Source organism: Spinacia oleracea, chromosome 6 (assembly GCF_020520425.1).
Source record: "Spinacia oleracea cultivar Varoflay chromosome 6, BTI_SOV_V1, whole genome shotgun sequence".
In the NCBI taxonomy this organism is placed as follows: Eukaryota; Viridiplantae; Streptophyta; class Magnoliopsida; order Caryophyllales; family Amaranthaceae; genus Spinacia; species Spinacia oleracea.
In genome coordinates, this window is record NC_079492.1 from 122,593,645 (window position 1) to 122,665,733 (window position 72,089).

At 33.3% G+C, this 72,089-nt stretch overlaps 2 protein-coding genes, 1 long non-coding RNA gene and 1 other non-coding gene across 4 annotated transcripts; 2 read left to right on the top strand and 2 right to left on the bottom strand.

Annotated features, from left to right (window-relative positions):
• Window positions 1-912: 912 nt before the first annotated feature.
• LOC130464408 (uncharacterized) lies at window positions 913-3,257 on the bottom strand. Its single transcript, XR_008924808.1, has 3 exons — window positions 2,337-3,257; window positions 1,839-1,902; window positions 913-1,049 (listed from the first exon to the last, which is right to left on the bottom strand). It is a non-coding gene; the product is annotated as an uncharacterized lncRNA (long non-coding RNA).
• Window positions 3,258-16,061: 12,804 nt separating this feature from the next.
• LOC110788847 (mannose/glucose-specific lectin-like) lies at window positions 16,062-17,449 on the bottom strand. The gene is made up of 4 exons (XM_021993483.2): window positions 17,293-17,449; window positions 16,961-17,167; window positions 16,346-16,609; window positions 16,062-16,255 (listed from the first exon to the last, which is right to left on the bottom strand). Exons 1-4 carry the CDS (start codon window positions 17,311-17,313, stop codon window positions 16,238-16,240), a joined length of 510 nt encoding a protein of 169 aa, XP_021849175.1. The 5' UTR covers window positions 17,314-17,449; the 3' UTR covers window positions 16,062-16,237.
• Window positions 17,450-37,210: 19,761 nt separating this feature from the next.
• On the top strand, window positions 37,211-37,283 carry TRNAR-UCU (transfer RNA arginine (anticodon UCU)). The gene has a single exon. It is a non-coding gene; the product is annotated as a tRNA-Arg (tRNA).
• A 25,378-nt stretch (window positions 37,284-62,661) lies between these two features.
• LOC110788848 (mannose/glucose-specific lectin) lies at window positions 62,662-63,832 on the top strand. The gene is made up of 4 exons (XM_021993484.2): window positions 62,662-62,819; window positions 62,961-63,167; window positions 63,277-63,540; window positions 63,636-63,832. Exons 1-4 carry the CDS (start codon window positions 62,799-62,801, stop codon window positions 63,651-63,653), a joined length of 510 nt encoding a protein of 169 aa, XP_021849176.1. The 5' UTR covers window positions 62,662-62,798; the 3' UTR covers window positions 63,654-63,832.
• The last annotated feature ends 8,257 nt before the right edge of the window (window positions 63,833-72,089 follow it).

Below are 72,089 nucleotides of genomic sequence, written 5' to 3' on the forward strand. Positions count from 1 at the left end.
TGAACTGTTTTAAAGATGGGTTTGAGGCCCATGGTTGTAAAACATTGGGGTTGAACATTTATCATATATGAAATGCATTTTCATATTCCATTTAATCTTGGTTTAGTATTAAATGATGAGTCCCTTCAATTTGACAATATATTCAAGATAGACTGCCAGGACCAGTCCTGTGACTAAGAAATGTCTATCAAGTGAACTTGAATGTCAAAAGTTGAAAATGGTCCCTGGTCGGAGTTTTCTATAAAGATGGACGCATAGAAAACGTTAGACGACTAGAATGCAAGATGACTAGTAGTTCTGTTTCTTGAACTATGTGGACATGGCAATGTCGTAATCATTTGCATAGATACTTACTTTGGGAAGATTAGTATCGGACAGACCTATGAAAATTTACTGTAAGAGATGAAAATCTGTCATAAGTAAATTTCATTAAAATTATTAGACACTAAATCCTCAATACCTGAGTGATTTGAGATTACTTGTTTGAGAACTGGTTGCTTTGACGTTGACCAACCGTCGCACCGTAAAAGGAGGCTATAAAGGCAACGCTCAGGTAATCACCTATCAAACGAAGTCTAATCTCAAGATCGCAAGATTGGGATTGTCCTCCCATAAATCGGGATGAGATGCTTAAAAGTTGTACAAGGCCACTCGGAGAGCTAGAAACTGTAAAATGCATGGCTGTGCTCGGATGAATAATAGGCTATGATTATCTGTTTATTTGATCAGTTGAACTCTGAAACCGAGAAACACCTCTTGTAACACCCCGACCTCTAATTCACTTATTAAAGCATACTTAGCAGCGGAATTAACCTAATTCGGTCAGGACATTACCTGCCGTAACTCCCTTTTGGGAATTACAAGGCAACCATTAATCATAAGCTATTAAACTCCAAAATTAACATAATAATCCTTTTTAATTCCTTAAGAAAAGTACGTAACTTAATCAAGAATTTTTACTTAAACTTGTACAACTTAACATTAACTTAGGTGAACTTTGTAATAGTGAAATCCTCGCCACTACTCGTTTCCGTGGTCCCCAGCAGTACCTAAAACGCGAAGACATAGTAACGAGTTACCCTAGCATCGTAACATCATTTCAATTCATTTTATTTAATAAACAGGGAGAATAGAATATAGTAAAACATTTATTAAATCAACATTTCAGAAGCATCACTTCGAAAATATCATTTCAGAAATATCATTTCAGGAACATCATTTCAGGAATATCATTTCAGGAATATCATTTCTTTAACCTTTTTCCTTTTTACAGTATTATTCTGGTCATCAGGATTTTACAGGAAAACATGGTAGGACGTCTCCTACGAACAGGGGAAGCCAGTGCTTCATAACAGGGGGAGTCAGTGCTCCATAACAGGGGAAGCCAGTGCTTCTTATCAAGGGGAACCTTGGTTCCATATCAGGGGAAGCCAGTGCTTCATATCAGGGGGAACCTTGGTTCCATATCAGGGGAAGCCAGTGCTTCTTATCAGGGGGAGCCTGGGCTCCATAACAGGGGAACTTGACCAGTTCTTACACTTTCATTTATCATGTTTACATTTCTTTTAGTTGAACATTAATCAGGAAAATTTCATTCATTCAGGGTGGTTCAATAAAACCATTAAATCTCGTTATTTCATAAAATCATTTCTTTCAGGAATAATAATTCATTAAATCGATACTTTGCATAAAGCTGCATTATCATAAAGCAATTCAATCGAATCACATTTGTAATCCCGCAAATCATAAAACATCATTATAAAACATCAATCATTCATAACATCATTCGTACATAAATACATTTCAAAGGGATTGCGGGTACTATCAATAACCGTTACCTCAATTCCATGATTGCTAGGCCTTTTTCCTTGGTTCGTTCGTCCTGAGCTCCGAGTTCGAATTCTTTCAAAATATTAAATTGTTGCATTAGTGTTAAAACGGTAACACTTTAAAATATTTTATAAATAATAAATTTATTAATAGTGAATTTGGAAATAATGAATTTATAAAAATATAATTTTTATAAAATTATTGATAATATTATTAAACGATATTTGAATAAATATATATATATATATATATATATATATATATATATATATATATATATATATATATATATATATATATATATTTAATATATTGATGGAATTAAAATATTATAAATCGATGGAATATTATTTAATTACATAAATTAAAATATATATCATTTAAATCAAATTTTCAGCCAAAATATAAATCTGAAATTATCATTCAAATTTAGATGATTAAAATAAATAACAATTGATTTTCATGAAATATTAACATGAGTGTTTAAATAAAGGAATAGGGCTTACTTTGGAATATTGGGCCAAATAAAAGGGTTGGGCTTGAGGGAATTAAAACCAACGTTCCTAAATGGGAACGTGGTTCCTGTTTCCTGGAATGCAAGGCAAAGCAGAGGCGAGTGAAGAGGGGAAGCAGGGGGCACGAGAGGAAGGAAAAAGGGGCGGCTGGGTGGTCCGCGATCGGCGGCGTGATGGACGGAAGGGGACAGAAAGGGGGCGACGCTGATGGTGGTGTATGCGGCAGCAGGAAGGAAGAAGGGGGGGCGTGTCTGGGTGGCGCGGCGCCAGGAAGGAGGAAAGGGGTGGAGCGTCGCCAGCGCAGCAGCACCACCGTGCTGGCTGGGCGCGAAGGCAGGGGGGTCGAGTGAGGAGGGAGGCAGGGAGTTGGGCGCAAGGAGTTGGGCGTAAGGGCGAGGGAGACAGGGGAGGTGCGTGGTGGTGGTGGGTTGTTTGCGACGGCCGGGAAATAAGGAGGTGGTGGTGCGGTGGTTACAGGCGACAAAAGGGGTGGTTTGCAGGCGGCATTATGCCGGAAAAAGGGGCGAAGAGGGTGGGTCCAATGGCTGAGATTTGCAGTTTATTCAAAGAGAAAATAAAATGGTAATAAACTCTATTGTTTTGATCTTGAAATTCAATGGTGAATAAGATGTTGGTGGCTGATTGCTTGAATCAGAGAAGAGAGAAAAGGGAAGTGAAATTGGTCTCTTGTGTTGAAATTGTTTTCTGAAATTGTTGAATTTGTAAAGGATAAAGTGGAAGAAACAAACTTGGTTTTTGCTTTGAATGGAGACTGAAATGAGGGAAGAAGGAAGGAAGGAAATTTCCTCCTTCTTACTTTGTACGTGGGGAGCAAGGAAGAGAAGAAAATTGGATATTTGCTCTTTAAGGGCATTCTAGTAATTTCACTTAGTTAGGAAAAATTCTGAAATTTCTTTGCTATATTTAGGAATTGATATAAATAGGAATGTTTAATTAAAATCAGATTTTCAAATATTTTTTTTATATATAAAATATCGATATAAAATAAATTTAATTTTCGAATAAAATAAGAACGTTCCGAAATTATTAAAAATTCGAAATAAACAAGATTTAAAAAGGTAGTTTAAGCTCGTAAAAATTAAATTATAAACTCTGGAAAATAAATAAATCGTGTAACGATATTAAAACTTAATCGCAATAAAACTTCGTTAATTAAAATAAAGTTTGAAATTAGGATTTAAAACGGTTTTAAGCTAAATAAAAATAATTTAGCATAATTAATCAAGCTTTAAAAATTCGGGGTATTACACCTCTGGACATAATAAGGATGACAACTCTTACCTTATGTTCAAGAGCAAGCATCGAGCGACAAAGGAATTAGGTAATGCACACTTGTCCCTAAGGACAAGTGGGAGACTGAAAGAAATAATTCCCTTGGTCCAAGTATGCATATAATATTAAGTCTAATAAATGCGGTTCAGTATTAATTAACAAGTTAATAATTCAGTGAGATCAAGTGAGCTGAATGCCTAGCTAGAGGCCGCTTCAGTTCAAGTGGAATTAATGATATTAATCCACAGCTTACTCTTGACTGAACCCGTAGGGTCACACAAATAGTACGTAAACGGATCAAGTATTTAATGGCATTAAATACTCCATCTATGGATATTCGGAATCGACGGATCTTGTTTTCAGTGGGAGCTGAGATGGTCACAAGCAAGAAATGAATACTCCGGAAACGATGATATTGCCGGAAACGGAAATATGGATCGTATCGGAAATATAAATATTATCCAAGTCGTAGATGTTGCCGGAAACGGAAACATGGTACGTATCGGAAAATATTGATGGAAATGGAAATATTGCCGGAAACGGAAATATTGTCTGAATCGGAAATATTATCGGAATCGGAAAATAAATTCCGGAAACGGAAATATTAAATATTTGTTCGAAACGGAAATTAATTCCGGAATCGGAAATATTAAATATTGTTCGTATCGGAAATGAATTCCGGAATCGGGAAATTAATCGGAAGCGTATCGTACGAATTAGCATCGGACGAGGCCTGCCAGACGAAGGCCCAGCACGAAGCCGGGCCATCGCCCAGCAAGCCAGCGCGCCACAACGCACCAGCCAAGGCTGCGCCAGGCCCACCGCAAGGCAGGCCCACCGCGCGCCAAGGCTGCGGCAGCGTGTGGGCCTCGTGGCAATGGGCTGCGAGCTCGCGGGCTGCGCGCGCGCGCATGGCGCCCCTCGTGGGCTGCTGTGCATGCGTGTGTGTGTTTGTGTTCATATACGAATCCTAAAGCTGTCAGGATTCGATATATGATTAAATTCCTAATCCTAAAAGGATAAATTAATTAAATAAGAGTTCTACTAGGATTCTAGTTTAATTAATTCGTATCCTAGTAGGATTCCAGTTCCTTCTCCATACCTCGATAAATAGGTGCCTAGGGTCATAATTTATAGGAACAATTGAAGTATTCTAAAGGTAAGATTTTGAAGAAAAATCAGCCATACACTTGCACCTAAATAGCCGAAATTTCTAAGCAACCTTAAGGGCGATTCTAGTTGGTCAAGCTTAAGGCGGATCCGGACGTGCTGTGGACTATCTACGGAGGGACGAGACTTGGAGTCCTAAAGACTTGTTCTTGTTCGGTTCGGGCGCACCTAGGGAGGGCACGCAACAAAGTGTATACATCTAAACTATGCTAAATGATTATGTGTAAATAATATGCTTTCCTGGCTTTATGGTTTTTTCGCATGATTTATGTTTTGTCATATGAATCATAACCTAACACACATGTCATACAATATTACACTTTAAGCAGTATTGCACATAGAAGTACAACAATTAACAAAGAAATTCAATAACAATATTTGCATATACATCATTTTTTTTAAAAGAAACTCAATAACAATATTGCACATTACTTCATTTTTTAACGAGTTGATGGGAAACATGCTTTAATTATTTGGTGAAAGTTATTCGACGGTGGTTATTGAATGCAACGACGAACTATATAATACATGCATAACGATTCAAGTGTTTTAGTACAATTAAAAGACGAAACTAATTACTAAATTAATTTTGGATTGCATCTCAACAACCAAACAAACTATAGACAAAAATTTATTGGAGTAGAAGAAATCGGAGTTGAATATTAATTGTTTAAAAGGTCGTTCTTTTAATTAGTTTTATTTGTTAATTTTTCCCTATTTCGTACATAAAATTAGTAATTGGTTTAATTACATCATCCTCTAATATAATTATGAATTACTTATTTTGCTAATTATTTAATTTTTACAATTTTAATCATGAAATATCATAATCATTATGTTTTTAATTTGATTGTTTGTGCATGGATTTAAAAGAAGTAATTAGTATCAATGGCAACGAAATACTTACGCGTATTGGCGTGAGATCAACGCTGTTAAAAATGTGGTAGTATTTTTGGGGACAAAGTATTTTTTTTGTTTGATTTAGTTTTATTTTATTTATTTTTGAACTCATAGTACTAATTTTTTTTGGAAAAAATAAGTTGCGTAATTATAATTTTCCGTATTTAACAGTTCAAGATTTTGACAACTAAACAAATTTCCGGATTATATGACTGTTTTTATTTTATAATGACAGAAAAATTTGATTGGGTTATTTTGTTGACTTTTTAAAATTTTAACTTTAGAAATGGCATAATCTTATGAGAGATTGTAAATTTTATGTGTGATTGATCCCTCTTAAAGATTACACGACTAGTAAAAATATTAATCTGACTTTTTTGTTGTTGCCATTTATGGGTTTTGCTTCCTTGTAGGAAATTAGAATAGATTTATGTTTAATTCGAATTTTGCATTCTTAATTGTTCATTACATTAAATTGTGAGTGAGGGTATTTTAGTATTTTAGATAGGGAACACCAGAAGCCTGATTACTGAAATGCCCTCAACTCTTCACTTATATAATAGAGATTTGTTGCGTTCATGCAAAATACCATGTTTTAGTTACATACTAAATCTGGATCATTTTACAATTTACCATCTAATACTATGTTACTGAATTGAATTTTAAATAGGGTCATAATGTTTTGTTTTTTAGGATCTTGATCCTGCTTGGATAAATATTTCCGGCATACTACTATTTGATAGTCAATCATAAATGGTGTCAATGAATTAATTCATATGTAAATTTGTAAAGAAAATCAATATCCATTTCCATATAGTTCAATCAAAATTTATGTCTTCTCATCATAAAGTTTTATTATCATCTATTACAATTTGGAGAGTGGTATTGGGAATGCAAATTCTTGAAGAAAAATACCAAATTTGAGACGAAGTTTCATTATCAAAACATTATGATGTTATTTTTCTTGTCAAATATAACTCTTAGATTTATCTCATTCCCACCTTATTACTAGCTACCAAACAGACCATTGATTGTTACTACATCTGTTTCAAAATGGTATTTACACTTTCTATTTTAATATGTTTCATAATGTTATTTACATTATGTTTTATTCTATTTGTTGACATTAAAATTTAATGTATTTTCTCCGTCCCAAATTAGTCGTTACACTTACTTTTGCACAAAATTTTAGGTGATAAGTGTTTGTTTGGTTATCAATAGTTATTTTATTAAAAAAGTAGTTGTGATAGGAGTTAGTGGGGTATTTTTTTAACAGAATGAGAGAGGAGGGTGTGGGGACAAAAAAATTAGTGGGAAGAGAGAGACAATATAATAATTGTGGGGTCATTCCTAATTTAGAAATGTAACAACTAATCTGGGACGAACGAAAAAAGAAAGTGTAACAACTCATTTGGGACGGGGGGAGTATATTTTTTACGTAGAAATATTTTGCAAAACTAAATTTATTTATTAATTAGTTTTATGTTGATTGTAATAAATAAATAAATAATATTTTTATTAAAGTTCCCTTTTCTCATATTTTGCATGGGACCCTTAAATTATTAGGACCGGAACGACAACCCACCATAATTCGCAGATTAAGGGGAGTACTATACGCAACCTGATTTTACTTGACACAACCCTTTTTACTTTCATTTATTTCATTCTAAAAAAACTCTACCCTCACTTTTATTATTTTTTCTCTCAACCTTTTTTGATATTATTTTGGTTCAAATAAATTTATTTTTTTAGTTTATTGTGTATCTAATCAAATAATAGAATAAATATTTAGATTGCAATGGACGATATTTTTTTACTTGGATTGAGGTAATTTTCGTTTTTTTCCTGTTTTTTCGAGTCTTTTCATACAACTTGTATGAAATTAACACTTCTATTTTGTACAGATTGAACAAAATATAGTTAACTATTTCGTACAGATTGAACAAAATATAATTAACCGTTTCGTACAGATTCAACATAACAGAACTAACCATTTCGTATAAATTGAACAAAACATAAATCCATTCAAAATTGAACATAACATAAATAAGTTCTATCATATGTATAACAAACAACCACTACATGAGCAGTCGACAACTCTTTCATTATAGACAATTGAAAGAACTAGTATCATCATTTTGTTCAATTTGTATGGAATACTTAGTTCCATTATGTTCAATCTGCATGAAATAGTTAATTATATTTTGTTCAATCTGTAAGAAATGGTTAATCATGTTTTGTTCAATCTGTACAAAATAGAAGTATTTATTTCATACTAATTACATGAAAAACTCATAAAATAGGAAAAAAACAAAAATTACTACAATTCCAAGGTCTTCAAAGCCAAAAATGTCGTACATTGCAATCAAAATATGTATTCTAATTTGATTAGAATCATGACCCTAATAAAAAAATCAAATGTGTTTGAACCAAAATAATATAAAAAAGGTAGAGAGAAAATAGTAAAAGTGAGAGTTAAGGTTTTTTTAGAAGTGGAAAAAATGAAAGTAAAAGGGTTGCGTCGAGTAAAACCAGGTTGCGTTTAGCAACGGTGCAGATTAAACTTGCTTGAAATAATAACTTCATGAAAGTTTTACTTATTTTATAAGCTCGATTAAACTCTCATATCAATACCTAGTATTTAAAAAACATAACCATCTCCATTTCAAGGACACATAAGAAACGTCATTTTGAAGACATGTGGCGGACACGTAAGCAACAACATTTTCAAGACACGTGGCCTTTAATCCTCCCTTTCAGCTTCTATAACCTCCAAATTTAATTCAATTTAATTCAATAAAGTAATGAATTAATTTCTTCAATTCCTAATCTTCTCCTCTTCTCCCTCCACCTTCCCTTCCAATGTAACTGAATTGAGTTTGTCATTTCACTCATAACATCCCTTACAACATCCCTTATAAGTACCTCATTTGCAGATCCTCACTCGGATTGCATTTCTCATCCCAAACTATCAAGGCACAATTGAACGTTGTCGGTTGCCTCAAGATCTCTGGTGACTTTCTATCTTTTTCACTCTATTTTAAGTTGAATTCCATTTATATGTATATATGAGTAGTTGATAGTTGATATTTTTACTGCTGGTCCATAATTATTTTTGAAATCAATGTGTAGAATTCAACAATAAGATATTCTATCAAAGGATTGGATTATAAGGTGAAAAGGGACCATGTTAAACAAGGGGGTGATGAGAGACTGTTTTAAATTTTTGGAAAATGGTTTCAGTTATGAGAGACTATTTTCTACAATTTTAGACAACAAAATTATTGATCCATCTTAGATGAGACCATTCTTTTGCGGGTTTAAATTGGCATTCTCTTTGTAAACATATGCATTCGTAGGTAGATTGTCGTTATTTTTTTATTTTGAGCATTATAATAGCAGCTTGTGCAATTGTGCTTTATGTAACTTATCATTTGTTTGAAAAATTGTAGTTTCTCCCTCAAAAAAATAGTTTCAAGTTTCAAGTGAGTAAAAGCCCGTGCGAAGAACGGGCCCAAAAGCTAGTTGAAGTAATAAAAACATAAACCGTGAATTTGGGAAGACGGTGGAGGTGGAGGTGAAGAGGATGGACATTAAAACCTTCTTTTAGCAAACAATCAAGTCTTTAGTTATACGGGATACTTCCGTAGCATAACTTTATACTAGAATATCATATTTTAGAGTTATGGGCTTAAAGAGGAGTTAAGTTAATAAACGGGGTTTAACCTTTTGAACTTTTCACCGTTTAGAACCTATATCTTTTTTTTTCACCATTTGGGACCTAATTCCCCTTTTCCGATCAAATTTAACTAGAGTACATTAAAATGTTAGGTCCTTGGGTTAAAAATTTAAAGTAAATAAAAAGTTTGAGGACTAATCTTTTCATTTTTTCACCTTTCAGGACCTGAACTCTCTTTTTTCACCTTTTGAGACCTCATCCATGTTTTCATGTAATTCCAATTCAATTATTAAAGTTTCTAATCATTAACATATAATAAGCTCAAATTGAAATAATATGTAACTTAATTCATAATAGCCCATATAGATCATTTTGAAACGGAGGTAGTATCTATATATAAAAGGCTTAATACCATAGCGATAACCCGATCTCATATTTATATGGTTAAGTGTAGTACCCCATATTTTTCTTAAATTATAAATATATTTTCTATTAAATGTAACTTTAAAATAAAATTCCCGTTAAAATAATTTGTAAATATAATAAATATATTTATAACTTAATAAAAATACGGGGTATTACACTTAATCATATACTCCAATTAGCTTTTTCAAAAGGTCAAACCTTTTATTTATCTCAGGCTCTTTTTCCATCAAACCTCTCCTACTAATTAACCAAACAACCCCAATGATTACCCGCTATTATTTACCGCTACTCGCTACTCTAACCACTACTCGCTACTTAACCGCTAACCGCTAACCGCTAAACACTAACGCTAATTTTGCCAAACAGGGCCTAAATCAGTATTGAAAGGCACTTCAATTCGTAATAGACAACATGCCTTATTGTAAACAAAGAAATAGAGTGTTGCATACTTTTTGCTGTGCGTCGTAGGCAATCTTTTGGATAGCCAAACACTTCAGCTACGTATTTTAGCGCATGAGCACTTCTGTTCAATTTTACATCAAAACAAATGAAAAAACATTAGTTAAGAACATATTAGCTTAAATCGAAAACCTTCGAAATTAAAGAATGTCATACCATCTTCTTGACGGAAATTCCAACGGGCTCAAGGTATCTGTGGTGCCTAACCTAGCCGCTTCCCCTCTCTCTCTCCCTCCCTCTTTTCTTCTCTCTTTTTAGGGGTTATAAAAATTAGGGTTTTTTTAGGGTGGAAATAATTTGGCTATTTTTCTTCATTTCTGTTATGTGTTTTTACGTTAGATCTCAATAAAATTACATACGTTGGTAATTATAATGCAATACAGACTCCTTTAACATGATAATGCTTGTGGACCCGTTTCAGTGTTTGTCGTGGGTATTGTTTTGGAGTATTGTTACGGAGTTGTGGTTTACACCAGATTCCTTATAAATACTCCTTTATTTATTCCAATAAAATTACTCAGAGATACACTGAGAAACAAAAAAAACCCTAAAAAATAGATTATCTCTGTCATCATTGTCCCATAGAGATCTGAGCAGTTCTTGAAGTAATTCCATCCTTCCAATCGGGGTACAGAGTTGGAAGGTAGCTGTGTTACCCTTGGGGAACAATCGTCACTGAGAACCTTGTACCGGTGGTGGCGAAATACGCTTCTAGGGCAGGCGTAAAACCCGTCACAGCTTTTGAGATCAATTATTGAGTATTGTATTTCTTACCTATTATTTTATTGTTAATTTTTCACGGTTACAACGCATTATTTCCAACAATCTAGAAGCGTATTTTGTAACCGTTGGTTTTTTGAATTGCACCGATTCACAATTTATATTAGGGGAGGAAGATTTTTGTTACTTGTTTGATCCAATCGGTAAAACTAAAATCTGGGGTATGGCTAATATTTCTATTGGCTACGATTGAATGGCTTATTGAATTAGATAATCCTCCGCAGTAATTACTTTGTCGCATTGAGTTGCATTGAGTAGACAAAGTTTAATACTTTCATTTTTCAACCAATTACTCCCTGATTTGAGATTTGAGGGTTAATATTAAGTTATGCAAACGGTATAATTAATTACGATTACGGAGTATATGTGTCTGGCATGCATAATTGAATAGGAATATTTAGATGGTCTTGGGATTGGTTAAAGTTTCCTACTGAACTCAAGGAATTGGAGGTATGTGTAATTGTCAACAATGTAAAACTGTAACTAATGATAATTGCTACGCATAAGACTATTTTGTTTGAATCCTTGATATTGGAAGCAATAACTGACATAAGAGGAGTTATTTTTTTTTTGGAGAGTTTGATGTTCACTCAGATCGAATGAATCCAGTTTCCAATATTTGGTATCGCGGCTAGCTAATAGTAAATTGCAGTTAAGCTTTTTTGAGATTGGTGGTTGTGAGCCAACGACATGGTGAGAGTAGGACATTAATCCTACTGGTTCAAAGCGGTTATTTTTTAAGGTTTCCTGCTAAAGGTTAAAATTAGCCACAACCAACCCGTGGCAAAGAAGACAAGCCGCACTCAAACCGTGGAGTAGGCTGCCCCATGACACATTTGTATGACAATACAAGCACGGGCGCTTAAACGGCATGAGACAAAATCATTGATTAAGGATGATCAAGTTCGCATATCCGACATTTGCATTCAAACAAGTTTGTGCAGTAAAAGGGGAGTTCCTTCCTTTGATTTACTTTTGTAAAACTTTAACTTATTCGCATAATTTATTTTATGTTCCCTCTATTGCAAAGGTGGGAATCGTAAGGGTTAAAGCTAAATTTCGAAGACTAACAAATGTGTTAGTTGTGGTTTTGTGCGTTGGTTGCTAACAAGGTTGTGCGGGTTTATTATACTTGGACGCATAGTTAATGTGAATACCTGTTTGTAGAGCTAACAATAAAGATGAGGATGCCCGTCTACTACTATGGAGAGCACGAGCATTAATAATAGTATATACATCATGCTTGATGTCAGGGAAGTTTCTTCTCCAAATTTTAAATTGGCAAACTCAAACTTATTTACATAATATGTAGTTATGTTCCCTCCATTGATGTTTGGTATGCTATTAGTTGATACTTTGATGGTCAATGTGGGGGTGTGAGTTAGTGTTTGAGGCCAATGGGCTAGTCTTACTAGAAATGGGGAGTATGTTGGCAAACTAACACTTAAGCAATGATATGAGTAGTTTTATTAAACTAATTTCATGCTATTGGTCTTATTATGAGCATATTTGATGCATATGTGTGTGTTCCTATACGTGGTTGACATTGATAGTGTTCGTATGCGTTGTGTGAATAATATGTTGTCGCATTGCACACTCGTTGATGCTTTAAATGAGACTAAAGTTTCTATTTTCTCAATTTATGATAAAAGCCAGACCGAGACAAATGAGTCGGTGAAGGTGGGGAGTGTGAAAGAAATCTCCATAATTCACCGAAAGGTACAATGGGAAGAGGATCAAATGAGTAGGTTTGATATGCCCATTGAGTAACGATGATGAGCCTAATTAATATGAAATTTTGGTCAATATCATTGGATCCTACAAGTCAAGAATCAAGATGCATACAATTAGAAAGGGCTATTGGATGATGGCCCAATGTGGGGGTAAGTAACTTTATCGCATTTCTTTATATTGTCATTCACTAGTTACTGTATGTGTGAGTTGTCAGGTACAATGAGTTAATTACCAAAGTGTGACACATTCGTGCAATTTAGACACGGGAAGATACAGTTATTTGTGAATGTGATACCTTCCTTGAGTGTGTGAGATATATTAAAGAGAAAATATTCTTTAAGTAAAGTCTTGGCACGAGTTGGTGTCAAACTAGTTAAGGGGAAGGGTTTTTAAAATATATGTTGTGTTCAATTTCTACAGAAAACACTTGTTAGGATGAGGTTATGCTCTTAATGAATCTATATCCCGAATTTGGGTGGTTCTATGAGGGAACTTGATGGATTCACCGTTTTGTGTGAGGTTGAGTATTTTACTCTTAATGTATCTAGCCTTATGGTCTCCTAGAACGGGTGGTACTATAAGAAGCCTTGATAGATACACCGTTTATGATTGGGAAGGTTAATCCTTGTTGCTCTTATGAGTCCATAGTCCTATTGTGTGGATGGTTCTTATTATTGAACTTGATGGATTTAAGATTAAAGTATCTAGCCTCATTGACTTCACTTACTAAGTGATTTCATGAGAAGACGTGATAGATACATTGTGCAATTTGTGAGATGAACAATATGTTCTTAATATATCCATAGCTCCTTTGAGTGGTCCTAATAAAACGGACTTGGTGGATATACCGATGGGTAAGGTTGGATGTTTAAAATCCTTAATATCTTCATATCCTTTTGGGTGGTTTATGTGGTAAAATAGACTTGATGAGACACCTATGTGAGTAAGAGGGGATGACATCCTTCTATGAAAAATATTTTCGTTGTTTTTCTAATAATACTCACTAGAATCCAAGGGAATGTTGGCCTCGTATGACGTTTCATGCGGTCGCGGAATTTTTCAAGCTTCTAAAGGTGAAGCGTGTGGTGTTGGGTTTCTTCAATAGTCGTAGAGTTCAATCTTCGGATAATTTATTGGTTGTTGAATACCTTGCTCCACTAATTTGTTAGTTCAAGTCTTTAGACACTAACATTTATGCGCTAAACCTTTCATTTACTGCTCAGGTTTCAAGATCTCTTGTCCGTATGCATTAGTGGGGGATTGTTGGTAATTATAATGCAATACCGACTCCTTTAACATGATAATGCTTGTGGGCCCGTTTCAGTGTTTGTCGTGGGTATTGTTTTGGAGTATTGTTACGGAGTTGTGGTTTACACCAGATTCCTTATAAATACTCCTTTATTTATTCCAATAAAATTACTCAGAGATACACTGAGAAACAAAAAAACCCTAAAAAACAGATTATCTCTGTCATCATTGTCCCATAGAGATCTGAGCAGTTCTTGAAGTAATTCCAGCCTTCCAATCGGGGTACAGAGTTGGAAGGTAGCTGTGTTACCCTTGGGGAGCAATCGTCACTGAGAACCTTGTACCGCTGGTGGCGAAATACGTTTCTAGGGCAGGCGTAAAACCCGTCACAGCTTTTGAGATCAATTATTGAGTATTGTGTTTCTTACCTATTATTTTATTGTTAATTTTTTATGGTTACAACGCATTATTTCCAACAACATATTGTCAGTGCAATAAGTACTCTTATGGTGTGTTTGATTCTAGTTAAGTTTTGAGTGTTTTGTTTAGTTCAGGTTGTTTGGTAAAAATTTGTGCGGGATCGGAGAGGAGGTCAATCTTCCGACTACAATCAGATCGACGAAAATCTTATTTGGCACAACGATATGAAAAAGGGTATACATAATGTTTGATATACTACGGTCGTAGCTATGGTGAAAAAAAATTTTTTATTTGATTTGATTGTTACGTATTTGTTTGATTCAAATCTAACTTTACGTAGATAATGTCGTATGACTTTTTATCAATGAATTAATTTGATAATATATATAAACCCAAATTCTTATATGAAACTGTCCTCATCATCAACTGATGGTGAGACCAGTTCACACTTGCGAATTTAGGTATGTTACTTAGCTTCTATAGTTTAGACATGTTACTTTTTTATATAATTTTAGAGGAGCTGAGGTACTTTTTTTAGCTTAGGTATGTTACTTCTATAATTTATACATGTTACTTTTTTTATACGGAATAGTTTTAGGGGAGATACCTTCTTAGTTTAGGTATGTTACTTCTATAGTTTAGACATGTTACTTTTTTTTATAATTTTAGAGGAAGTACTTTTTTTTAATTTAGGTATGTTACTTTTATAGTTTATACACTTTTTTTATAGTTTTAGGGGAGATACCTTCTTAGTTTAGGTATGTTACTTCTATAGTTTAGATATGTTACTTTTTTTTTAATAATTTTAGAGGAGGTATTTTTTTTAGTTTAGGTATGTTACTTCTATAGTTTAGACATGTTGCTTTTTTTTATAATTTTAGATGAGGTACTTTTTTAGTTTAAGTATGTTACTTCTATAGTTTAGACATGTTACTTTTTTTTTTATACGGAATAGTTTTAGGGGAGGTACATTTTTAGTTTAGGTATGTCACTTCTATAGTTTAGACATTTTACTTTTTTTTTTATATATAATTTTAGAGGAGGTACTTTTTTAGTTTAGGTCTGTTACTTTTTTTTTTTAGTTTTAGGGGGAGGTACGCTATTGGTTTCGCGCTCGTCACACCATGTGACTAGTCTTACAGGAGACGCGCTGATATATAAAAAACAAAAGGTAGTTGTGGTGCCTTCCAAACACTCCAACAACAGGACCGTTAAGTGAGACTGGCAATGCAAAAACACTTGGGACAATCAACTCCGTTGTCCATATTGGGAATAAATTTTTTAGCTATTTTTCGGAAAATCGTTATATGTGCTATTAAGCCTTTTTATAATACTTCGATATTTATAAATTCTCAATGCTCGTATATTTTAACTTCTCCTTGGTCTGAAACTTATGTAAGGCTGCGAAGGAATTGTTTCAATAGTTTTCATGATAACAAAGGTTTGGGTTAAGATTTATTAATATATGTATACACGTACCCTGTTGGCATTTTAATTTCATTTTAAAATTTGATTAACGGTTAAAATTACGCGTTGACAAATATAAACATCGAAACGGGGGAATCAAAATAAGATAAGAAATACTTCGTAACGAAAAGACAATAAGATAGACAACATATATAAATATATTATTGTCTAGTTAAACGAAAAATGATACAACAAACACCCAAGATATTACTCTTGGGAGGCCACTTTATGCTTGGTAGATATAGTGGCTTATTGAAAACAAAGAAAATTCCCGTAACATTTGCATATTGTTTGCTGAGAGTGGCAGGTATCATACTTAAGCGCATGGGCAATCCTGATCAATAATTTCACATAAAACAAATCAGCCAAGTACATATTAGCTTAAACCAAATATATTTCAAATTTTTGCAATAACAATTTGTACCTTCTTCTGGACAAAAATTCCAACAGACTCGAGGTAGTTGTTGTGTCTTCCGAACACTCCAACAACAGGGCCGTCAATTGGGCATGGCGATGCAAAAGCACGTGGGCAATCGACTCCCTTTCCTTGTCCATACGGTCCATGACCAGATGGGCATAAGTTGGTGTGGATCTTCAATGTAGCAATGGTGCATTGATTGTTCTGGTACTTGTAGTTTCCGTAGGTGCCAGAAATCTGAGTTATCTTTTCACCACACTTGAGTACAATCTATATAAAAAGAAAAACGTTAGAGGAACAAAATGGAAAATAATGAAGTACTACCTCTGTTTCATTAAGTTCTTTACGCTATGAAAAATGCATGTGTCTAACAATCAAAACTTTGACCATAAATCTCACGATTATATCTATTAAAAATTATCATGAGATATCTTGTTAAATTACTTTCGAAATGTATTTTATGAATATCAACTTTTTATAATTTTTTGTCATACAGAATTGGATTATATTAACGAGCAAACATTGCACCAGAGCCCATGCAAATAGTAAGTGTAAAGATCTTTTTGAACGGAGGTAATATAACATATAAATTTTTTATAGGTGCTCAGTCATAACACTAACCCTTGACTCCTTGGCACGACAATCGTTGCCACCAAACATCTTGGTGTAGGTACCTCCACAAGGCTTGGCTACAACGAAGCCAATAGCATCAACAATGTAGCCATGTCTTATGATGACTTCCTTGATACTTTCACCTTCTTGAAGTTTAAAGCTGTAGTTTTCGGGACATTGAGAACCATAAGGTCCATATTGTTCAACCATATGCTTCTGCTAATCCAGGAAAAAAAAAAAAAAACAACGTTAATAACATGTATAATTAGAGTATTAGGAGTAGATAAATGGATTGAATTCTAGTCATAGAGAAGAGAAATACTAGCAAAACGAGTTCGAACCTGGGCGACTTGGTGAGCCATTTTGTTGATTAGTGCGGTAGATTGGTGAACTTGGAAATTACTTAACTTAAGTAGTAGTAAGTTTGTTGTGATGTCGTTTGGTTGAGGAGGATATCATCTATTTATAGGCATATATTTGGATCACCAAGAACATATTCTCGTGGTCCGTCAAATTCATTATGTTTGCCACTTATTCTATTTATTCGTTTGAATGATTACAATAATATTGTGTGATTCTACACATGCATGATAAATTGATAACTCAAAAATATATGAAGTTATGGATGAGCTTATTCTGTTAGATAGCGATTGATTGAAATTATGGATAGATTCTCCATTAATACAACTTGTACAAGTCATGTTGTTTAAGTTATCTCGGCGTTCATACTTCATAGTATGCAGAGTACGTACCACTTTCAGGTTATAATAATCAATTACTCCCACCATCTTCGGAATACTCGCACCGTTTTGGCTAGATACGTTTGTCAATGAACAACTTTTACCACCAATAACTTTAACTACATAATATAAAACTTATAAACATTAATATTTTGAAAATATATACTGTATTGAGATAAAGCTGTCAACAATATATTATATTCTAACGTCTGTTTTCATATACTAGAAATAAAATAGGGTCAGAGTTAATTATGTGAATAGTACAAAAAATCAAAATAATGTGATTATTCCTAGACGAAAAGAGTAGACGTTTTTGGTTCGGTATAAATATCTAAATACTCACCATTGAGGTATGGCTCGCTTAAATTAAGAATTTGTCGAAATCTTAAAGATTCTGAATTAACGGGTCGGGTAACCTGAAAAAAAATATTGTTATTTGTACATTTTGGTCTTCTTGATTTATAACGTAACAGTTTTTGTGTCCCTTCATTTGTAGCCGTTTTCTTTTTTTTTTTTTGCACAAAATAAAGAAATTTTTAAAATTACCATCTTATACAGTCCACTTTTTAAAATTACCACCTTATAAAATTCTAATATAAAATTGCCACCTTATAAAACCGAAAACCTTTAAAGTTACCACATGTTAACGGAATTTTCAATAACGGATTTTTAAAGTTACAACATGTTAACGTATTTACAAACTTTTATAAAAGACGGTCTTACAGGAAAGACCACCTTATTATTGAATTGGGTTTTAAATTTTCGCGGGTTAACACACGCGGGTACGGGTCATGGGTTTTAATTTTCGGATCTAATAAAGAAGCTGCTTTTCACCACATTTGAAAACCCATTCGTTTCTCTCTCTCCCCAACGAGTGTCTGTCTCCCCCTCTCTCTCTCCTAAACAACCTTCTTCTTTCTCTCTCCTCAAACCCTAATTTCCCGGCTGTGAGGCACAACCACGGATAGGTAGGTCACGATTTGCTACGCCGATCTCTTCCAAACCGCCGCCTCCTCTCTCCTCCGATGCCTGGTATGGCGGCGCTGAAGATTCGGCGATGGCTTAGTGGTGGCTTGTGGTGGCATGGTGGCATGTTATTCGTCGTTGTGGTGGATGCGGACGCGAAAAAGAGCTAGATCGGTGAATCGGCAAGGCAAGCGGCGTTGAGCAACGACAAGTTTTGGTGGTGCTCCTGCCGTAGGTGTTCGAAAGCGACGATGGCCGACGGGATGTGAAAGAAAGGACCAGAGGTCTGTTGTTCTCTCAAGGATTTTCTCTCTTCTCTTGATTTTCCTTGCTCATTTTATCCGATAAAATGTTAATTACTTAGAAATTGAATTTGATTGATGTAGCTGAAATTGGTTCGAACGACGACGATCAAGGCGGAGGAGATAGAAACAGATAGAAAGAGAAGCGCAATCATCATCGTCAATAGCAGCTCAAGAAATCTAAGAAAATGTCTACAAATCAGCAAGTTAAAGGCTTCCTGCATCCTAGAATCTGCAATGTGTTCGCGATGACATTCTCTCTGGCAACGCCAACTTCGAAAATGTCGCTCCTCGTATCTCCGATTGCAGCTCTGCTAAGTGAGGCAGCGATCTAGGTTTTAGTTTTGGTTGGTGGTGTTGTCAGATTTATTTTCGTTTTAGTCAAGAATTCTATTGTTTTAGTTATATTTTAGTTGTATTTAGTTAATAAATTAAATGGTTTAGTTACGGTTATCTCGGTTATTGTTTTAGGTATATTTTTTGTTGTATTGTTAAGAAATAAATCGTTTTAGTTATTTATTGTTTTAGATAACTATGTTTTAGTCATGCTGTATTTCCTTTTAGTTAAAGTTTAAAAAAAATTAGTTTAGAATAATTTTATTTTAGTTAATAAATATTTTGTTGGTTTTCTGAGTTTTAGTTAAGATTTTTGTACTTTTAGTTATGATTTTCTTGGTTTTAGTTATAACTTTTGAGTTTTATTTATGTATTTTTGAGGTTCAGACAATCAATTTCAGGGCTTTATTTAAGTTACAAAATGCAAAGAAATTAGTTAAATAATTGAATTAATTAATTACGCAATAGAACCAATTAGTTAACCAATAGAGAGCCTGAAATTGAATTAGTTAAACACTTGAAATAATTAGTTAAACAATAAAATCAATTAGTTAAACAATAAAATCAATTAGTTAAGCAATAAAACCAAGTAGTTAAGCAATGGCATTAATAAGTTAAGCAATATGATTATTTAGTTACGCAATGAAACCAATTAGTTAAGCACTGAAACCAATTAGTTAGGCGACGACACTCATAGTTAAGCAACGAAATCAATAAGTATATTTGTTAACTCTGGACTTTAATTAGTTAAGAAATAAAACCAATTAGTTAAGCAATGAAACCATTTAGTTAAGCAATGAAACCATTTAGTTGGGCTTGAAATTCAATTAGTTAAGCAACAGAACCACTTAGTTAAGCAATGGAACTAATTAGTGAAGCAATGAAACCAATTAGTTAAGCAATGTAACTAATTAGTGAACCTTGAAATTCAATAAGTCAAACAATGTAACCTATTAGTTAAGCAATGAAACCAATTAGTTAAGCAAGAAATTCAATTAGTTAACCAATTGGACCAATAAGTTAAGTTTGAAATTCAATTAATTAATCAATGAAACCATTAGTTACACAATTGAATCAATTAGTTATGCAATGAAACTAATTAGTGAAGCAATGAAATCAATCAGTTAAGCACGAAACTAATTAGTTAAACATGAAATTCAATTAGTCAAGTAATGTAACATTTTAGTTAAGCAATGAAACCAATTGGTTAAGCAATGGAACGATTTAGTTAAAGCAAAGAAACCAAATAGTTAAGCCTGAAATTCAATTAGTTAAGCAATCGAACCAATTAGTTAAGTTTGAAATTCAATTAGTTAATTAAGCAATAAAACCAATTAGTTAAGCAACGAAACGATTTAGTTAAAGCAATGAAACCAATTAGTTAATCCTGAAATTCAATTAGTTAAACAATTGAACCAATTAGTTAAGCAATAAAACCAATTAGTTAAGCAATAAAACCAATTAGTTAAGCAATGAAACCAATTAGTTAAAGCAATGAAACCAATTAGTTAATCCTGAAATTCAATTAGTTAAACAATTGAACCAATTAGTTAAGTTTGAAATTCAATTAGTTAAATAATGAAACAATTTAGTTAAAGCAATAGAACCAATTGATTAAGCAATGGAACGATTTAGTTAAAGCAATGAAACCAATTACGATTTTCTGAGTTTTTAGTTAGGATTTTTCAAGTTTTAGTTATGGTTTTTGACGTTTTAGTTAGGATTTCAAAAAAAAAAAAAAAAAGAGTTCTAGTTACATATTTTTAGTTTTTTTTTAAAAAAGTATTAGTTAAATTTTTTTGAGCTTTAGTCAAGGTTTCAGCGGTATTAGTTTCTTTGTTTTGCGTTTTAGTTAAATTGTTTTGAGTTTTAGTTAGTTAATATTTTCGAAGTTTTATTTAAGATTTTTTGAATATAAATGTATAACTTCATCTATTAAATCAAATCTCACATATTCAGAAATCTGACATCAAAAGACATTGATAATTTGTAGCTTATAACCAAAAATAAAATGCAAAAAGATAACTAAAGCACTTTAATTTCATAACTGAATATAAAAAATTTATAACTAAAACAAAAATTTATACAAAAAAACTACAGGAGTACTTCAAATTTCTAAACTACATCTACTAGAGGCTTGTGACTCCATTCCTCCCTCCGACTTCCTTGCCGCCGCCTAATTCACCATCAGCGAATCCACCGGTGATGGGTGGCGAGACTAAATTCAACTAAATTAAAAACCACAACCACCGCAACGAATCAGAGGGAAATAAAAAACCTAAATTCAGCACAATTGGTAGATCCAAGAACACGATCTATCCAAAATACAAATTATTAAAATAACCTAAATCAAAAACCTAAATTACAAAATCATAATCCAAATTAAAATACTTATTCAGATACTTGGACGATGGAGATCACCGGTGAGTTTGACTATTCTAAGAGGGAGAAAGGTAGGCGGCAACGACGAGTATGATGGTGGTGATGGTTGTCTTCTCCGTCGAGAAAGGAAGCTTAGAACACTGAGAAGAGAGGAGAGAGATCGACGGCGTTTCGGCTGCTCCAGTTGACGGCCATGGTGTAGGTGGTTTGGAGATTCGATCTTCTTGGTGGAGGAGATTTTGAGGAGAAGCCAGAGATTAGGGTTTCAGAGAGAAGGATGAGAGAAGCAAAGAATAAGTCCGTGTTTGCAGAAAATGAGAGGAGAGAGAAATATTTTCTTTTTATATAGCGCGTGAGTCCACGCGCGCGTGGTTTGTTCACCCGGTCTTTCCTACACGCGCCGTAAGACGGTCTTACCGAAAAGCTACTGTAACGTATTACATTAAGATGTGATTTCACAAAAAAAAAATTACATAAGGTCCTTTCTCGCAAAAAAAATTACCTTAAGGTATGATTTCACAAATAAAATTATATAAGGTCCTTTCTCGCAAATTTTGGGTTATAAAATGTCATTTTTAGCAAATTTGCCTAACAATTAATAATTATTGGGCTTACTGTAATTCAATTAGGACCTTAATTCCTAACTACAATTCAAGAAGATCTTTAATTCCTAAATAACAAATTAAATCAGTTTTTTTTGCTTTACATTGTATTATACTATTGAGATAATATTGCATTATTTGGATATTATTGTATTATTCACTTATTATTTTGTCAAATTAGCATATTTAACATATTAAAAATTTTGGTTAAATCATTATATTAAACATATAAAATACATAATACGTAGTAGTGCAAAAATTGTATATTATATGATAAAATAAGTAAACTCGAGATTTATAATTACGCAACATATTAATTAAAGGATAAATATTTCAGTTACATATTTTATAAAAAAAAATGATCAAATAATAATTTTCGAATATCCGTACTACACGGGATAATCTAGTCTATATAATATACTAAAAGAGAGGAAATCAATGTGGTGATGACAAATGTCACTCATTGATTGGCCTCTCTTTTAAAATAATTAAAATATTTTTTTTCTAACTATCTCTCAATAAAAATCTATTACGGACTACATAATACAGAGTATCCATATAATATACTAGGCAAATTTGCTAAAAATGACCTTTTATAACCCAAATTTTGCGAGAAAGGACCTTATATAACTTTTTTTGTGAAAGCACACCTTAATGTATTTTTTTTTGCGAGAATAGACCTTATATAATATTTTTTTGTGAAATCACACCTTAACGTAATTTTGTTTTGCGAAAGACAACCAAAAGTAAGTTTTCGGCATTGACTGGGCTTTTTCGGCCATTGATTTGCACGTGTGGCTTTATTTTGCTAACCACACCCAATTTTCCTCCAAAATTCTAAGCTTTAAAACCTAAAAGTTGAAAAAAAAATCGAAATAAAATAAAGTTTGAAAATTCAAGACTCGGAAAAATCATTGTCTTTAGCCAACTTAAGACACACGTGTTGCTCACGTGCAAGTGAATGGCCGGAAAATCTCAGTCAATGCCGAAAATTTCCCTTAGGTCCTTTCTCGCAAAATAATTTACATTAAGGTGTGATTTCACAAAAAAAATTATATAAGGTGCTTTCTCGTAAAATTTGAATTGTAAAAGGTCCTTTTTAGCAAATTTGCCAATATACTAAAAGAGAGGAAATCAATGTGATGATAACAAATGTCACTCCATGATTCGCCTCTCTTTTAATATAAAAAATAATTAAAAATATTAGTCAAAATTTGTTTGTTTTATTTAAGGAAAAATATGCACAGAGAAAATATTATTGATTGGCAATATAAATATTATTGTGTTGATAATAAACATCCTAAAAATATAACAAAAAAATGTAACTTACTAAGATTTTCATTTTTAAAGATTCTTATAATTATGTATAAATAGTTTAATACACAATACGTTATTTTCCCCTCAAACTCCAAATCTATTACATGGTGCTGACAAGTGTTGTTTTTTATTTGATTATCTTATAATATAAAAAATTATACTAAAAGAGTGGAAATCAATGTAGTGATGACAAATATCACTCATTGATTCACCTCTCCTTTAATATAAATAATTAAACTTAACAATAATTTATAACATCAAATATTTTACAGCCGTATAATCTCACGCAAATAGTATATTTCGAAAATATGGGCCGAGAATCGTAATATCAAATGGTTCATTATTTTTTACCAAATATAATATGCATAACTAACACTTATTAAAGGTTCTACCACGTTAGTTATGAATATATAAAAAAATTACTAATAACTTTCCTATTATAATTTTTGCTTATTTACTTAATTATTCTAATCAAACAAAAGAATTGTCAAATACTCTAGAATAGAGTTTTAAAATTCAAAATTGTCTTAAAAAAAAAAGAGTTGAGGCTAGGGGTGGGTTTCAGGCGGGTGAGGATACACGGGGGAGGGTGATGAAGAGGGGATGCATTTTCTTTTGCACCTCTCAAAACGGGGATTGGAAGGGATGAAAATCATTCCTATCATTGATGGAGGGGGTATGGATGAGAATAATAGACGGGTGCGGATGTGCAGGCTAAAAGTTGATTATTTATCGAATATAGGGATGTTAAATTGTTAAATTGGGACAAAGCCAATAACTAACTTTATAAGGGTTAAGAATTTAAAATCGGTAATGGGATTAAACGGGTTATGGGTTGTAAACGATTCCAATCAAACGAGTTACGAGTTGTAAATGGTTCCAATTAAGCGGGTTACGGGTTAAAACAGTTCGGGTTGTCAATGGGTTTTCCTCGGGTTCAACGGTTCGGATTGAAGCGGATTGGGTTATTAACGGGTTTCAGATCCATTCGGTTTTGGTTGTTGCTGGAATGGTTTGTTATCGGGTTTCAAATCTAATTGGGTTAATATTTTTCGGTCGGTTCGGGTTGAATATAATCGGATCTGGTTTTGGGTTCCAGCTCGCGAGTTATTAACGGTCTGGGTTCTAAACGATCGAACCAACCCAACGGGTTCAACGGTTCAGGTTTAGAATTGACATCTCTCATAGTATAGGATGATAACTGATTTTTATACCTAATATGAAATCATGGGTAATGCGTGAAAAAGAATAAAATAATCTACGTATTTTTCTATATATGTTTCTTTTTTCTAAATTAATTTAACTTTGCACTTAAAGTTAAAATATATAAACCGTGCATCGCACGGGTCCTATACTAGTTTTCAACTAAAATTCGGTGTATGCTGAAATCCGAAAACCTGTAATATAGCATGACAAATGAGATGCAATCCCACTTGCATGGACCCGGTCCACGCTATAATTAGCGTGGATCAGGATATTTTCGTAAATTAGCAATAATGGACTAGGAGAATATCACGTGGTCTCAAATAACAGAAAAAATACGCGGCCCAAATTCAAACGAAACCATAAAATCCAAAATCTCTCTCCAGCATCTTCTCTCTCCTCCTGTTGTTTCTCTCTCCTCCTGCATCTCAGCTTCAACAATGGAAGTCGATGTAATCGATTTGAATATCGATTTAAATCGCGCAATAGAAGAAGAACGATCTCCAAAATAACTACGAAGGTAATTGTAATCTTAGTAACTACGAAGAATTACAGTATTACTTATATTGAACTACAAAGCTATAAGAGGATCCGACACAATTGCAACATATTAGACGATGAATAATCAATGTTGTTGATGTTACGTTGTTATTCATCGTACTAAAATCAAAATCATCCATAAATGAATCATCGAATACGTCTCCGAAATTGAACTGGTGGTGAAATTGTTGATCGTTATTGTCGCTTATTGTGAAGAGACTTTCCAACAACTTTGTGTCGTCGAAAATCTTCGGTCCCGACGTTTCAAAGTTGGAGAAATCGTTCAAAACGGGGTGTCTAATAAGTATATAGTAATTCTTACGTCTATATAGTTACTGTAATAGTCATATAGTTATTGTAATAGTCATACAATGATTTTAATATTATAATTACTAATATATGTGATATAGTTACTACGAAGATCATATAGTAACTCTTACTTTGATATAGTTATTATAATATTATTATAGTTACTCTAATCGCCATATAATATGACTTTGAATTTATAATTATAAATATATGTGATATAATTTCTGCATAGATCATATAGTAACTTTTATGTTCATATAGTTATACATATATGTAATATAGTTACTGGAATAGTCATACAACAACTTTAAATTTATAATTATGAATATATGTGATATAGTTTCTGCATAGATCATATAGTAACTCTTATATTGATATAGTTATACTTATACATAATATAGTTACTCAAATAGTCATAAAATTCATACACATTCTTACATATGTAATATAGTTAAAAAGAGTTACTATATTATCTGGAGAGTAATTGTAACATTTAAAGAGTAACTATACATAAATTCTTGTTCGCTAAAGTAACTATTATCTGTAGAGTAATTCTAACATTTAAAGAATAACTATTTTATCCAAAGAGTAACTATATGTTCGGTAAAGTAACTATATCTTCATAATAGTAAGTTATTAACTATGAAAAATAATAATATAGTCATTTCGATAAGATTAACTTTTCTTTCCAAAGAGTAACTATATTATATAGAAAATCAATTTTAATTGTAGAACAATTACTACGAAGTATATTATAAAATAAATATTATAATATAAAAAATTAGAAACTATATGTTCTATAAAGTAACTATATCTTCATAATAGTAACTATGAAAAAAATATAGTCATTTCGATAAAAATAACTATTTTATCCAAAGAGTAACTATAAGTTCGGTAAAGTGACTATATCTTTATAACAGTAACTATGAAAAAATAATAATATAGTCATTTCGATAAGAATAACAATTCTTTCCAAAGAGTAACTATATCATATAGAAAAATAATTTTAATTGTAGAACAATTTCTACGAAATATATTATAAAATAAATAATATATATATAATATAAAAAATTAGAAACTATATGTTCTGTTGAGTAACTATATCTTCATAATAGTAACTATGAAATAAATGATAATATAGTCATTTCGATAAAAATAACTATTTTATCCAAAGAGTAACTATATGTTCGGTAAAGTAACTATATCTTCAGAATAGTAACTATGAAAAAAAATACAGCCATTTCGATAAGAGTAACTATTTTATTCAAAGAGTAACTATATCATATAGAAAAGTAATTTTTACTGTAGAACAACTACTATATTATAAACAAAATAAACAATATGATATAGATGCTTAAGAGGCCATAGAGTAACTTTTTTCTGTTATATAGTTACTATTATATATCATATAATTACTGAATAAAAAAGAGTAACTATATCAAAAGTAACAATAATTATAACTCTTGAACAGTAATTAAGAAAAACATTAACTACATGTTTAGTTGTTTTTATCTACGACATTCTAATTATTTGCATCTATTAAATAAACCACATTAAACTCGAATGTTTACTGAACTAAAAAATACTAATGGTCATGTCCATGTCTCTTCCTTCCACCAACATGTCTTGTCCTTACATGTCCGCGTCCTCTCATTCCACGAACACGTCCCTTCATTGTTGTTAGAATTTTCTTCTTCTTCTCCTACTTTTGTTTTCCTTGCATAAGTTATTCTTTGCACGACTTCAATTCTGGATGCATCATCTTTGTATTTCTTAATCAATAATATATATAGCTAAGTTAATAATTTAACATTTAAATATGAAAAAATAACATAGTAGCTATGTAAAACATATAGTTCTATTATGCATCATATAGTAACTCTTAGAATTGTTGATGGTAAGATACTCGCATAATTGCAGATATAGTTGTTGTTATAGTCATATAGTTTCTGTCATAATAATATAGTTACTCTTATTACTAATAACATAGAGTACAAAAAAGAACATAATGATAACATAGTAACTATTAAAAACATACAGTTACTATTATACATGATATAGTATCTCTTAATATTAATGATAGTCATATAATAACAGATTTGCAAATATAGTTATTGTTATGATCATATAGTTACGGTGAACATAACATAGTAAGTCTTGTTACTAATAACATAGAGGACAACAAAGAACATCAAAAAGAACATTATAACATACATAATAACTATACAAAACATATAGATACTATTATATAAGATATAGTACCTATAAATATTATTGATGGTCATTTTGTCACATAGTTGTAGACATAGTTGTTGTGTTAATAATATAGTAACTCTATCACTAAAAATATAGAATATCATCAAAAACATGTACTATACATAATTAACTAACATAGTAATTATTTCAAACGTATAGTAACTATTTCAAAAATATAGTAATTTAGCAACCGATCGAGGAATTGTAGGCCCAATCTTTTTTTTTTCAAATTCTTACATCGATTTGTAGAAGAGCACAAACCTTTTGGATTATAGTCACATAATCATGAAATTTATAGTCAAATAAAGTCGATCATTATAACAAACAATAAGCAAATGTTATAGTTAAAATCGCATAGAAACTCTTAAAATTACATAGTACCTCTTTAAACCATATAGTTATTGTATTACTCATATAGTTACTATTTAAAATCGTGAAGTCACTGAACGAATTCGTGAAGTGAAAACGATATTTCAGCAAAAACAAACGTTAATTTCTCCAAAACAACAAATATTTTCAATTTTAAACAAAAATAGACTTAAAATTCTTTAAAAATCAACAAATCAAGATGTGGTCTCTCAAAATTCTTGCGAATATTTGTAGACGAGCACAAATTCTTCAATTCGGTTTCGGTAACGACGAACCTTCTTCTTGATTTACTACTTCCTCCTTTTTTTCCTCATCTAATAGATCCAATTATGAGAATTATAAGATAATTGCGAACAAAATTGAACAAAATTGAACAAAACCTAAAAATTTGGGCAAAATTTTGAAAAGCATAGAGAGAAAATGAAGAGAGAGAAATGAAAGAGAAATGCAGATCTAAAATTTTGAAAAATAAAAAAGTTTAAAACATATATAAAGTGGCTAGACACAAATCACATTAAAACTCTACAAAACATATAGTAACTTTTTAAAACACATAGTTACCGTAGAACGCATATAGTTACTATTTAAAATCACAAAATAACTGTCACGTGACAATTATTCATGTTACCCATACAAATTACGCCGTTGTCTTGGTCCATGCTAAGTTAGCATGGACCCGGTTTATATTAGTGTAAATAAATGAGTTGGGGTCAATGTTAATCCTTAATTATAAAGAATCCCTTTCTAGACACACCGTTCAATTTTTGTGATTTATACATAAAAATTGTATAATCAAGTGAGATTTTGTTAAGTTTGGTTCCATGTATATTCAAAAATCAAGTTTTATAATTTTATCTAATGTATAAATAGACATATTAATGACTTAAGTGTTGCATTAACTACTGTGAAACATCAAATGATGTAATTATTAAAAAGGAAAAAAAAGAAAAAAAAAAGGAGCAAGAGGAAGTATAGTTTCTAGCTAGGAGGAGAGTTTATTGGAGATATATATCCTCTCTTCTTAAAAAAATCCGCATACTCCCTTAGGCCCTGTTCTTTTTAGCTTAATTTCAATTTCAGGACTTATTTGGCAGTTCAGTTCAGTTCATTTCAGGAGCATTCAGTTCAGTTTAATTCAATTCAATTTAACTTAATAATAATAATAATAGTAGTAATAATAAAAATAATAATAATAATAATAATAATGATAATAATAATAATAATGAATAATAAATAATAAATAATAAATAATAAATAATAAATAATAATGATGCTACCTCGGGTCTTGCCCCTTACAATGATGCTACCCTTGCAGATTTGCGAGCAAAGCACCCTTCCGTTCCGGTCCCTACCTTACCGGATATCCCTGTTGATCATCACCTTACTGCTTCCTCCGCTGTTGTTTTGGAGCAGATTAAGGGCTTTCCGCGTGGTACTTCGTGCGGTAGGGATGGCTTGCGTGCCCAACACCTTTTGGATTGCTTGGGTGGTGCTGCTGTAGCTGTTTCTGATGAGTTGGTGGATGCTATCACTCAGGTAGTTAATCTCTTTCTTGCTGGAAAGTGTCCTGCTGAGCTTGGAGGATACATTGCTAGTGCTCCTCTTACGCCACTTGTTAAGCCTGGTGGCGGTATTCGGCCTATTGCTGTGGGCACTATTTGGAGGCGCCTTGTTTCAAAGGTCGGGGTTGCTTTGGTTGGTCCGCGTTTAGGAGCCTACTTTGGAGGTATTCAGTTTGGAGTTGGGGTTCCAGCAGGTGGTGAGGCCATTCTTCATGCTGTCAATCGGTTGGTTGAGGCTCGTGGGGCCGATGTTGGCCTCTCTATGTTATTGGTGGATTTTCAGAATGCGTTCAATTTAGTTGATCGATCGGCTTTGTTGCGTGAGGTTCGGCTTCATTGTCCTGCTCTTTCGCGTTGGGTTGAATTCTGCTACTCTTCTCCAGCGCGGCTGTATTATGGGGAGCATACCTTGTGGTCTTGTCAGGGTGTGCAGCAAGGGGATCCTCTCGGCCCTTTGCTTTTTTCTTTGGTTCTACATCCATTGGTGTGTTGCATCAGAGACTCATTTGATCTATCTCTTCAGGCTTGGTACTTGGACGATGGCACTATCGTTGGTGACACTTTGGTGGTTGGACAGGTCTTGGAGTTGATTTTGGAGGAGGGTCCTCATTTAGGTCTCCATGTTAATGTTGAGAAGACGGAGGTTTTTTGGCCTTCGGAGGACCCACGCAGTCGTCTGGAGGGTGTCTTTCCTGCGGATATTGCTCGTCCTGCGCTCGGTGTTAAGTTGCTTGGTGGCCCAGTCAGTACGGATTCTTCTTTTTGCAAGGAGTTGGTTTCGCAGCGTGTGTCGAGGACTGTTGTGTTGATGGATGCTGTAGCCAAGCTTAATGATCCCCAGTGTGAGTTGTTGCTTCTTCGTGCGTGTACTGGAGTTTCTAAACTCTACTTTGCTATGCGCACTTGTCCGCCTCATCTTTTCGAAGCGGCCCAATTATCTTTTGATGTGGCTCTGCGGGCTTCTTTAGAGCGCATCGTGACTGCTTCGGGACCTGGGTTCGGTGACTGGCAATGGCGCCTTGCCACCTTGCCTTATTCTTATGGAGGATTGGGTGTTTATTCAGCTGGTGATGTTCGGCATTATGCTTTTCTTGCATCTCGTTTGCAGTCTTCTGCTTTGCAGGATTCGCTTCTTCGGCTTTCAGGTGTTGATGGACCGGGACCGGCCTTTGATGATGCTCTTGGTCTTTTCAATAGGACCGTGGAGTCCGACCTTATGCGTAGCCCTAGTGAGATCGCTGCCCCCACGAAATTGGCAGACATATATTTCACGAAGGTTACTGCTGATGCGGAATCTGCCTACTCCTTATCTTCACGTCTTGTTGCCCTATGGAAATCGCAGCAGGGGGATCACTCCTCGGCTTGGTTGCGGGCAGTCCCCATCTCGGGTTTAGGCCAGACTATGAACGGTAAGACTTATCGTTCGGTTCTTTGCTATCGGTTGGGTATTCCGTTGTTCTCTGATTCGACGCCGTGTTCTGCTTGCTCTCGGGTTTTCGACGGGGACATTTATGGGGATCATGCCGTGTCTTGTGCTGGGATTGTGGGTATCAAACATCGACATAATGTTGTTCGTGATACCCTTTTGGATATTTGCTATCGGTCGGGGATTTCTGCTCGCAAGGAGGTTGATGTTGGGCTGACTAGTGAGAGTGATGGAGCTCTTCGTCCTGCAGATATTTTGCTTTACTCATGGGATGGCGGTCTAGATGTGTGTGTTGACTTGACTGGGTCTTCCCCTATGACGCAATCGGGGTTGTCAGGCTTCGTTCCGGGTCGGGTTGTGGCGGTTGCAGCGCAACGGAAGCAGGATAAGTATGCGGCACGTTGTAGGGATTTGGGTTACGGTTTCTTTCCTTTTTCCTTCTCTTCTTTTGGGGAATTAGATAAAGGGGCTGTTTCTTTGCTGAAGCGGGTCCAGACGTACTCCAGGGCTCAGGACATTGGGGCGCGGGCAGCTGCCCACATTTTCAGCAGGATCGGGTTCGCCATAGCTAGAGGAGTGGGGGCCCAGATTGTATCTCGGCTCCCCTCCAACTTCTTGTAGTTCACTTGTTCTTTGTAGCTTGTTAAGCTTGTAACGTTTTGGTGTTTTCCTATAATAATAATAATGATAATAATAATAATGATAATAATAATAATAATAATAATAAATATTTATTATTTATTATTTATTATTTATTATTTATTATTATTATTTATTATTTATTATTATTAATTATTAATTATTAATTATTAATTATTAATTATTAATTATTAATTATTAATTATTAATTATTAATTATTAATTATTAATTATTAATTATTAATTATTAATTATTAATTATTAATTATTAATTATTAATTATTAATTATTAATTATTATTTATTAATTATTATTATTATTACTAATATTACTTATATTATTATTTATATTATTGTATTACTTATTATTTATATTTATATTATTATATTATTATATTACTTATTATTTATAGTTATATTTATATTATTATATTAATTATTATTTTTATTAAATAATTATTAATTAATAATTAATATAACTTCTTATTATTTTTATTAATTATTTACGGATTATTAGTTATTAATTATTTAGTTGTTAGTTATTAACTATGAATTATTATTATTAATATTTATCATTTATTTACAGATTATTATTATTATTATTATTATTTATTATATATTTATTTAGTTATTAATTAATAATTAATAATTATTCTTTAGTTATTATTTATTATTTATTATTTATTATTTATTATTTATTATTTATTATTTATTATTTATTATTTATTATTTATTATTTATTATTTATTATTTATTATTTATTATTTATTATTTATTATTTATTATTTATTATTTATTATTTATTATTATTATTTATTATTTATTATTTATTATTTATTATTTATTATTATTATTTATTATTTATTATTTATTATTTATTATTTATTATTTATTATTTATTATTTATTATTTATTATTTATTATTTATTATTTATTATTTATTATTTATTATTTATTATTTATTATTTATTATTTATTATTTATTATTTATTATTATTATTTATTATTTATTATTTATTATTTATTATTTATTATTTATTATTTATATTATTATTTATTATTATTATTTATATTTATTATTTATTATTTATTATTTATTATTTATTATTTATTATTTATTATTTATTATTTATTATTTATTATTTATTATTTATTATTTATTATTTATTATTTATTATTTATTATTTATTATTTATTATTATTATTTATTATTTATTATTTATTATTTATTATTTATTATTTATTATTTATTATTTATTATTTATTATTTATTATTTATTATTTATTATTTATTATTTATTATTTATTATTTATTATTTATTATTTATTATTTATTATTTATTATTTATTATTTATTATTTATTATTTATTATTTATTATTTATTATTATTATTTATTATTTATTATTTATTATTTATTATTATTATTTATTATTTATTATTTATTATTTATTATTTATTATTTATTATTTATTATTTATTATTTATTATTTATTATTTATTATTTATTATTTATTATTTATTATTTATTATTTATTATTTATTATTTATTATTTATTATTTATTATTTATTATTTATTATTTATTATTTATTATTTATTATTTATTATTTATTATTTATTATTTATTATTTATTATTTATTATTTATTATTTATTATTTATTATTTATTATTTATTATTTATTATTATTATTATTTATTATTTATTATTATTATTTATTATTTATTATTTATTATTTATTATTTATTATTTATTATTTATTATTTATTATTTATTATTTATTATTTATTATTTATTATTATTATTTATTATTTATTATTTATTATTTATTATTTATTATTTATTATTTATTATTATTATTTATTATTTATTATTTATTATTTATTATTTATTATTTATTATTATTATTATTATTATTTATTATTTATTATTTATTATTTATTATTTATTATTTATTATTTATTATTTATTATTTATTATTTATTATTTATTATTTATTATTTATTATTTATTATTTACTATTTACTATTTACTATTTACTATTTACTATTTACTATTTACTATTTACTATCTATTATCTATTATTTATTATTTATTTCGGTAATATATTCTGTTAAGTTAAGTTAAGTTAAGTTCAGTTCAGTTCAGTTCAGTTCAGTTCAGTTAAGTTCTGTTCAGTTCAGGAGCATTCAGTTCAGTTCAGTTCAGCTCTAAAGAACAGGGCCTTACATTTGCGTATTTTTTTTTGCCATTTTTGCCCCTCCTCTTGGTTAAAATTTACAGTGCAACCTAGGTTATTGTCACCAATTCATTTTATTGACAAGTGTCTTTGGTTCTTTGCTTTTCCCTATCCTTCCTCTCCCCAAATCCTCTTTTGCTGAAAAAAAAGTAGAGAATATGCAAGGAGAGAAAAAAATAGAAATGAGTTGATGGATGGATACAGTACAAGTTTTTCCAAGTAATTTAAAGTTTGTATCAATTTTATTTTATTTTACAATTTTCAATTGTAATACCGATCGGAAATCCAGTGGTAACAAAACATGTTTTAAGTTGTGAAGTCAGTGGTAACAAAACATGTTCTATATAACATCAGTTTCTCATTAATTTGTGATATTTGTTTATGTTTTAATTAGTATTTGTTTATTTTTGCATGTTAAATTTCAGATTTATGACTCTTAATCACACCGACAGAGGGGTGATGATAAAGGTCACAAGTTGCGACAACTTTTAGTTGTCGCAATCTTATGTGTCGCAGTTTAATTGGCACATTTAGGCGCCACGTAGGCTATACGTCATCAGAATATTTTTACTACCAATTCAATATTTTTACTATGAAAATATGTAAATGAGATTATCGATATAAAGAAGGAAACAAATCAGAATATTAAGATTTTTCTACCTTTTTTGTAACATGTATAATAGATTATATAAGTTAAATATTTTAGTTTCCAATTTAAATCATGACACATAAGCATGCCATGTCATCATTGTGACACGCCTTAAAGGTCGCATGTTGCGACCTTTATCATTTTCGCCGACAGAGAAAGAATGTGCGGCGATTAAACGAATTTGTGGTAGAATTTATGTTTTTTTTCCATTCACATACTACGTAATTTTTTAAATCCAATAACCGTTTGAAAGTTTATTCAACTCAGATTAAGGTCTTTTGCTTTTTATTTTTATTTGGCAAATTTGCCAAAAAGGACCTTCTATAACTCAAATTTTGCGAGAAAGGACCTTGTATAATTTTTTTTTTTGAAAACACAACTTAAAGTAATTTTTTTTGCGAGAAAGGCCTAAGAGAATTAAGTTTCCGGCATTGACTGAGCTTTTCTGGCCATTGACTTGCACGTGTGGCTTACGTTGGCTAAAAACACTGATTTTTCCGACTCTTGAATTTTCAAACTTGATTTTATTTCGGTTTTTTTTTTTCAACTTTAGGTTTTAAAGCTTAGAATTTTGGAGGGAAATTGGGTGTGATTAGCAAAATAAATCCACACGTGCTTCTCACGTGCAAGTCAATGGCCGGAAAAGCTCAGTCAATGCCGGAAATTTACTTTTAATTGTCTTTCGCAAAAAAAAATTAAATTGATGTGTGATTTCACAAAAAAATTTATATAAGGTCATTTCTCGCAAAAAAATTTACATTAAAGTGTTATTTCACACAAAAAACTTTATAAGGTCCTTTCTCGCAAAATTGGGGTTATAAAAGGTCCTTTTTAACAAATTTGCCTTTTTATTTTCCTTCTTGTTGATTCGTTAAAATTTGTACATGGATAAAGTGGTTACGAATACTATGTTTTTCGTTTCTATTGCTTGGATATGTGTTGGGATGTTGGCCGGTAAAGTGTCTGAATTTAGCTAATATTTTTCTCAGGGGGATTCTTGGGTAGTAGTTGAGAATGCACTTACATTCTTAGTGCCCCGGTGATGTGTATATGGTCTCTTGAGTATAGAATGAATAGATGTCTCTATTTTTTTGGTATTTGATTGTTGGACAAATTGCGAACTGGATGAATCACAAACTAGATGAGTGTAATCCATATTTTTTTGGTCTTTTGATTTGAAGTTATGCTATGCCATTGTTTTATGTAGAAGTTTTTAGGTATCGGTATTGGGTAAAACTTGCAAATTAATTTTCTGCTGCAGATGCTTTTTTAAATTTTTTTATTGGTTTCAAGTTGGTTTCCCCTACGATAATAATGTAGGAGTGAGCCACATTTGTAGATATTATTTTGTAGCTAATTCTCTTAGTTGTAGGTTATACAAGATAGGCTAAATGTGAAATCACAAATTCTTATTTATAATGGGTGTACAATAAATATTGTACACCGGAGTAAAAGTTGACTCAAAATACTTAAAAGTTACATTCATATATGTAAAAGTTATCTATTTTGTAATGATAAATTTTTTCATTTGAATAAAAATTATTTCTTCAAAATCACTAATAATATATAAATTAATCATTTAACCCTTTAAAATGTTTATATATCAACTTTTTAATTTTATAATATAGAAGTTACAGAAAAATAAGTTAAAGTTACAAAAAACTGCATAAAAGTTATCTTGGTGTACAATAAATTTATTATACACCTTGTACGCGCAAGACCTTTTGATATAAAATAATTATGAGAATATTTTTCAATGATACGTAGATATAGGTAGATAGCACTCATATGTAAAGATTCTATTATAATCCAAAAATAATGTTGAATCTCCTATACTCAGCATATTTCGAATATTATTTTTTCAATCAAATGTGTCTTGTTTGATGCTAACATTAATTTTCTCATTATTGCAGATAAACTTTGGCGTCGAAAGTTGCACTTCAAAGAATACCAGTAGTTCAATTAAGTTTTCGAAACAAGTTATACCCGACCCTAAAAACCATATGCTTAATTGTCAACCTTGGATTAACCTCATGTATACCTCATACGTTGTCCATACGCTCATTTTCTTTTAATTTATTTCGGAATTATGTAACTATATTACTTTTTCGCAGAAAAATATCAATATTATCCGAGAAATGTTTTTTTTTTAAAAATTTTAAAATAAACACGTGCAACCGCATGTGCACTACATTAGTATAAAAAAAAACATCAATAGTTTGCTATGAACTATGAAGCAAGGCTGCCATGGATATCGTGAAATGGAGTAGAAAACAGGGTACTAATGTAGAAAATGATGTTACGAGTAGAAATGGAGGAGTAGTACTAGTAACTATCATTTGTTTAACGCTAATGTTACCTAGCTACTTACTTCGTTAAGGAAAGAGTATAATGTAACAAGAAGTTAAAAATATTTATATTAAGCGCTCGTGGCCTAATGGATAAGGCATTTGACTTCTAATCAAAGGATTGTGGGTTCGAGTCCCACCGAGCGTGGATTATTTTTTTCTTTTCACCCGATATAGAAATGAGCAACACAAATTCTACAAATCTAATTTTTCCGTTTCAATTATTATTGCACAATTCGTTATTTTACACTATTTACCCTCTATTTTTTTTTTCCTTTTCACCCGATATAGAAATGAGCAAAACAAATTCTACAAATCTACTTCTTCCATTTCAATTATTATTGCACAATTTATATATTTGGAGGAAATGAGCAAAACAAATTCTACAAATCTATTTTTTCCGTTTCAATCATTATTGCACAATTTGTAAGTTTACACTATTTACACTCTATTTTCAATTTTTTTTTATAATTTAACTAATGCATAAGAGATATCTATATATTATACTAAAAGAGAGGAAATCAATGTGGAGCTGACAAATGTTGCTCTATGATTTGCCTCTCTTTTAATTAAAATAATTATTTTAAATTATAAAAATATATAAATTTCTTTGGTTTATTTTTGTTAAAAAGGGTCTAATATGTAGTAATGTATAAAACATATGGTACATAATAATAGACATGTTTTTACTTTAGAATGGAATCTTAATAAGGAAGATAATTACCGGAGAATAATTATGGGAGATACATAAGGAAAAATGTATTATCAATATATTTTTGTCATTAATATCTAAATGTGTTTCATTGCTATTATTTATTACTATAGAAAATGCCATAAAATAATAAAGTATAGTCTTATAAACAAATATGATTTTGCGGATACTTTCATACTCCACTATTTAAGGTGAGTGTTCGAACCATAGTATTTTGGACAAGATATGTTACAATTTAAACAAAATAATTACTCCGTATTCAATTAAGTGGTACGTATAAATGAAGGGCTGACTTTTATTCAATTAATATAGTTATTCCATTATTGCATATAATTGGGAAAAAAAATATATTTATAATCAGTAATATATGATCCAAACTTAATTAATAATCAGTAATCGGTGTTTGTAGCAAATTCGGATCATACCGGATTGTAAATCAAGTAATATATCTACCTATCTATCTATCTATATAATAATATAGTAAAAGAGGGAAAAACCAATGTGGATCTGACAAGTGCCGCTATCTGATTTGCCTCTCTTATAATTAAAAAAAAATTAATTATTTGTCAAATTTACTTTATCTAATTTAAGAAAAAATGTGCATATTTGCATAAGGAGACAAATAAAATTATACGGAGGATATACTTAGTTCAATACCTTATTACGAAGTATATTTTTAAAAGATATTGTTGCTAAACTATAAAATATCTTTTATTATGTATTAGTAAATTAGTAAACATTAAATGGAACTGATCCTACGGATTATATGTACATTTGTACTCCCTCCGTTCCATAATGTTCCTCACTTTTCCATTATGCGCAGTCTCCAATGCACTACTTTGACCTTTAATAATTTTAATTAATTTCGTATTAGTAAAAATTATAAAAAATTGATATTTAGAAAATTTATATTGAAACGAATCCAATGATATCCCACAAGTTAACATTTATAATCTTAATCATACTATTAATTACGGTCAAAGTTTTAAACTTTGACTCTATGAATAGTAAACATGAGGAACATTATGGAAAAGAGGGAGTACGTGCAAAACTAGATATTACGTGCAATTGTACATAAATTTGTACGTGCAAAACTAGATGTTACGAAAACATTAATTTTGTATATAACAAGATAAGACAGGTTAGCATAAACCTACATATAACTTAGTAAAATTTTAATTTTGTATTTTACGATTTATATTAAGTTCGATTTAAAAGTTGATGAATAAGATAAATTTTTAAATGGCTCAATTGAGTTAAGAGGGTGGAGTATGGCATTTTTTAATGAATGTTTGGTAGAATAAAGTGGGTAAGCATTATAATCTAACATATTTGATCTACTAATAATATATCATATTATATCATATTTGGGGTGAAGGGGCAAAGATGATTTTGAAATTTCTAACTCCAAGCCAACATTGACTTTATAATGGTTATATCTTATAATTAAGGGTTAAAATGTATGTAGTAGTATCTTATATTGTAACAAAATTATTATTAATATGTTTGCAACGACAAAAATAATTTTTCCATTTTAATGTAAAGGATTGTAATATCACTTATATATAAAATTTTGTGTAAAATTAACATTTTGATATATAAACCATGCATCACACTTGATATGGGCGAGTTCGGGCTTAATTTATTCTAACGAGGAAGATAGATTATTGACTAATAAATAGAGATTTGGTGTAGGTGAGATATGAGGATAACGTGTACCAGACCACCTTGGCGATGGGGCGAATTTGAATTATTGAATTCGAGAAACCTCACCCAATTCTAATTATATATGTCACTTTTAGATATTTTCAACAATATTATAGCTAATAAAATCAATTTTAATAATGAACGTATGTCAATAATATTCAAAAGTAAGATGAAAGACAAAGTGACTTATTTAACGAATATAGGGACGAAAGATTGTCAGTGAGGCGGGTTTTTTGGGGTTAAGAGGGTGGCGGGACGAGGATGCATGAATTTTTTTTATTAGCCTCGCCCACCTCTCTTATCCTTCAACTAATTTATTGTGAATCTTTTAAAAAAAAAAACTACTAACCTTCATATTATAATGTTTTGTTCATTTACTCAATTATACTCTAATCAGAAACCAAATTGTAGAAGACTCTAGAATAGATTTTTAAAATTCAAAATTCTCTTACCAAAACAAAAAATGTAATTCTAGGGACGGGTTTAAGGCTTGTGTAGATACACAGGAGGGTGATTGAACGAGGATAAATTTTATTGTTTACCCTTGGAAAGGGATTGGGTGGAGTGGCCCGATTGGTACTATTCTTCCTATCGTGGGTGGCGAGGAGTGTGGAGGCCCCTCCCCGCCTCAAAGTCATCTCTATCTGAATAAAGTAAATGGTGGGGGTATGTGTTAAGTGTTCGGGTAATGAGGTAGTTAATTGAGATGCATTTTATTTTGTATCTCATAATTAAGACGAGCAGGAATGGGTTTTACCTACAGTTGGTGGAGGGGATAAAAGTTTTACGCGGGTACGGTTGTGGAGGCTCCTTCCTCCTCAAAGTCATTTATAGTTGAATAAAGTAGATGGAGTAGGTAGGTGTTAAGTGATAGGCTAATGAGATAGATGGTGAGGGAGTATTAGAGGAATATGACTACTGAAGTATAGAGTGGATGAGAATAATTTTATATTTGACACGGTGATAAGCGGGGACGAAAACAATCATATCTTTTTACCCTTATTTGTTTAATTTATTTTTTAATAAATAAGACATTGTGCGAATGGGGCAACAACATATTTTATCCATCATTAATTTTTAAATAGAAAAATATTTATACGTTTTTTATTATTATTATAGATTGTCTGCAAACATAGTTTAAATTTCATGCAAATTTAATATTAGGATTATAAACCGTGCATCGCACGGGCACTATACTGGTTAATGACTAAAGTTATATATTATAAGAAAATTTTCAACAGATCCCTAGAACTTTTAAGTTTTGATTTTGGTACTCAATGTTAAAGATAAGAGCATCTCTAATGGTAGGCTAATTTGACAATTAGCTTGTTATGCCACATAGGATTTCAAGCTATTACATTGTCTAGCCAATTTATGCTCCAATGGCTAGCAACTAACTTGTTATTTAAATTGGTCTCACTTGTCCCACTTGTCAATTAATTATCTGGCAATTTTTTGGAGCTAGTTGTCAAGCAAATTAGCTTGTTTAAGCTAATTTGCTTGGGCAAGCTAATTTATTACTCTCACTCCAATGGTCTAGCTATTAGCTTGAAACTTATATAAATTTCAAGCTAGTCCCTAACTACAACCATTAGAGATGCTCTAATAAACACCGCCCCAAATTACTTAAACTCGTTCCATTGATTTACCCATATATATCCATACCAGTAGGAAGTATTTATTTGGCATCCTTCTATTGTGCTTAAGAGTAAGGTTATACGAACTATGTTTATTTAATTAAGAGTTATACGTTTGGCTTATTATTTCTCTCTCCTTTTCCCTCTTCTAGGCTTCATTTGATTTGGTGTAAAAAGAATTCCAAGGAAAAATACAATATATTTCAAAATAGTTTTCCTTTGTTGGGCTCCTTACACGCTAGAAAATTCATAACGAAAAGGAAAATAAGAGAACGTGGTAAAAATTGATGGGAAGAGAGAAGATGGAGGTAAGTTAAGGAGGAAAAGTGGTTGCCATTCCTTTCAAATGAAAAATATTTTCTACCATTGAGAGAGTTATTGGAAAAATATTTTACATCACATCTTTCTAAATCAAACAACGGAGAATGATTGAAAAGGAGAAAATCATTTTCTAGGAAAATATTTTAGACCAAACCGAAGATTCCCTTACGATTAATTATGTACAAATGTACAATAGGTCGCACCGCCACAAGTTAGAGAGTGATGGTGGGTGGTTTCTCGGAGGATGGAGGATTTTTACGGATGCTTGTGTGGGTTATCAAGGGTGCTTATAGGTCGTGAGCAGAGTATTGTCGGTGGTGGGGGGGGGGGGGGATTTGATAGCAGTTGCGTTGGTCGGGAAATTTTTGATTGTGTGAAAAAATTCGTGATAGTTCGGGAGAATTTCTTGGGGGCTGAGTGCGCTAGTGCACGTGGTTGGAGGTGGAGGGTTCGGAAGGTAGATGCATCTGGTGGCTAGGGTCGTTGGATCAAGTGGTGGTGGGATCATGTGGGATGACAAGAACAAGTCGACCTTAGAGTAGAGGAGAAAAAGAGAAATGGGGTGGGGGGGGGGGGGGGGAGGGGAAAGAGTTTAGGGGGTAAGTGAGAGTAAAGGGAAGGAAAAAAATAACTAACAAACCACATATAAGGTAATCATTCCACTTTATTCACTTATTTTCCCTAAAGATCTTTAAAAAAACGTTCTTTAATTTGTATCTACTTACACGTTTTATAATACGTACGTTGTGCAATATGCCAACAACTATGTAAATCATACATAAAGAAAAACAAGAAATTAGGAGGAGATCGTTAAAAATCGATAGAATAAAAACATGTAGAAGATACTATATACTAAGAGGGGAAAAACATTACTCCCTACTAGATATAGTCAACAATATCTAGCAAACTAAAGAAAATGTATATAGATCATTAATTAAGCAAAGAAAATATGAAAACTCGTTAACTAATATGTAAACTAACTTTTTTATATTCAACTTAATATAACTAATCTATCAAAATATATTTAGAACTTCACATCTTAAAAAATCAAATTATACATAAACAATATAAATAATTAGTACTCACCATTTCTAGAAAATATTATTTCATAAAAATCAACTACATACCTAAAGTTATGAAGTACAATACCATTAATGTAATCATTTATGTAGCGTACTTTAAGTTAGCTAAATACGATAAAACAAAATTGAAATGACATACTTCCTACATAGGAAAGTCAATTAACAACAAATTAATATTTTTTTTCTTAATACGTTATTTTATTAGAATACGACATTTTGTCTTAGAGATCTACCAACTTTTTAAATCTTCTAACATAGTTAAAAAAAATTATCATATAAACGTAGACATCTTTTTATTAATTTTCATAGATGCTCCATAAATCTAATACTCCGTACGCTATTTTATTAGCTTCCTAGTGTTTACATAATTTCGTACATTAGCACGGATTCATACTGTGGTACACTCCATGTATACTAGCTAATAATGTCTAAAATGTGGTACACTCCACGTATTATGGACATCAACGAATAAATAAAGTACATTGCTTGTAATATCATTTCAATCGATAATCAATCTAAATACTTCCTCCGTCTTTTTACTTGAACCATTTCCAATTTTAGACTATTCGTACACTCTTGTTTATCAAATTTTTTGTGTTTTTATACATAATGAATTATAAGACCTTATTAGATTCGTCTCGATAAATATTTTCAAATTATGAACTTTTTATAATTTTAGCTAATGTATATAGAGATTCTAATGGCTAAAGATTTGCACTGACAAGCGTGAAACATCAAATGGTACAAATGAAAAAAAAACAAGGAAGATATTAATTAACTACAGTCTACATACTATCTATGTATTATACTAAAAGAGAGGAAATCAATGTGGTGATGACAAATGTCACTCATTGATTCGCCTCTCTTTTAATTAAATAAAAATAATTAAAACAATTTAGTTAAGGAAAAATATAATTGATTTTCATTATAAGTCGTAAAGATTCCATTGATAATAAACATACCAACAAAAATTCCAACTCTTTTCCCCTTCCTAATTAAACAAATCATTTATCTGAAGGATATATTTCAATTCAATATCTTATTCCGAAGTATATTTTAAAAGATATTGTTGCCCAACTAAAATATATCTTTTATATTTATGTATTAGTGAAGTAGTAGACATTAAATGGTATTACGACATACGAAGTAAATGTCAACGCAACTGATCTGTTTCATATTATGTACATGCAAAACTAATTTAATGAAAGTATATGTCGTAATATCGACACAAAAATTTAACTAAATAAGTACTCCATATGTTTATGTTTATATCGCCAAGAACATAATAAAAGAAATTTATTGCACAATTATAGATAGAAACATAAAATGGGTAAGTAATAGATGAGAAGGATGAAGATCGAATGGATTTATATTTTTTTTCTATTTTTTTTAAAGTGTAATAAAAACCGAAAGCTAATAATATACAAAAGACATAACAAGATAAGATAGGTGAGCATATATGTACATATAACTTAGAAAGATATTAATTTGTATTTTACAATTTATTTTAAGTTCGATTTAAAAGTTGATGAATAAGATAAATTTTTAAATGAGTCAATTGAGTTAAGAGGGTGGAGTATGACATTTTTGAATGAATATTTGGTCGAATAAAGTGGGTGCATATTATAATGTAAAATATTTGATCTACTAACAATATATCATATTATATCATACTGGGGGTGAAGGGGCAAATATGATTTTGAAATTTCTAACTCGATTAGCCATCGTAGAATTTATAATGGTTATATCTTATAATTAAGGGTTTATATGTCATAATATTGACCCAAAAATTTAACTAAATAAATACTCCCTCTGTTTATGTTTATATCGCTGAGAACAGAATAAAAGAAAGTGATTGCACAATTATGAAAAGAATCATAATAAGATAAATGGTGGACCGGGATACATAAAGTGGGTATTAAATGGGTATGTAATACTCAGGCCCCCCGTTCCATATTGATGTTCCAATTTATACTTTTCACATTTTCCAATGCACATTTTAGATCATTTATATCACTAATTATGTATTTGTAAAAAAATAAATTTTTGATATTATTAAATTACTCAATGAGACGAATCAAACAATACCCCGTATAAATATGTTTTTTTCTTGTGTATTGGAAGTAATTTAGAAGATTTTGTTCAATTGTTAATAATGTCAAAATTCTAAATTTGAACATAATTGTAGAACGAATGAGTTGATGAGAAGGATGAAGATCAAATGTATTTATATATTTTTCTAACAATAATTTTTTAAAAAGTGTAATAATAATAAATAATAAAAATTATAATAATAATAATAATAATAATAATAATAAATGAAAATAAAGATGAACATTCCAATATAATTAATAGTAATATTTAACATTATAATTATAAAAATAATAAGGAAATTTTGTCAAATATAACCTAATAAAATTTCATTTTTGCCAATAATAACCTCAAACTTCTAATTTTATCAATTACAACCTTAAACTTATACATCCATCTTAAATCACAACTCAAAGTTCTTTTCCAGCAAAATTTACCGAAAAATGATGTCATAATGTTACTAAAAAACAATTACATAATCTATAAAGAAAATTAAATCGAAAAATAAGAACTAAAACAAAAAAATCGAAAAATAAAAATTAAAAAAATCGAAATATGACATTATCTTCCGGTGATTTTTGTCGAGAAATGACTTCGGTTGTAATTTAAAATGGATGTATAAGTTTGAGATTGTGATTGGCAAAATTAAAAGTTTGGGGTTGTAATTGACAAATAGGGAACTTTACTGGGTTGTATTTGCCAAATAATAATAAAATAAGATCACTAAATAAGAAGATAAACTGAACTGAACTGAACTAAATGGAGCTGAACTGGACTGAATTAAACTAAATGGAACTGAAATTAAGTCCACAAGATCAATGCCTACCTCCATTCCTAAATGATCTTTACGCTTACTATTTGCACGGCAATTAAGGAATTTTTGTGAACATGTGATGGTGGGGTAACAAATGAGAAAATGAGTGGCTATAAATTTTCCAACAATGTGCTAGGATGAAAATTAATATTAAAATATTGTGATTTGGTAAGTAATGGTGGATTCCTATAATAAAATATTGCAAGTTGCATGTTGTAGTGGATCAAATGAAGGCACACATGTAAAGTTAATATGCTAAAAATGGAATAAAGCAGAGTGCAAAGAACTTTCAGGAACATACTAAAACGGAAAGCGTAAAGAACTTTCAAGAACGAAGGTAGTATAAAAAAGTGTATATATATTGCACATAAAATTAATTGCAATAGATACATTATTGTCAGAATAGGCTGACTGCATTTCATGATAACAATGACTTATCAATATGAAAAATTCCACAAAATACATCTATGTTTTACGTAGTCAATCTCATGCATAATATCGTAATCATACGGAGTACTACCTGACATAATCATATCTTTGTATATTTTACTTAAATAACGTATCATGAACTTTTTATTTGGAATGCGATTTTGTGTAATACTTTTATACACAATAATATTATTGACAATATTACTAATATACATACATACTCCTTTAATCTTTTATACAATATCATGGTACATTCTCACACATTTATACAATGAAATTATGAATATCTTTGCATATATGAAAAATAAGACCCGTGCGATGCACGAGTCAAAAATTTTTATTGCCTATTTTTATTTTAATTATTAACGTTTTAAGAAGTATGTAGTTGACCCACTATTTATTAATTAAATGGACACACAACAATAAGATATGAAAAGTTGAAAACTATCACCAAATAAATTAACTAATATCTAAAATCTTATAACTTTACGAGTACGGAGTATTCTCAATTCCATGAATATTATTATCTTAAATATCTCCATAAAATATTTATATCAAAATTAAAATAAAAAAGTCGGTGAAGCGAATTTAATAAACATTTGTCTGTCTCCACCCTATTAGACGATAATATATATGTAGTGATTCGACGAGTGATGAACATTTATAGAGATAAATTGTATCCTTCTTGGTGATGTGGTGGGTTCAGTGTATAAAAAAGCGCAAAGCGCACTAAAGCGATATGAGTCATAGAGCTTAAGCGCAAGCGCAAGCGCAAGGCGCGGGTTTCATCGAAGTGAAGCGCACTTTTTAAGAATTAAAGATTTTTACTATTATGAATATATATATATATATCTTACTAAAATAACCACAAAAATATATAAACATCAGATTTTCTTCCAAAAATATATTACTCCTTGCTTTAACAAAAACATATTACTCCTTGCTTTAACAAAAATAAAGCATATAACATAGTGTTTATCCAGAAGCTAGAAGCTAGGGTCGGCTGTTGTGACTGTTGTCTTCTCTTTTCTTCTTTTTTGGACTATTGGTATAATTTCTATTGTTAAGGGTTAATAGGGAGTGGTCCAAAACACAATAACAACATATAAAAAAGCTTTCAACGTAAAATAATAATAATAAAAAAGAATTTCAATGAAGCGCCAAAAGCGTGCTTTTTGCACTTCGCGGGCTTCATGCGCTTAAGCGCGCTTCGGCGGGATTAATCACAAGAGCTTCGCTCAGACCTAATTAAGCGTTTTTCCTAGAGCTTCGAGCTTCAGGGCTTAAGCGTGCTTTAAGCGATTTTTTAAACACCGTGGGTTTGTTTTGGTTTTGAGTTTTAGCCAACATAATTTATTTATTTCCACTACAAAAAATTGTACCATTAACGACGGGAAATCCCGTCGTTAAAGGCCAATAATCGTTGATTAATAACGACATTTTTTGTCGGGAACCCGTCATAAAAGGGGGTCGTCGTTAATGAAAAATCCCGTCGTTAACCCGTCGTAAAAGACATTTGCGACGGTTGATCCCGTCTTTGTTTTGTTGTTAGCCCCGTCACAAAAGGCTTTTGCGACGAAATTTTTGACCTGTCGTAATTAGGTTGTCGTTAAAGATACAAATTCTTGTAGTGTTCATAAATACTTCACAAAGTACAATCAATTATTTATTTACTTATTTGTTATTTTGACCACATATAAATAAGTGAGTGGACATAGAAAAATGGAGGTTGGGTGCGTTCTCTTCACCTTATTTGAAATAAAATTTTCAAACTTATCTGAACTTATCTGAACTTACTGGACTTGAACCTGATTAAATCTAATTAAATTTATGCATTTGATAAGACATGATTTCAAGAGAATCAACTTGAAATTGGACGGGTACTTAAAATGGGTATTGGTAACACAATAAGAAAATGAGATAGTATTTGAACTTAATATCGGATCTGAAATGGGTCGACCGATGGGTTACCCCGGGTTCAAGTTTATCTCGGTTTAGGTTTTTATCGGTTTAGGTTCATAGAACGTGTATAAATCAGTAGTGGAGTGAAATGGGTAGATGTTGTATTCGGGTCAGGTGAATTTGGTTCCAAATTATAAAATCACAAACTTTAGTACGTTTATAAATTCTAATATTGAGGCCTTAATTAGAGAACACAGGTAAGAACAAACTTTTAAAGGTGTTAAGAATTTAGAATCGGTAACAAAATTTAACGAGTTATGAGTTGTAAACGACTAAAATTAAACGGGTTACGGGTTATAAATGGTTCTTATTAAGCGGGTTACGAGTTGTAAACGTTTCTGATTAAGCGCGTTACGGGTTAATGTTAGGTTATGATACATATGACAATTCATAAATCATGCGGAAAAACCATAAAGCCAGGAAAGCATATTATATTCACATAATCATTTAGCATAGTATTGATGCATACATGTTGTAGCGTGCCTTCCCTAGCTGCGCCCGAACCGAACAAGAACAAGTCTTTAGGACTCCAAATGTCGTCCCTCCGTAGATAGTCCACAGTATGTCCGGATCCGCCTCAAGTTAGACCAAATAGAATCGCCCTTAAGGTTGCTAGGATTTTCGGCTAGTGTTTGCAAGTGTATGGCTAATTTTATTTCAAAAACTTACCCTTTGAATACTTCAATCGTTCGTGCAAATAATGACCCTAGGCCCTTATTTATAGAGGTATGGAAAAGGAACTGGAATCCTATTAGGATACTAATTAGTTAAACTAGAATCCTAGTAGGACTCTAATTAATTAATATTTATCCTTTTTGGATTAGGAATTTAATCATCAAACAAATCCTATACAATTTAGGTTTCGTATGTGAACACAAACTCTATACGAGCATGACCTACGAGCGTGCAGGCCATGCCCGCGCACAGCCCACACGGCTGCTCGGCCCACGCGAGCCGCAAGCCCACGCGAGCAGCAGCACAGCTCGCAGCCCATTGCTGCGCGCGCTGTGCGCGCTGCCACGGCCTGCTGGGTCTGGCCTTGCGCTGGGCCTGGCGTGGCCTTGGCTGTTTGTGTGGCGCGCTTGGCTTGCTGGGCGATGGCCTGGCTTCGTGCTGGGCCTTCGTCCGGCAGGCCTCGTCCGATGCTTATTCGTACGATACGCTTCCGATTAAATTCCCGGTTCCGGAATTCATTTCCGATACGAACAATATTTAATATTTCCGATTCCGGAATTAATTTCCGTTTCGAACAAATATTTAATATTTCCGTTTCCGGAACTATTTTCCGATTCCGATAATATTTCCGATTCTGACAATATTTCCGTTTCCGGCAATATTTCCGATTCCGGCAATATTTCCATTTCCGATAATATTTTCCGATACGTACCATGTTTCCGTTTCCGGCAACATCTACGACTTGGATAATATTTATATTTCCGATACGATCCATATTTCCGTTTCTGGCAATATCATCGTTTCCGGAGTATTCATTTCTTGCTTGTGACGATCTCAGCTCCCACTGAAACTAAGATCCGTCGATTCCGAATATCCATAGATGGAGTATTTAATGTCATTAAATACTTGATCCGTTTACGTACTATTTGTGTGACCCTACGGGTTCAGTCAAGAGTAAGCTGTGGATTAATATCATTAATTCCACTTGAACTGAAGCGGCCTCTAGCTAGGCATTCAGCTCACTTGATCTCACTGAATTTATTAACTTGTTAATTAATACTGAACCGCACTTATTAGACTTAACATAGAATGCATACTTGGACCAAGGGCATTATTTCCTTCAGTCTCCCACTTGTCCTTAGGGACAAGTGTGCATTTCCTAATTCCTTTGTCACTCGATGCTTGCTCTTGAACATAAGGTAAAAGTTGTCATCCTTATTATGTCCAGAGGTGTTCCTCGGTTTCAGAGTTCAACTGATCAAATAAACAGATAATCATAGCCTATGATTCATCCGAGCACGGCCATGCATTTCACAGTTTCTAGCTCTCCGAGTGGCCTTGTACAACTTTTAAGCATCTCATCCCGATTTATGGGAGGACAATCCCAATCTTGCGATCTTGAGATTAGACTTTGTTTGATAGGTGATTACCTGAGCGTTGCCTTTATAGCCTCCTTTTACGGTGCGACGGTTGGTCAACGTCAAAGCAACCAGTTCTCAAACAAGTAATCTCAAATCAATCAGTTATTGAGGATTTAGTGTCTAATAAAATTAATGAAATTTACTTATGACAGATTCTCATCTCTTACAGTAAAGTTTCATAGGTCTTGTCCGATACTAGTCTTCCCAAAGTAAGTATATATGCAAATGATTATGACATTGCCATGTCCACATAGTTCAAGAAACAGAACTACTAGTCATCTTGCATTCTAATCGTCTAACGTTTTCTATGCGTCCAATTTTATAGAAAACTCCGACTAGGGACCATTTTGAACCTTTGACATTCAAGTTCACTTGATAGACATTTCTTAGTCACAGGACTGGTCCTGACAGTCTATCTTGAATATATCGTCAAATTGAAGGGACTCATCATTTAATAAACCACAAATTAAATGGAAAAATGAATTCTTTTCATTTATTGTGAATGATTAACCAATAATGTTTTATAAAGATTTAAACTCTAAAACTTTAAAACATTAAACAAGGATATCAAAGCCATTCTCCAATATGCTTGATTCCCATAGCTGCAGTGTGCGAGTTGTGCTTCGCCTGCGGCAGAGGTTTAGTCAATGGATCTGATATGTTGTCATCAGTTCCAATCTTGCTTATCTCGACTTCTTTTCTTTCAACGAACTCTCGTAGAAGGTGAAATCTACGAAGTACATGCTTGACTCTCTGGTGGTGTCTAGGCTCTTTTGCCTGTGCAATAGCTCCGTTATTGTCACAATACAGGGCTATTGGTCCTTTAATGGAGGGGACTACACCAAGTTCACCTATGAACTTCCTTAGCCATATAGCTTCCTTTGCTGCTTCATGTGCAGCAATGTACTCCGCTTCAGTTGTAGAATCCGCAATGGTGCTTTGCTTAGCACTTTTCCAGCTTACTGCTCCTCCGTTGAGGCAGAAGACAAACCCAGACTGTGATCTGAAATCATCTTTGTCGGTTTGGAAACTTGCGTCCGTATAGCCTTTAACAATTAATTCATCATCTCCACCATAGACCAGGAAGTCATCTTTGTGCCTTTTCAGGTACTTCAGAATGTTCTTGGCAGCAGTCCAATGCGCCTCTCCTGGGTCTGACTGGTATCTGCTCGTAGCACTGAGTGCGTACGCAACATCCGGGCGTGTACATATCATAGCATACATTATTGAACCAATCAATGATGCATATGGAATCCCATTCATTCGTCTACGCTCATCAAGTGTTTTTGGACACTGAGTCTTGCTTAGAGTCATTCCATGAGACATGGGTAGGTAGCCTCGCTTGGAGTCCGCCATCTTGAACCTATCAAGCACCTTATTGATATAAGTGCTTTGACTAAGTCCAATCATCCTTTTAGATCTATCTCTGTAAATCTTGATGCCCAATATGTACTGTGCTTCTCCTAGATCCTTCATCGAAAAACATTTCCCAAGCCAAATCTTGACGGAGTTCAACATAGGAATGTCATTTCCGATAAGTAATATGTCGTCGACATATAATACTAGGAAAGCAATTTTGCTCCCACTGACCTTCTTGTATACACAAGATTCGTCTGCGTTCTTGATGAAACCAAAGTCACTGACTGCTTCATCAAAACGTATATTCTAGCTCCTGGATGCCTGCTTCAATCCGTAGATTGATTTCTTTAGCTTGCATACCTTTTTAGCATTCTTTGGATCCTCAAAACCTTCAGGCTGTGTCATAAACACAGTTTCTGTTAAAACGCCGTTTAAGAAAGCAGTTTTGACATCTATCTGCCATATTTCGTAATCGTAATATGCAGCGATTGCTAACATTATCCGAATAGATTTTAGCATTGCAACTGGTGAAAAGGTTTCATCGTAATCCACGCCATGGACTTGCCTGTAACCTTTTGCAACCAATCTAGCTTTGAAAACTTCAAGTTTCCCATCCTTGTCCTTTTTCAGTTTGAAAACCCATTTGCTTCCAATGGCTTGGTAGCCATCTGGCAAATCGACCAAATCCCATACTTGGTTTTCAGACATGGAGTCTAATTCAGATTGCATGGCTTCTTTCCATTGCTTGGTGCTAGGGCTCGTCATAGCTTGTTTGTAAGTCGCAGGTTCATCACTTTCAAGTAATAGAACGTCATAGCTCTCGTTCGTCAAAATACCTAAGTACCTTTCCGGTTGAGATCTATATCTTTGCGATCTACGCGGGGTAACATTTCTAGATTGACCATGATTCTCACCAGATTCTTCTAAAGATCTCTGAGTTTCATCCTGAATGTCATCTTGAGCATTCTCTAGAGTTTGTTGTTCGACTCGAATTTCTTCGAGGTCTACTTTTCTCCCACTTGTCATTTTGGAAATGTGATCTTTCTCCAAAAAGACACCATCTCGAGCAACAAACACCTTGTTCTCAGATGTATTGTAGAAGTAATACCCCTTTGTTTCCTTTGGATATCCCACAAGGATACATTTGTCAGATTTTGGATGAAGTTTGTCTGAAATTAATCGTTTGACGTATAATTCACATCCCCAAATCTTAAGAAAAGACACTTTTGGAGGCTTTCCAAACCATAACTCATATGGAGTCTTTTCAACAGCTTTAGACGGAGCTCTATTTATAGTGAGTGCAGCTGTATTAAGTGCATGTCCCCAAAATTCTAATGGAAGTTCGGCCTGACCCATCATTGACCTGACCATGTCTAGCAAGGTTCTGTTCCTCCGTTCCGACACACCGTTCCATTGTGGTGTTCCAGGAGGAGTCAATTCTGATAGAATTCCACATTCTTTCAGATGGTCATCAAATTCATAGCTCAGATATTCACCGCATCTATCAGACCGCAGTGCTTTAATCTTTTTGCCTAATTGATTCTCTACTTCACTCTGAAATTCTTTGAATTTTTTTTTCAAAGGATTCAGACTTATGCTTCATTAGGTAGACATAACCATATCTACTGAAGTCATCAGTGAAAGTGATAAAGTAGCTGAAACCACCTCTAGCATTTGTACTCATTGGTCCACATACATCTGTATGGATTAAACCCAATAGTTCATTTGCTCTTTCTCCAACTTTAGAGAAAGGTTGCTTTGTCATTTTGCCAAGTAAACATGATTCGCATTTACCATAATCCTCTAAGTCAAATGGTTCTAGGATTCCTTCCTTTTGAAGTCTTTCTAAGCGTTTCAAGTTTATATGGCCTAATCGACAATGCCACAGATAGGTGAGATCTGAATCATCCTTTTTGGCCTTTTTGGTATTTATGTTATAAACTTGTTTGTCGTGATCTAATAAATAAAGTCCATTGACTAATCTAGCAGATCCATAAAACATCTCTTTAAATTAAAACGAACAACTATTGTCTTTTATTAAAAAGGAAAATCCCTTAGCATCTAAGCAAGAAACTGAAATGATGTTTTTAGTAAGACTTGGAACATGGAAACATTCTTCCAGTTCCAAAACTAGCCCGGAGGGCAACGACAAATAATAAGTTCCTACAGCTAATGCAGCAATCCGTGCTCCATTTCCCACTCGTAGGTCGACTTCACCCTTGCTTAACTTTCTACTTCTTCTTAGTCCCTGTGGATTGGAACATAAGTGTGAGCCACAACCCGTATCTAATACCCAAGAAGTTGAATTAGCAAGTATACAGTCTATAACGAAAATACCTGAAGATGGAACGACTGTTCCGTTCTTCTGATCTTCCTTTAGCTTTGGACATTCTCTTTTGTAATGGCCTATTCCATCACAATAAAGACAGCTTGATGTGGACTTGTCCTGCTTTGATTTAGCATTGCCCTTGGACTTTCCACTTTTCTTGAACGGTCTCCTTCTAGCCTTGAGTAAATCTTTGGCTTCACAGTCCAGTATTATTTCAGCCTTTCTGACAAGGTGAACAAATTCTGCAACTGTTTCTTCTCTTGGTTCACTTAGGTAAAGTTGCTTGAAGCGACCAAACCCACTGTGTAGTGAATTGAGCAAGATAGAGACTGCCATCCTTTCGCTTATTGGTGTTCCTAGTAGACTTAGGCGATCAAAGTATGAACGCATAAGATCCACATGGAACCTCAGTGGGACGCCTACCCTCTGTTTAGTGCGAAGGAGCTGAACATGTGTTTCTTGGACTTCCATCCTATAACACCTGTTGGGAGAACTAACCTTTAGACCAGACATTGATTCAATCAACTCATGGACGTTCAGGTCCCTGTCCTCCGTGCTTCCACGACAGATATCCCTCAGATTCTTGATGAGCGTAAAAGGTTCATAGGCTACAAACCTTCTAGCCCAATCATCAGGGATATTGTTCAGCATGAGACTCATAACCTTTTTGAGATCCGCATCCCAGGCGAAAAATCTCTCAGGGGTCATGTCTCTGGCATAGTAGCTTGGCATGGGATGTGATAGTACATACTCAAGTCCATTGAGTCTGACTATTTCAACTAGCTTAGCTTCCCATTCAAGAAAATTTGCCAGGTTCAGCTTGACCATAAGCTCAGAACCCATGATGATGTTTTGATTGTTGTTTGCCATAATTAAAACTACAATTGAAAAGAATAAACAAATAAATAACCATTCACAGTTTCTCTTAATAAACTTAAATTCTAGCATACATGCATAATTCAATGTTCATTAAGCATTTTATTCAAGTTATGTGTTCCGGCAGGTGTGAATAAAATGATTCCAAGATCCTAAAATCATTGAAGAACTAAGCACAGTTTGTCGACTTAATCCTAAAACATCTTAGGTAAGCAAAAGCCTTTTTCTAATAGTCTAGAAACTATTCTTGGTTGATAGGTACGTCTAAGAACTTATTAGGTAAACCTATCGATTTTGCCACGACATAAAAGGACTCCTTACTTATATCGTTGAGTTTCACCAAAACTAACATGTACTCACAATTATTTGTGTACCTTGCCCCTTTAGGACCAATAAGTAACACCTCGCTGAGCGAAAACTATTACTAGATTGATGTAAAGGATATCCAAGCAAGTGTATATTTTGGCAAGTGTAAAGGCTCTTACTATGTTGGTTAGATTTTAAGTGAACTAAAATCCTTAATTATGCAACATAATCAAGCTTTGATCTCATGCATTTTAAGACATATTTAAAGCAATAAATAACTTAAAACATGCATAAGATAAATGTGATCTAGTATGGCCCGACTTCATCTTGAAGCTTCAACTTCAAAGTCCGTCTTGAAAATCTCCGTGGGAGGCACCATTTTCTTCAAATAGAATAAGCTATAATTAAAACTAATTACAACTATTTGATGGTACGCAGACCATATTTGAATTAAAAAACAACTTTGGTACTTTAGACCAATTACATTCAAATTAATGGTACGCAGACCATATTTTCTATCCTATTTGGGCCATACTAGTCACTTCATAACCTGCAAAACAGTACATATACAATATATACCATTCACCCATTCATTATCATGAATGGCCCACATAGCTGGTTAGTAACACACATTATGCATCACATAAACATTTGCAGCAATTAATCAAGGGCACCAATAATCTACAAATTATTCAGTCCTTATTAATTCTAATCAAGTTGTTTTATTCTTAAGGATTTGTAGACCTAATCAAGAGTTTATGACTAAAAATGCTCCCACTTAAACCAATAAATTCATATGCTTTACTAATTTTAAACATAAAAATGTATTTCTAGTCTAACCGGAAACATACAAATTTAATTAAAATTTAAAGCTCATATAAATTTATAATTGAATCCAAAAAGTTTAATTTAATTTCAGTCGTATTTAAATTAATTCATGATTTTAATTTTAGTAAAATAATTAGAATAAATAAAATTTATTATAATAACAATATTCAAAATTAAAATCCAAGAAAATAATTTAAATTATTAATTTTAAAATTAATTAAAATTACGTAAACTGAAAATTTCAAATTAAAATTTCAAAACGATCTAATCGCAGCGCAACAATCCCACGCAACGCACGCCCATGGGCTACACGCATACAGCCATTGCTGGCCATGTGCCCGCAGCCCATGCGCTGCGTCGCATTGCTGCTGCTCACCATCGCAAGGCATCAATCGAACACGCGAGCTAATGCTCGCTGCGCGCGCCAGCGCTCGCTGCACGCGAGCCATCGCTCGCTGCGCTCGCTTGCCAGCGCTCGATCCATGCGAGCCATCGCTCGCTGCGCGCCTGCCTTTCCCGCACGCGAGCTTGCGGTCATCGCACGAGGCAGCAGTATGCGAGCTGACGCTCGCTGCGCGCGAGCCATCGACGCTGTGCGTAGCGCTCGTGGCACGCGAGCTTGCGCTCGCTGCGCGCGAGGCTCCGCATGCTTGCGCGAGGCAGTGTGCGCTGTGGCGCAGCACGCTTGCTGCCCACACGCTACTGCTCGTGCCTTGCTCTCGCCCCTGCCCATACGCCCATTGCTCACAGCCTACGACACAAGGCAGAGCTGCTGCCTTGTGCTCGTGCACCATGCCCTTGCTCGCTGCATTCGTACCGCATGGGCGACGAGTTCCCTTGCTCGTCGTCGCACGCCCGCACTATACAACACCCATTAATGGTAACACGTAGCGTCCATTGCTTTGTGCGTGCAAGTTATATGAGCGAATCGCATAAAAATTAAAAATTTATATTCACAATTAATGACAAATTAATAAATAATATTAATTTCATAATTTTAGGGCGAAAAATCGAAAATTTATTATTTAATTGATTTCCGATTAACATGGATTCAAGTCTAGGTCATAAAAAATTTAAAATTTAACATAAATTTACAATTTTTATGGTGGTTTTTAATCTTAGGTCTCTAATTAAATTATAAATAATTATGAAAATCAAATTAATCATAATTACAAATTAGATTGCATAATTAACAAGGCTAGGCATTCAAACTTGTTAAACATATACAGTAGGTCAATCAAAAATTCAAGATTTATCAACAAGATTCGCAAATATTTAATTTAACATCTTAAATTTACGAAATTTTGCATTCGAAAAACTAAAACCTCCGAAAAGTCATAGTTAGGCTTCGAATTTGAGAATTCTGGGTTCGGCCGAAAATTACTATTTTTGTCAAAATTTTAGAATGCCTTTTACATGCGGAATTGACACAAAAATCACTCGATTTGGATGAGTAACGAAGAAAACTGCCGAAAAACTGCGTACGTATAATTAAATAAACGCAATTTGCAATTAATTAACAATTACGAAAATTAATCACCCCTTTTAATTCTTGCAAATTTGTAATATTTAACCATGTTTATGCAATTTAGATTATGAAAATAATAAGAGGCTTGTGATACCACTGTTAGGTTATGATACATATGACAATTCATAAATCATGCGGAAAAACCATAAAGCCAGGAAAGCATATTATATTCACATAATCATTTAGCATAGTATTGATGCATACATGTTGTAGCGTGCCTTCCCTAGCTGCGCCCGAACCGAACAAGAACAAGTCTTTAGGACTCCAAATGTCGTCCCTCCGTAGATAGTCCACAGTACGTCCGGATCCGCCTCAAGTTAGACCAACTAGAATCGCCCTTAAGGTTGCTAGGATTTTCGGCTAGTGTTTGCAAGTGTATGGCTAATTTTATTTCAAAAACTTACCCTTTGAATACTTCAATCGTTCGTGCAAATAATGACCCTAGGCCCTTATTTATAGAGGTATGGAAAAGGAACTGGAATCCTATTAGGATACTAATTAGTTAAACTAGAATCCTAGTAGGACTCTAATTAATTAATATTTATCCTTTTTGGATTAGGAATTTAATCATCAAACAAATCCTATACAATTTAGGTTTCGTATGTGAACACAAGCTCTACACGAGCATGACCTACGAGCGTGCAGGCCATGCCCGCGCACAGCCCACATGGCTTCTCGGCTCACGCGAGCCGCAAGCCCACGCGAGCAGCAGCACAGCTCGCAGCCCATTGCTGCGCGCGCTGTGCGCGCTGCCACGGCCTGCTGGGCCTGGCCTTGCGCTGGGCCTGGCGTGGCCTTGGCTGTTTGTGTGGCGCGCTTGGCTTGCTGGGCGATGGCCTGGCTTCGTGCTGGGCCTTCGTCCGGCAGGCCTCGTCCGATGCTTATTCGTACGATACGCTTCCGATTAAATTCCCGGTTCCGGAATTCATTTCCGATACAAACAATATTTAATATTTCCGATTCCGGAATTAATTTCCGTTTCGAACAAATATTTAATATTTCCGTTTCCGGAACTATTTTCCGATTCCGATAATATTTCCGATTCTGACAATATTTCCGTTTCCGGCAATATTTCCGATTCCGGCAATATTTCCATTTCCGATAATATTTTCCGATACGTACCATGTTTCCGTTTCCGGAAACATCTACGACTTGGATAATATTTATTTCCGATACGATCCATATTTCCGTTTCTGGCAATATCATCGTTTCCGGAGTATTCATTTCTTGCTTGTGACGATCTCAGCTCCCACTGAAACCAAGATCCGTCGATTGCGAATATCCATAGATGGAGTATTTAATGTCATTAAATACTTGATCCGTTTACTTACTATTTGTGTGACCCTACGGGTTCAGTCAAGAGTAAGCTGTGGATTAATATCATTAATTCCACTTGAACTGAAGCGGCCTCTAGCTAGGCATTCAGCTCACTTGATCTCACTGAATTTATTAATTTGTTAATTAATACTGAACCGCACTTATTAGACTTAACATAGAATGCATACTTGGACGAAGGGCATTATTTCCTTCAGTTAAAACAGTTCGGATTATAAAATCTTTTTCCTCGGGGTAACCTGGTTTTGATTGAAACGGATTGGGTCATTAACGGGTTTTAGATCCATTAGGTTTGAGTTGAAACGGATCGGGTTGCTGCAGAACAACTTTGTTATCGGGTTTCAGATCCTAATGGGGTTAATATTTTATGGTCGGTTCAGGTTGGATATAATCGGATTGGGTCTTGGGTTCCAGCTCGCGGGTTAATAACAATTTGGGTTCTAAACGATCTGACCAACCCAGCGGGTCTAACGGTTCAGGTTGAGAATTGATATCTCTAAGCTCATAGGATGATAACTTATTTTATACCTACCATGAAATTATGGGTGATGCGTGAAAAGAAATAAAAAAAATGTACGTATTTTTCTATGTTTCATTTCTAAATTAATTTAAGTTTGCACTTAAAGTTAAAATATATAAACCGTGCATCGCACGGGTCCTACACTAGTTACTCCTAAAATTTACCCAAGTAGGATCGAGATCCTACGGATTATATAGTCAACAATATGTAGCAAACTAAAGAAACTGGATACAGATAATTATTTAAACAAAGAAAATATGGAAATTCCTTAACTAAAATGTAAACTAACTTATTTATATTCAACTTAGTATAAGTAATCGATCAAAAATATATTCATAGAACTTCACACCTTATAAATTAAACAATCAAATTACACATAAACATATAAACAACGGTTTTTTCATGAAATGCCCCTGAGGTTTCACAAAATTCACCAAATACCCCTGCGTGTTTTAAAATACATAGTATACCCCTATTTAAACTTAAAGTGCACCAAATACCCCTAGACTTAACGACCGTTAGTCCTCCGTTAGTGTTACTTTACCTATATACACTTACTCACCCATTATTCTACATTTAACTTTTTTTTTTTAGTTTTTTTCTCTCTCCTCCCCTCTCTGCTGTTCGACCCATCTCCCACCATTTCTCTCTTCTTCTTCTTCTTCTCCTTCTTCTTTTTTCTTAATGATTTCAACAGAAAAAAACTTGCCCAATTCTTCTGAGATTTTGCACTATCTTCCTCATATCATCATAACTCTGTTTCTCCCAAAACCCAGTGCACTATCTTCCTCATATCATCATCATCGTCGATCATCATCATCATGAACCTAGAAACTCTATTTTCTCCTTAAACCAAGAAATTTTGTGGGAGAGTAATTTTTACCATTTAAATTCAATCTGTTACATAATTTCGTTCAAATTTGGCTGGATTTCGTTCAAATTTGTTGAATTTTGAGTCGATTTTGTTAGCCAAACCCTTGATTTCGAATTTGGGGGTTTACGTTTGTGATTTGTTTAATGTAATTGGGCATGTATAATTGATGTTAAACACATATATATACTCATTTTTCTTTCCATATAAAAGAAGCAAGCAGCGATTTCATAAGCAGAACCTTAGTGCCGTGGAAGTGGTACCATGTTCGGTCTTATTTTAGGTGACGCGAGCCAAATATTCAGTGCTGTGGAAGTTTTGTTTGGTATGTCCCTTTTCCAAGATCTTCTGTGGTAGACTCAGCAATTTTGCGCGGTTGTGATTTGTTGCAGATACTGCATTTGCGAAAACAACTTCATTTCCTTGTGGCTGATGTCTGTGCTTCTTCGACATAATACGATAACTACTGGTGCCTCTTTTTAAGTTTTTGCTTGATATGTATGAACATGTTATTATCACAGGGATCAACACGGAGGGAAAATTCTGTGGGGATTTAGAGAGATCATGGAAATTGAAAAACCACATCATTTGTCAAATTAATAATCATTCTCTGTCATTACTGATAGTTGGCTTTTACATAAACTCAGAGTTGTAAATTCCTCTTGACACATAGTACAAAACAATTTTGGTGAATTGATAGGATCATTAGAACACAAAATTTTGATAGGATCATTAGCAGAACCTTAGTAGATAGGTTGGCTTTTGGTAGGATCATTAGAACACAAAATTTTGATGAATTTTGGTCAATTGAAAATAGTTCATAGCTTGATTTCAATGTTAGGATGATGTTTGCAGTTGGCATGGCAACACCCAATCTGATGATCTCTGGTTTTGTCGTTTTATTATGGCCATCTGATCTTGGTGCTTATAATGTACTTCATGCGTATTTAGATTTTGGTGTAAACACAAAATTAATGATAGCATACGCAGCTAGAATTAAATTCTGCAATTTAAAAGCATTTTGGGTATTTGGTGCAAATAAGTTTAATAATAGGTGTATATTGTGCAATAAGTTTATAATTAAGTGTACTTGGTGAATTATAAATATGACTTAACGGAGGACTAACGGAAAGTCATAATAGGGGTATTTGGTGAACAATACGAGAAAAACAGGAGTAGACTATGTATTTTGAAACACGCAGGGGTATTTGATGAATTTCGTGAAACCCCAGGGGCATTTCATGAAAAAACCGTATAAACAATTAGTACCATTTCAAGAAAATATTTATTTCATAAAAATCAACTAACGTCCATAAAGTTATAAAGTACAATACCGTTAATATAATAATTCCTATGGTGCATGTACTTCAAACTAGCTAAATTCGATAGTGTAAAATTGAAAAGATATACCTAGCAGGCTAGCAAAGTAAATTAACAACATAATTTTAATACATTACTTTATTAGAATATGACATTTTGTGTTAGACCGTCTAACAACTTTTTAATATAACTATCTAACATCGTTAAATAAACATTATAAACCAGAAACATAGCCATCCTTAGCTTGGTTTATTAATTTCATAAATACTCCATTTTATATTATTACCAGTATAATGTACATAATCAAACAATGTATTGGCCTAGTGGAAAGCATTCCACCTTCCCACCAAAAGGTTGGAGTACGTTTCAATCCCCACTACTCCACTAGGGCAATTTAGGGAAGGTTCCCCTTACCACCCCACTCTCAAAGTGTCTAGCCCATTAACCCAGGTCTGGTGGTTGATCCGTGGGGGATCCCAACCTAATAGGGCATTTCATCTTACCTTCACAACATAAAAATTATAATGTACAGAGTAATTGTCTTTACAAATCTACCTAATTTAGTATTTTATTAGCTTCCTAATTTTATAGAACCATGTATATTAAATTAGTACGGGTTCATACTAGTATAATATGTAAAATGTACTCCGTAGTACGGAGCATGGACAACAACGAATAACTAAGCTACATGACTTGTAATATCATTTCAGTCGATGACCAATCTACATATTTCCTACATTTTTTTTCTTACTTAATTTCATCATTTGCAATTTTCCACTTTTCACACGCTCGATCTCTTCTATCAACTTTCGTGTTTTATACATTATAAGTCATGTAGTTTTGTAAGACCTTGTTTAATTTATCTTGATATATTATCAAAATACCAATTTTTTATAATTTCACTAACGTATATAGAGATATTTATGGCCAAATATTTGAATTAACAAGCGTGAAACATCAAAAATTGACAAACAAAAAAAAACATAAGAAATATAAATTAATTACATACTACGTACTAGCTATCACTGTAAAATTTACCCAAGTAGGATAGAGATCCTACAGATTATGAACCATGATCCATGATCCATGATCCATGATCCTACTTATAATTCGATTCAATGACACAATTTTGAATGGTAAATCGTAAGATCCAGATCCAAAATAACTAAAACGTGGTACTGTGCGTACCATGAACGCAACAAATAACTACATAACACAACTTTTTTTGTTTTTTACTTACAGAATAACACAACTTGTAGTGGAGAACATTTCCTTATATCTATCTAGCAGAATAAATCATGCAAAATATATCTCATTTTCATGACTCACTTGCATGAATGTATACTAATTCTTAACCATCTAATCGAATAACAAAATAAATGGCCAGCGTGATGAATTAACGGACCACTCGAATATGTTCTTGGTGATCCAAGTATGTGTATAAATAGACATCCTCAACCAAATAACATCACCACAAACTTCCTACTACTATCTAATTAGTAATTTCCAAGTTCATCAGTCTACTTCACTAAGCAACAAAATGGCTCAACAAGTCGCCCAGGTTCGAACTTACTTATTTTACGCGCTATTATTTCTCTTTCTTAATGTATATGTAGTACAATTTAATTTATTCATCCACTCCTAATAGTACGTCTAAATATATGCATAGTGTTATTAACTTTGCTTTTATCTCGACTCACAGAAGCATATGGTTGAACAATACGGACCTTATGGTTCTCAATGTCCCGAAAACTACAGCTTTAAACTTCAAGAAGGTGAAACCATCAAGGAAGTCATCATAAGGCATGGCTTCATTGTTGATGCTATTGGCTTCGTTGTAGCCAAGCCTTGTGGAGGTACCTACAAAAAGATGTTTGGTGGCAGCAGTTGTCATGCCAAGGAGTCAAAGGTTAGTTGCTATGGCTGATCGAGCACATATAAATGTTCACATGTGATACTTAATTCCCTGTTTAGATTTTGATCCTCTAATGTTTTTCCCTTGCTGTTCATTTACTTAGATTGTACTCAAGTGTGGTGAAAAGATAACCCAAATTTCTGGCACCTACGGAAACTACAAGTACCAGAACAATCAATGCACCATTGCTACATTGAAGATCCACACCAACTTATGCCCATCTGGTCATGGACCATATGGACAAGGAAAGGGAGTCGATTGCCCACGAGCTTTTGCATCGCCATGCCCAATTGACGGCCCTGTTGTTGGAGTGTTCGGAAGGCACAACAACTACCTTGAGTCTGTTGGAATTTTCGTCCAGAAGAAGGTATAAAATGTTATTACAAAAATTTGAAATATATTTGGTTTAAGAAAATTAATATGCACTCTTTTAATTTGTTTTCTTGTGAAATTATTGATCAGGATTGCCCATGCGCTTAAGCTCTCAGCACACAATATGAAGTTGTTATGTGAATTTTCTTTGTTTTCAATAAGCCACTATATCTTCTAAGTACAAAGTGGCCTCTCAAGAGTGATATGTACTAATAATCATTATCTTGAGTGATTGTTGTATCGTTTTTCGTTTAACTAGGCTATAATATATTTATATGTCTGATCTAGCTTGTTGTCTTTTCATCACGAAGTATTGCTTATGTTATTTTGTCCTCTGCATTGGCGTTAACATTGGTTAATGCATAAATTTAACCAAAAGAAAAACAGTAACAATGCCAACGAGGTATAAATTAATAAATCTTGACACAAAACCTTTGTTATCATTAAAATTAGAAAAAATGTAATTAAAAAGTAATTTAACTTTTGGCCGTTTTTCTAAATAGTATCGCATATGATCGATTAATTCAGAAATAATCCAAGCTTTAGGGGTACTTTCCCTACATAACTCACCTTACTTACGACCTGAATAGCAGGTCAATTATTTTTTTTAAAAAAAAAATTATACATGCCACATGTCGCTTTCTAGGTGGTCCATGTTATTAAATTATTAAAGAAAAAAACCATTTCCCCCTCTCTAAAATGGCCCCATCCCCCTCACTCCACCAACAATTTTAGAAAATTTAACTTCACCTTCAACATTCCAGCGACAATGCCCAACCAATTTCTACCACCTTCACCAATGCCCAAACAATCATTATTATTCCTATTATTATCCCACTTTAGCTTCTTTGTCGTGAATCCCGCTTTAGATTCTTCGTTATGAATCCGCTTGATTTGTACAAATCCAGAATCCAGAATAAGAAAAGGAAACTATAGAAACTACTGCTAATGTCTAAAAATGAGTAAAAGTTACAATCACTACAAGAAATTGTACTATTAACGACGGGAAATCCCGTCGCGAAAGGTCAATAATCGTTGATTAACGACGGGATTTCCTGTCGCGAACCCGTCATAAAAGGGGGCCGTCGTTAATAGAAATCCCGTCGTAAATCCGTCGTAAACCCGTCGTAAAAGACATTTGCGACGGTTATTCCCGTCATTGTTTGGTTGTTAGCCCCGTCGCAAAAGGCTTTTGCAACGGGATTTTTGACCCGTCGTAATTTGGTTGTCGTTAAAGATACAAATTCTTGTAGTGAATTGTGTCACCAGGAATTGTAATGGTGCATCTTCTCATTGTTGTAACTATTAGGTTTTCAAGGCAAAATACAAGAATAAGAATAAGAACGTGTTTAGGAAATCGTTGCGGCTTGGTAACCAAACCACTGCCTTGAAAACGAGATTCGGTGCAACCGGGGTGCACAATTGTATTCACCGATTCGTTCCCTAAGGTTTACAAAACTCTCAACACACAAAGGCACTTTTGGGTGATGAGATTGAGCCACATAAACTTATGCCCAAAAGAATAAGAATGAAAAGGTTTGAAGAGATAAGAATAATCATTACTTAATCATGAACCAAAAGTCTTCCATCCAAAACAAAGAGAAATTAAGGACGGAAGAGAAGAAGAGGTCAATCTATATATATATCAAACTCAGAGAATGAAGAGTATATATAGGATTAGTGGAGGAGATAAAACAACCAAAGAAATCAAAGGACTCAAAGGAATCCAATGATCTTAATCACCCAATTAAACCCATGATAATGAAGGGATTATAACCTCCATAATCAATAGAAATAATGGACTACATTCAATCATAATAATCAGAATTATAAACATCTTTAAATCACATTTACAAGGATGTTTAAGAGAAGGAATTCAAAGAGGAACTCAAAAACCGGACAAACATGAATAAGCGTTCTAAAAACCGGTCGGGCGTGAGTTCAAACAAAAACTGTCATAAAATACTCCGTGCCGATTTTGGAAAATCGGCTGGTTTTCGGTGCAATTCAAGAAAAGCTTTTAACTTTGATTTTCCACTTGCGCTCGAAACCTGCCGGTTTTGGAAAACCTGGCAGGGAGGTTTTCAGAGCACTTTTCCATCTTTGAATTCCAACACTTATATATCTCTGTTTTATCTCCCTCTTTGTGTGAGTTTGGGGCTATATTTTTTATTCCCCAAGAAACGTTGATTATTGATGAAGATTTGCACGGTATTATTGAAGGAAATAATGCCCTTGGTCCAAGTATGCATTTAATTTTAAGTCTAATAAATGCGGTTCAGTATTAATTAACAAGTTAATAATTCAGTGAGATCAAGTGAGCTGAATGCCTAGCTAGAGGCCGCTTCAGTTCAAGTGGAATTAATGATATTAATCCACAGCTTACTCTTGACTGAACCCGTAGGGTCACACAAATAGTACGTAAACGGATCAAGTATTTAATGGCATTAAATACTCCATCTATGGATATTCGGAATCGATGGATCTTGGTTTCAGTGGGAGCTGAGATCGTCAAAGGCAAGAAATGAATACTCCGGAAACGATGATATTGCCGGAAACGGAAATATGGATCGTATCGAAAATATAAATATTATCCAAGTCGTAGATGTTGCCGGAAACGGAAACATGGTACGTATCGGAAAATATTATCGGAAATGGAAATATTACCGGAATCGGAAATATTGCCGGAAACGAAAATATTGTCAGAATCGGAAATATTATCGGAATCAGAAAATAACTCCGGAAACGGAAATATTAAATATTTGTTCGAAACGAAAATTAATTTCGGAATCGGAAATGTTAAATATTGTTCGTGTCGGAAATGAATTCCGGAATCGGGAATTTAATCGGAAAGCATATCGTACGAATTAGCATCGGACGAGGCTTGCTAGACGAAGGCCCAACACGAAGCCAGGCCGTCGCCCAGCAAGCCACACGCATCCAACAACACGCCAAGGCCTCGACCAGGCCCAGCGCAAGGCTTGGCGCGCGCGCTCAGCGATGGGCTGCGAGCAGTGGGCCTCAGCGCTGTGCGCTCAGCGTCGGCCGCGAGGCTTGCGCATGGGCGTGCGGTGCTCGTGCGCTACGTGTGTGTGTGCTATACGAATCCTAAAGCTATCGAAATTCGTGCATAGATTAAATCCTAATCCTAAAAGATTAAATTAATTATTTAGAGTTCTAAAAGGATTCTAATTAATTAATTAGTATTCTACCAGGATTCGAAATCCTTTCCAAGGTTCTATAAATATATGCCTAGGGTCATAAATTTATATACGAGTTTTTCAACAAGTATTCATACAATAAAAACAGTGAATTTTGAGCAGAAAAATCAGTCACATTCTTGCCCATAATTAGCCGAAAATTATAGTACCTTAAGGGCGATTCTAGTTGGTCAATCTTAAGGCGGATCCGGACGTGCTGTGGACTATCTACGGAGGGACGACACTTGGAGTCCTAAAGACTTGTTCTTGTTCGGTTCAGGCGCAGCTAGGGAAGGCACGCTACAAAGTGTATGCACCTAAATTATGCTAAATGATTATGTGTAAATAATATGTTTCATGGCATTAAGGTTTTCCGCATGATTTATGTTTTGTCATATGTATCATAACATAACAATTATAACGGATAGGGGTGTGCAAATGCGGGTTCAGTTACCCGTTTGAAATTTATTTCGGGCATCCGTTATTTTCGGGTTGCAAGAATGTTGACCCTAAACCGTATCCACAACTGCCAGTTCACGCTTTACGGGTGTCGCGTTTTTTCCGGTCGGTTCGGTTGGGTAATGATTCGCAATAATATCTAATTTATACAATAACAAATTCAATAACATAAAAAAAAAATCATATGCATTCATCAGGTTAGCAAAACGAAGCCAGAGTAGCCATTTCCATTTTCCAACATTATCAGTCAAATACAACAGTGGATTAGCATACTTAACATCAATATCAAAATATCCAAACATCATCAATATCCAAAATAAAGAAAAACATTATCCAACATTAATACATAACCGCATGGTGCATGATCCAACATCAAATACACCATTAATTAATATATAGGATTAGCAACATAACTAAAACAACTAGAACAAACTGATGACTTCAGCAACAAACGGGCAACAATCTTCGGCCATTATTCATCATGCATGTTCAAGATTTAAATTTCATTGAGGAGAGATGCCTCTACCAAATCTGAAACCAACAACATGATTACTTTATTAATTAAATTGCATTATAACATAAAGAGAGAAAAAAATTGAAGGAAATGAGTAAAAATACAGTACCTGCTTCAAGCTTCTCTAGTTCCTCAATAGCCTCCTCGGCAAAGCATGTGAATTCCTTAGCCAATATTGAGAACAAATTAATGCCTCTACTGTTCTGGGACTTAAAAAGCTCCTAAACTAGTCAAGAATTCTTCCATTAGTACTAAAAGCTTATTTAGAAGCAACAGTAGAAATCGGCATAGCCAACCCATCCCAGGCCATCCTAGACACAACGGGAAACCTTGCTGCATTTGTTTCCACCAATCTAATATATCAAAGGTCTTACCCGGGCATTTTTTACAATCCTCTGCCAAATACTTGTCCAACTCAGTTTTTTCTTAGCCTCCATTACCTTAATCTCTCTCAATTTGACGCTCCAAAACGGCTTGAGTTTCTTCCATTTCTGGAAGATCTTCGTTTAGTCCTTCATTCATAGAAGTAGAACCTGAACCACCTTCATATGGAGTATACCTGGCAGCATAAGATGCATACATAGCACCCACATATCCCCAATTCTAATACGCAAGTTCGCAAAAACATCATCATCATATGATATACCAATTACCCAATTCAAATTCTACCATTTACACCTTGGGTCAAGAAGCACATCAATGAATAACATTAAAAAAAATTATCAATGTGTACCCAATATTTTTCTTGCTTCTTTTTCATACTTAGGATCTGTTGCAGTATCACATTTCATTGATATTATCATCCCAATGCCAAGAATTTCTTGCAAATACATGTTACTGTTAGGTTGTGAACAATCTAACTGACATGTGGAAAAACCATAATTGCCAGAATCCAAGTAAGTCACATAATCAATTAACATAATTTAGAAATACATACAATATGTGATGCGTACCTTCCCTTTGATGCCCCTGAACCGAACAAGAATAAGTCAGGACTCCAAGTGTCGTCCCTCTGTAGATAGTCCATAACAAGTTCGGATCCGCCTTGAATTCGACCAACTAGAATCTCATATAAGGCTTTTAGGATTTCGGAATATCACTTTTAGGTAATTGGCAAAGTCACAATTCTCTCTGGAACCACTGCCTTCGTTTCTTTTTGTTTGTTACGTATGTTAGGTTATGATTCATATGACAGTTCATAAATCATGCGGAAAAACCATAAAGCCAGGAAACATATTATTTACACATAATCATTTAGCATAGTTTAGATGCATACTCTTTGTTGCGTGCCTTCCCTAGCTGCGCCCGAACCGAACAAGAACAAGTCTTTAGGACTCCAAGTGTCGTCCCTCCGTAGATAGTCCACATCACGTCCGGATCCGCCTTAAGATTGACCAACTAGAATCGCCCTTAAGGTTCTAATATTTTCGGTTAGGTAGGCAAGAATATTGGCTGATTTTTCTGCTTAAAAATCTTAGTTTTGAATACTTAAAACTTGTGTATAAATAATGACCCCTAGGCCTTTATTTATAGAGTTATGGAAAAGGAATCGTAATCCTGGTAGGATACGAATTAATTGAAATTAGAATCCTACATGAATTCTATTTAATTAATTTATCCAATTAGGAATAGGAATTTAATCATACACTAACTCTTGTAGATTTAGGAATCACGCATGAGCACAAACTCACACACACACGGCAGCCACAAGGGCTGCCCATGCGCGTGCGAGCAGCAGCCCACGCAGCGCGGCCCACGCATCCGTGGCCTTGGCGCGCGCTGGGCCTGCCTTGCGGTAGGTCTGGGCGCTGCCTTGGCTGGGCTTGTGGCGCGCGTGCTTGCTGGGCGATGGCCCGGCTTCGTGCTGGGCCTTCGTCCGGCAGGCCTCGTCCGATGCTAATTCGTACGATACGCTTCCGATTAAATTTCCAGTTCCGGAATTTATTTCCGATACGAACAATATTTAATATTTCCGATTCCGGAATTAATTTCCGTTTCGAACAAATATTTAATATTTCCGTTTCCGGAATTATTTTCCGATTCCGGTAATATTTCCGATTCTGACAATATTTCCGTTTCCGGCAATATTTCCGATTCTGGTAATATTTCCATTTCCAATAATATTTTCCGATACGTACCATGTTTCCGTTTCCGGCAACATCTACGACTTGGATAATATTCATATTTCCGATACGATCCATATTTCCGTTTCCGGCAATATCATCGTTTCCGGAGTATTCATTTCTTGCCTGTGACGATCTTAGCTCCCACTGAAACCAAGATCCGTCGGTTCCGAATATTCATAGATGGAGTATTTAATGCCATTAAATACTTGATCCGTTTACGTACTATTTGTGTGACCCTACGGGTTCAGTCAAGAGTAAGCTGTGGATTAATATCATTAATTCCACTTGAACTGAAGCGGCCTCTAGCTAGGCATTCAGCTCACTTGATCTCACTGAATTATTAACTTGTTAATTAATACTGAACCGCATTTATTAGACTTAACATAGAATGCATACTTGGACCAAGGGCATTATTTCCTTCAGTCTCCCACTTGTCCTTAGGGACAAGTGTGCATTTCCTAATTCCTTTGTCGCTCGATGCTTGCTCTTGAACATAAGGTAAGAGTTGTCATCCTTATTATGTCCAGAGGTGTTCCTCGGTTTCAGAGTTCAACTGATCAAATAAACAGATAATCATAGCCTATGATTCATCCGAGCACGGCCATGCATTTCACAGTTTCTAGCTCTCCGAGTGGCCTTGTACAACTTCTAAGCATCTCATCCCGATTTATGGGAGGACAATCCCAATCTTGCGATCTTGAGATTAGACTTCGTTTGATAGGTGATTACCTGAGCGTTTCCTTTATAGCCTCCTTTTACGGTGCGACGGTTGGTCAACGTCAAAGCAACCAGTTCTCAAACAAGTAATCTCAAATCACTCAGGTATTGAGGATTTAGTGTCTAATAATTTAATGAAATTTACTTATGACAGATTTTCATCTCTTACAGTAAAGTTTCATAGGTCTTGTCCGATACTAGTCTTCCCAAAGTAAGTATCTATGCAAATGATTATGACATTGCCATGTCCACATAGTTCAAGAAACAGAACTACTAGTCATCTTGCATTCTAGTCGTCTAACGTTTTCTATGCGTCCAATTTTATAGAAAACTCCGACTAGGGACCATTTTCAACCTTTGACATTCAAGTTCACTTGATAGACATTTCTTAGTCACAGGACTGGTCCTGACAGTCTATCTTGAATATATCGTCAAATTTGAAGGGACTCATCATTTAATACTAAACCAAGATTAAATGGAATATGAAAATACATTTCATATATGATAAATGTTCAACCCCAATGTTTTATAACCATGGGCCTCAAACCCATCTTCTAAAACAATTCATGGAATTCAAAGCTATGCTTGATTTCCAGTGCTACAACGTGAGTGTTGCTTCTCACTTGTTGCATAGGTTTAGTTATCACGCTTTGCCAATCTCAATATCCTTTTCATCGAATGTTCTTCGAGATATGATGATAAGATCTTTTCGAGTTTGTTTATTATGTGATCTAGTCTTTCTTACTTCGATGGTGGTTTTACTCATTTTGCAATGAAGAACCATCAAGTTAGCAGACGTTTTTCTTGCTTCAAGAGTGGTTCTACGCATTTTTCAATGAAGAACCATCAAGCCAGCAGACAGGTGATCTACCCAAGTTCAGTGAAGAACTTTAAACAACCCTGTTTTATTGCTTCTTAGGCAATAATTACTTTTACTTCAACTGTTGCTAGTGATGCTTTGTTTGGATTTACTTATCCAAGCAGTTCACAGACATGTGGAAAACTTTCCAGCTGTATCTTAGAACATAGAAATTAATATTTTAATTTCCCACGCAACAACTCATGGTCTCCAATCCATGTTGCCATTTCAAAACACGATGCTCTATAGCTCGTCCTTATCAATGGTTAACTCCAAAGGGTCTTGCTTGATCTTTTGCCAGTGTTTATGCGTGTAGCATCAATATTTAGCATATCTTTATTTCCTTGAATCAAGAACTATTCCTATGTACCTTTTCAAGTACCATAAGTATTCTTAATCTCAATCTAGTTGATCTTCACTTAGATCAATAGAGATTGGTATATGTTCGTCATGCCTAAAGTCATACGATACGTTTTTGGCGATCCTCATATTATATCATACATGATAAATTCTTTTGGAGAATAATTCCCAATTGAATTCTATTCATGTAACTTTAGCTTATCTAGTTTCAGTAGATACTGAATTCGGCTAAATTCTTTGACATATAATATAGGTTAAGAATCTCATTTAGACTCTTTGATGTTTAACTTAGTAAATGCTTATACATAG

Excerpts from the sequence above, each read along its gene's own strand:
- LOC110788847 (XM_021993483.2), bottom strand. The coding sequence starts at position 17,313 with ATGGCTCACCAAGTCGCCCAG. Across the intron at positions 17,168-17,292 it reads TGGCTCACCAAGTCGCCCAG|AAGCATATGGTTGAACAATA; the intron begins GTTCGAACTCGT and ends CTGGATTAGCAG. Across the intron at positions 16,610-16,960 it reads GTCGTGCCAAGGAGTCAAGG|ATTGTACTCAAGTGTGGTGA; the intron begins GTTAGTGTTATG and ends CTTTTTATATAG.
- LOC110788848 (XM_021993484.2), top strand. The coding sequence starts at position 62,799 with ATGGCTCAACAAGTCGCCCAG. Across the intron at positions 62,820-62,960 it reads TGGCTCAACAAGTCGCCCAG|AAGCATATGGTTGAACAATA; the intron begins GTTCGAACTTAC and ends CTCGACTCACAG. Across the intron at positions 63,168-63,276 it reads GTCATGCCAAGGAGTCAAAG|ATTGTACTCAAGTGTGGTGA; the intron begins GTTAGTTGCTAT and ends TCATTTACTTAG.